The 72,089-nt window shown below is 41.7% G+C and overlaps 2 protein-coding genes across 2 annotated transcripts; one reads left to right on the top strand and one right to left on the bottom strand.

The window, feature by feature from the left end:
• Positions 1-696: 696 nt before the first annotated feature.
• ATF4 (activating transcription factor 4) lies at positions 697-4,099 on the top strand. Its single transcript, XM_089528232.1, has 3 exons — positions 697-874; positions 2,592-2,906; positions 3,164-4,099. The coding sequence occupies exons 2-3, from the start codon at positions 2,690-2,692 to the stop codon at positions 4,009-4,011; spliced, it is 1,065 nt and encodes a 354-aa protein (XP_089384358.1). The 5' UTR covers positions 697-874; positions 2,592-2,689; the 3' UTR covers positions 4,012-4,099.
• Positions 4,100-6,868: 2,769 nt separating this feature from the next.
• On the bottom strand, positions 6,869-12,069 carry RPS19BP1 (ribosomal protein S19 binding protein 1). The gene is made up of 4 exons (XM_089526763.1): positions 11,968-12,069; positions 11,337-11,480; positions 9,087-9,184; positions 6,869-7,742 (listed from the first exon to the last, which is right to left on the bottom strand). Exons 1-4 carry the CDS (start codon positions 12,017-12,019, stop codon positions 7,602-7,604), a joined length of 435 nt encoding a protein of 144 aa, XP_089382889.1. The 5' UTR covers positions 12,020-12,069; the 3' UTR covers positions 6,869-7,601.
• Positions 12,070-72,089: the final 60,020 nt, after the last annotated feature.

The following is a 72,089-nucleotide window of genomic DNA, read 5'->3' on the forward strand; positions in this document are numbered from 1 at the left end:
AGCCTTGAGTTAAAGCGCTGCCAAACTGGGTTATTTCTTCAGTGTGGATGTAGGCAGCCCTCGCAAACTGGCGCCACTCCCTTCCCTCCCTCTCCACTAGCTAGGAAAAAAAAGAGAAAAGATCAGGAGACACTGAAGCCACGCCCTCTCGCTGAATTATTAATGAGCATGGGCGACTCGTAAGAAAGAACAGCCCCTCCTTCTTCAACTGCTTACGCAGATATTGACGCGTTGCCCCTTCTAAGCCAATGGCTGCTTACTGTCCACGTGGACGCGGCGCTGCCAGCCAATCCGATTCCGCCGGCCGCGTGCTACCCTCGCGTGCCTCCCCAATCGTCCGCTTCCCGACTGAACCCGCGTTAGCCAATAGGAAGCCACCCTCTCCGTTTAAAAGTCACGTGGTCTTGCTCTAATTGAGCGGCCAGAGACTGGTATTAAAAGTCAATGTGCTCAGTATAATCCCCGCGATCCTTCCGCGGACTTTTTAACCAGGAAAGCAGCCTCACCCCGGATGGCAAAGTCCAGAGAGCGATTCCTTGGCTCTTGAAAGAGCTGTCTCAGGAGAGGAAAGAAATGAGGCTCCTCGAATGCGGCTGTTTTAAACCACCGGGAGACCTTCGGCGGAAGGATTCTATGAGGTTGAAGAAGACTGCCCTGCCGGATCTCGTTGTGGTATATAAGGAGGCAGCGCGGGCGCCATCGCTCTCATTGTCTGGCCGCAAAAAGAGAGAGGGGTGCTTGCGTTGCGTTGCAACATCAGCAGCCGCCGCCATGGCATGGTAGGGGCGGCAGTGCGAGCGGCAGCAACGGCCATTGCAGAGGCGCAGCAACAGCGGCCGCGGCCTCGGCACCTCCAGGCGTCTGCAACCATGGCGTGAGTATGGGAAAGAGCCAAAGGGAGTCCCTGGTTCCTCTTTGGGGAGTATATATGTGGATAAGGGGGGGTCAAAAAGGGTAATAGGGGTCATCTTCTGGGAAAGATAGTTCGCCTTCCCACTGGAGGGGGCTTTTGGGGAGAGGGAGTGGCGCAGTCAATAGGGATTTCCCAAAGGAAGAAAGGGGGCGATCGCTTAAGGAGACTGGAATTAGAGGGAGGATTATCTCCCTTGACACCTAAAATAACTCCTTCAGAACTAAGATATTGATCGATATGCATTGGTCAACACAAGTAAGCCTAAGATGTCGGGTTAAAAATAGTAATAATGATAATAATAAGCCATTAATTAGATTGGAGGGCAGATTTATCTCCCTTGACACCTAAAATAATCCCCCGAGAGCTAAAGCATTTGATAGATCTACGTTTGTGAACACAAATAAAGCTAGGATGTCAGGGACTAGGAAGAATGATGATAGGCCATTAATGACACTAATTAGAAGGCAAATTTATTTCCCATGACACCTAAAATAATCCCTGGAGAACTAAAGCATTGATCTATGCTTGTGAACCTCAGTAAGGCTAGGATGTCATAACAGGAGACCAGGTTTTCCCCAGTAAAAATGAAGGGCCATTTTGGGTGGTATTCATAAGTGTATTAATTTTAGGTGATATTCATGGTCTCCATAAATAGGCACAAAGCACACATACATTCAGCTCCTCGACACAAGAAATCTCTTGGGGAAGAAACCCAGTTAGATCTGTTTTATTTTTAGTACGTTTTGGCTCAGAAGCCTTTTTTGAGCTGTTTAGGGAAGAGCTGAGTTTAAGCTCCCTGTCACCTTGAAGCAGACATATTTGTGTATAGCCATATTTCCCTCCCAATTCCTGAATTGTCCATGCAAACCATTTAGAATCTCTTTATGATGGGTCTTTTGCTCATCCTGGGGGTGGTTTTAAGATTCTGGAATCCGACAATCTACTTAAAATGCCTGAAATAGGCAGTATAATACCAAAGGCTAATGCGACTGGCCTAAGTAAAAACGTGGCAGGAGACAAAATGGCGGCCTGCTTGAAGGGTGGGGACGCGTTCAGCAGCCAGATCATGAAATGGCTGCAGCTGTTGGGAGGGAGCGACTGCCTGAGCCAGAGAAAGGGAGTGCTGCTGGGTGGAGCAGGAGCCCAGCCGGGTCTGACCATGTATGGCTATGCAAGGAAACCAAGACTGAAGGAAGGCTGGCGGAAGCGAGAATATTTGACAAACCCTAGTTGGCGCTGTTGTATAGGAGAGCTTGCTGGCATCCATAAGAATGAGCCACTGAAGCACGTTCCAGATGGTAGCTCAAAAAAGTAAAAGCTGCAATAGCACCATGTATAGTACAGTCACCCCTCCATATCCACGGATTTTTTTATTCACAGATTCACGCACCCACGGCTTGAAATACTTTAAATATATATAAATTTATAAACTACATAAATTCCAAAAAGCAAACCTTGACTTTTGCCATGATACATATCGGACACAATTTTATTATGTCATTGTATTTAATGGGACTTGAGCACCCACAGATTCTGGGATCCACAGAGGGTACTGGAACCAAACCCCAGCAGATACCAAAGGCCCACTCAGTGCTTTATCCTATAGTAGGAGTTGCCTAAATTCAAATTCTGGTGAATTATTATCTTAGTACTAAAAGCCATTTTCTGTGTTTTCCAGGTTTTTCAAGGCATTGCACAGCAGCTTTGCTGTTTTTGACAAAAACACCACCTATTTGTCTACACTCTTCGACGACAAAGTACTAAAACTTGGCCAGAATGAGCTTCTCAAACACAGAGATGTTGTTGGGGGATTTTCTCTCCCCCTTCAACCAGCCGTGTTTGGTGGCTGAAGAAAGTCTGGGACTCTTAGATGACTACCTGGAGGTGGCCAAGAACCTCAGTTCGCATGGGTTCTCCAGCGACAAGGCTAAAGTGGGCTCCTCCAATTGGCTGGCTGTGGATAGTTTGAATAATGGTGCAGATAACAGCCAGGGTAAGACCAGGGACACAAAAAAAGTATTCTGGAAATGTTGAGGGTGGCTTTGGTTTCTAGTTAGTTGAATATAAACAAGTAGCATCCTTAGTCATGAGAATATTTTGTAAAATGTGCTAGAATAATTGCTGGAAACAGGCTGTGTATTTCTTTGTTGAGTATATAGAACGGGAGGGAGTAAAGGCACAAGAATAACTTTACTTGCTTTTTTGGATAACAGTTAGTTTTCTGAATAAATTTTTTCTTTCGTTTGACAGAGGATGCCTTCTCTGGCATGGATTGGATGGTGGAAAAGATGGATCTGAAGGAGTTCGACTTTGATGCGCTGTTAGGTATTGATGATCTGGAATCCACCATCTCACCAGATGAGCTCACGGCCACGTTGGAAGACACGTGTGATCTACTTGACCCTCCCATTCAAGAAATTCCCATTGAAGAAACTATACTGATACCAGAGCAAATTATCCATTCTCCCATATCTCCCACTGGGGCAGATGAAATGGCCCCATTGACCTCCTTGTTTGCATTTCCCCTCTCCCCAGAGTCACTTATCACAACAGCAGACCATTCTTTCAGCTTAGAACTAGGTGATGAAGTAGATGTTCTTGAAGGAGAAAGGAAAGCTGAAGCCCATATCCTAGTGGTAGTGATTCCCAAGTGTGAGGGGGAGGATGAAGTACATTCTGATAATGATAGTGGAATATGCATGAGCCCGGAGTCTTACTTGGGGTCACCCCAACAGAGTCCTACCACTTCTGTTAGTTCTGTGAGTGATGTCCAGTCTGTTAAGCCTCTGCTTGTTTCTGTGCATCCCAAGCCGTATGATTCCCCTGCAGAAAAGGTAGCATCATTTAAAATAAAGTCTGAAAAGAGAATAGACAAGAAACTGAAGAAGATGGAGCAAAATAAGACGGCAGCTACCCGGTATCGGCAGAAGAAAAGGGCAGAGCAAGAGGCCTTATCAGGAGAGTGTAGAGAACTAGAGCAGAAAAATGAGGCCCTGAGAGAGAAAGCAGATTCATTGAGCAAAGAAATCCAGTATTTAAAAGATCTAATTGAAGAGGTCCGTAAAGCCAAGAGTAAAAAAGTTAAAGTTCCAGAATAGGGTAGTCAAGAGTAGATGTTACATGCATGTATATAAAAGCTTAGTGCAAACTGCTGTGTATTGTTGCTAAATAAATTATTTTCTAGTACTGTATATAATTCTGTATGTACAGTGGAGTCTTTGAACTGTTCTGTGTGATTTCTTGAATTTAATGAAATGGTAAAAAAAATTAAAGTGAAAAGGACAGCTGCTCTGAGAAGTTACAACCAGGCAGTTTCCTTGTACAGGAGCTAGGTTGGAACAACATAAAGTGAGGAGGACGTATGCTTTCCTCGGTGGTGGGACCTTGTTGTTAGTAAAAGGGCTATTTTTTAAGAAAGCGGGAAGACATCTTCAGGATGCATTCACTTCATGTTACAGGAGCAGCTGGGTTGGTGCCTATTGGGATGTGTAAAATAGTTGCAAGAAGTTGTCTTTCAAAGTATGCTGCCTTATTCTATGCACCATTTGAGTGTATAGGGGAAATGAGCATTGGGTTGTATATGACGACGTGCTGCAGGGTGCAGCTGCTAGTTAAAACGATTTTGATTTCTACTTAATTCTGATTTCTTCACTTTGCCTCTTTTAGGCTACATATTTACTGTATTTATACCCTGCTCTTCAGCCAGAAAGGCTCTTGAGTGGCTTACTAATAGTTAAGACATTTCCCTCCCCTCAGGCTTACAATCTAAAAAAGACATGACAAAAGGAGAAAGGAATGGCAGCAGCTTCCTTAGAGGCTTGCATCATGGCAGATGGACTGGAGGGGTGGGTGGTTCTCCTTATTTTAGGCCAGGCCTGATTAAACTGGCTGGCCTTTGTCCTTCCAGGCCAGATGCATATTGAATGGTCAATTCAAAGACACTGCCATATTAATCTAGATCAGTACAATTTAGCACCTTGGTAGCATAAACTTTCAGGCTTATAAAGCTATTTCCTCAGATGCAACTACCATTTCCTCTTATGTATTAACTGCTGCCATTTACAGCTTATGCAGCTGTTGAGAATTTGAGTAGTGATTGACAGTTCTGAAAAATATAGGGCAGGTGGGAAAGATGCAGCCAGCTGCTTTAACCAGCATAGCCTAAAATGCAGGGGTACTTTTCACCCCTGCTCCAGGATAAATGTCCCAGTTTTTAATGTGCCTATTCCATGGATTCATTTCTAAAAGCAGTGGCAGCAAGTTGTCAAATGTAGACAGACAAATCTTATCTCCACACTGCCCCTTTGGTTGTGCAGTGTGTTAGTACTGCGAGATTATGTTGAATCAAGCTCATGGAGCAGTTTGACAGGATTCTAGGGGGAGAAAGATCGTCAATGGGGTATCTTCTCTCACCCCACTAATTGCAACTTCATTGGCTGGTTGAGGTTAGTTTAAGTAAAATAGTTTTTACACCAGAAGTGTTTGTCATGCCAGAATGAGGAGCTTTCATTTCACTGGCAGATGTGAATGATTATTTCACTGCTCTAATTTCAAGGTGACCAGTTGACTAGCATGGTGATTAGTACATGCTAACTACTCCAAAGCCTCTGTAAAAAGACAAGACCCTGCAAGAGAGCCAGTTTTGTATGAGTGATGTGCTAGCACTTGGAGATGAGGGTTCAAATTCCCTCTCAGCCAAGGAAACCCAGTGTGTGATCATGAAGAAGTAAACCACTTGTGGTCAATAGTAATGCTATCGCTGATTGGACTGCAATGGGTCACCATAAATCGGAATAACTTGAAGGCACACATGAGACCGCCAAATTAGGATTATCAGTCACTTACAAGTGCAGGTTAATAAGATACAGGCTTGAAGGGTTTCATTATGCATACTTACACCTATATGGGCTTTTTACATTCAGTCTTAAAAACTACCAAGGAAGATTGAATCTGATATGCATGTCAACATAGTTGAGGTAGATTAGCCTTTGTTCTGCATTTTCCCAGCTGCTGATTGAGTTCCTATGGTTGATCCCCTTTTAAAAGTTAGGGACAAGAATATGGATCCTACAAGGGTGTGACAACAGTTGGGACAAACCAATCTCTTATTTTCCTGAAGAGCAGCTTTAAGAACACTGCTCATTTAACTTCCATTTCTTCTACAGTTCAGGATGTTAAAACAGTATAGAAATAAATCACTAAATGCAGGTTTACAGAACCAAAAGGATTAATACACAAAGGATAAATTTCTGTTTCTGCCACCTTTTGGCCAAATTATTTATTGCAATATTCAGTGGGTTTAGCTTTGCAGCACCTAAGGGAAATATGCATTCAGAGAGATGAGACAGAATGTTTTTGGCTACGGTGTTCATTACAAGGACTATTTTCCATAATTATATAAATGTACTGTCTAGACTTGTGTCCTGAGAAGTATCTTGGCTCTTTTTATAAGACATGCTACCGTTCACACGACCACTTTACTGCTTACAAAAGAGCCAAAAGATAAAAACATTCATATTCTAATAAATTTCACTAGGGGAAGGGGAGTAACTGAGCAGTGATAGGGAGACCCCAGTACAAAATGCCACTGCTCAGTGGAGCAAGTCTACAAAGGTATTAATACTCTGTTCAATTAAATAGGTTTAAAGACCTACAAAGAATGAGTGTCCCTACTATACCGAGTTATGATATCAGAGCAGTCCCTTGAGTCCTACTGTGGGAGAAAGGCAGGATATAAATCTTGGAAAATAAATAAAATAGTGTATGTGGGGCTCCCCTCCCCTTTTTTTGGAAACGCGGTCCTTGTCTCCTTCCCACGACTATGCTCTCCAACACTGTGATGCCTGCACCTGCTTACCTTGTTGCAGCGTCAGGTACACCTGAATGGTAAATTATTTCCCAGTACTTTTAAAATGGACATTTTTTAAAAAAAGACCAACCTTTCTTTAATCTCAAGTGATTGCAGAATTAGTTCGCGAGAACCTTCTCATTTATTAATACAGGTATTAATTGAGCCTGATTTACAACATATGACAGAATTCAAGGTACATGACTGTATGACAGTCTATAGGAACTATAAATACATCAGCCTCTTTGGAGAGGGTAGAAGTATAACAAAAAACAGATTATGGAGTTATGCCAGTGGTACTCTTATGAAATAACAATTAAAATTCCCACATTTTTTTTGTTTTTGGCTAGTGGCATAATACTTATTACATATAAAAGATGGCTGAGGCAGATACTTGGTTACAAATTAAACCTAGATGTCCATATTCTTTTTCAGTGATGTGTTTGTCTACTGGAGCAAATCGGACTGCTGTGTTTATGCCTTAGAAGACTATCATCCTCTCCCAAATTGTGCAATTAGTTTCTCTCTCTGGTGTGTACAGAAGGCTGTAGTCAAAGTCACTGTAGAAGATGGTGGAAGGGATGATTCAATCTAGTTGTTCTCACACACACCAGCAGAAATATATGTGGCAAGGCCAAATGCCTGTAGGGAATAGTCAGCATCCTGGTGATAGAGATCTGGATTCTTTGCCTTACAGATCAGACTGTGACATCCCATATCAGATGAGTGAACTTATTAGATGTAAGGGCTCTGCACCCTCCCAGAGTAAACGCGACTCCTAAAGAAAGGATGCATTCTCATTTACATTTACTCATAAATAATGAGAAACAGTCTCTTTAGTCAGACTGCTCCAGCTCCCCCAAAATATTCCTGCTCAAATTGTTGGAAGTCTTCCTCAGTGAACACGGTGCCTTCAGGCTTTTTCTTTGCTTCTTCCTGGGGGCGGTCTCTAGCTTTCCTCCCTCTGTTTTGGGCTAAAACCTTCAAATCCAATTGCAAAGAAATTAATAAACACACACACACATTTAACATTTATTAATAGCACAACCAGTTATGGTCTTTAAGCCTAATCTAGCCCAAAGATTTGAAGACAGTTTGCAGACAGAAACAGTGAAAAACAAAAGCCCACAGAGGAGGTTTTGCATACCATATATACTCGTCTATAAGTCAAAAAATTTATGCCAAAAACCTGACCCCAGAATCCTGGGTCAGCTTATATAAGGGTCAATACGGTAATAGTGCTGAGAACAAAGTTTTGCCAAACACACCTTTCCGCAGCTGCTGCTCAGCCAAGAAGAGTTTGTGAGTGTTAACTTCCTCCTCTCCCAGGGAAGAGGGAAAGAGCCCTGATTGCTTTTTGCAAGGAGAGAGTGCATCTGTATATCTTCCTCTTTAACTCCTTTCCCAGGGAGCAGGGAAAGAGCCCCACTGCTTTTTGCAAGGAGTGTGTGCGCGCATGTCACCCTATTTCCCATGGAGCAGGGAAAGAGTCCCGATTGCTTTTTTCCCCTCCTCCCTGGAAAATGAAAGAAAGAGGGAGACACATCCACCTTGCAAAAAGAAAAGAGGGTTCTTTCCCTGTTCCCTGGTAAAGAGGAAGGCATATCTCTCTCTCCTTGCAAAAAGCATTCAGAGTTCTTTCCCTGCTCCCTGGGAAAAAGGAAGACATACACACATGCACATGCCTCACAAAAAGCAATTGGGGCTATTTCCCTGCTCCCTAGGAAAGGAGGGAAAGAGCCCTGATTGCTTTTTTCCCCCCAAGGAGAGAGTGTGTATGTTTCCCAGGGAGAAGAGAAACTGCCCTGATAGCATTTTGCAAGGACAGCATGCATGCATGTGGGGGCCTTTATCATTTACATCCTTTGTTACGTGTCCCAAAGTTGTACCCTCGACTTATCCACGGGTCATATCAAAATCCAAAATTCTGTACTCAAAACCTGCCCTCGACCTATACATGGGGGCGACTTGTACATGAGTATATACGGTAGTCATCTGAATTCAGCCCAGGAAGGCAAAACTTTTTGCATAGTTTTAAATACTTTGATATGAAAATTGATTGTTAGAGATCTGAAACATTTTGGCTAAAATGCCAGATGAAAGGTAGCAGGAACTCAGTCATGTGGAAATGTAATGAGCTATACTGTTAAGTCCCCTCTCAACATTGGGATGCGTGCCCTAACCTGTCAATTGAGGCTTTTAATTCAACTGATATCTTGCGAATAAAGACGCACAACATTGCTTGTTTTTCTATCATATCAACAGTGCTCTTATAAAGCTACATTTTTCTCCACTGGTTATGAATGAAAAAAGTAGGCAACTTACCTTTTGAGTAACAGTGTTGTCTGTAATGAACTGACTGCTCATCATGTACTGCAAATTTTCCTGAAAATGGTCAACAGCTTGACATTTCCTGTATTCCTCTGGAAAAGATGAGAAACAATTGTACATTTGTTCAATGTTATAAGCATAGGACATAGGCTATTAGCAAGGTGACCTTACTAGTTGTTGGAGTAAGGATAAGTGTTTATGGAGGCAGAACACAAAACTCTTTTCAGCAAAATACCATTTCTTATGTCTGAAATACAATTGTCACCGGATTTTCTGCATTTAATCCCTCTTGACCTCATGGCCTTCAATACACTGGCCCATATATACCTGTAAATCTGAGTAACATTCCATGCAAAAGAGCAGATAGGCTTGTGCTGCAAGATATTATGCTGTAATATATCAATTAGTCTTTAAGGTGTGAAAGGACACTGTTGTTTACTTTAACAGACAAAAACAAGTACCCATTTGGAATCTGGAAAAAGTCACAAAGATTAACAACATAGCAAGATACTTCAAAGTGATTCAGTTGCTGGTTCTCTCACTTAGTAATTTTAAATGCTTAGGTCCAAAACACACTGCAGAAATTATCCAGTTTGAGACCACTTTAACTGCCCTTGCTCAATGCTAGGGAATTCTGGGAACTGTAGTTTTGTGAGACATTTAGCCTTCTCTGCCAGAAAGAGCTCTGGTGACACAATAAACTACAATTCCCAGGATTCCCTAACACTGAGCCAGGGCAATTAAAGCGGTCTCAAACTGGAATATTTCTGCAGTGTGTTTTGGACCACTGCCTTAAATGCTGAATTTCTTTGCTATTTGGATACCACCTATTTTAAATTCACAAACAGAAAACCAGAACATCACTGTTTCATAGAAAGCTAGTTACATCATGTTGTAACTATCATAATTTTAAAGCCAAAATTCATTACATCAGATCAAAGTTAGAAATAATATTGCAATATCTTAGACATAATCAGCTCTTTATTCTCAAGGAAGTGTGCACAGGATTGCAGTCCAAATGTGGCTTGAGTTTTCTTAGTCAACAACCTATTTGTTCAGGCCCTCTATATATTAATCACATCAGGTCCTCTGCATATTAAGTAATTACACCAGAGCAAAGAAAACGGTTCTTTTGCTTATTAGAAACAGTGAAGGAAAACATTTTGCCTGCTTTGCTATGAATTAAGTACATACCAGGGATGAATACAGGAAAAAGATGCAATTTAAAACAAGACCAAACAACAAAAGAGGCTTGTAATATCTTAAAGGACCACCAGATTTTATTTGGCATAAGCTTCATGGACTGCAAGCTGTTTTGTCAGATACAGTCCACAAAATCTTATGCCAAAGTCTTTAAAATGACAAAACCTCTTTGCTGTTTTTCCTGCATCAGATGAGTAGAGCTCCTCCTCTGAAATTTACCAAGCAAATAGCCTTGGGTTCAGTGAAAAAAAGGAAGCCCAGAACACCTTTGAGATTAATACATTTATTTTAATTTAAGCTTTTGCACCTAACCACCTACACTATTTTTACCCAATTCATGCATAAAATCTGAGCCCCAGATATATGTGCTCAGTTACATGATTGTGGGGGTAGGATCAGAGTGAAAGGGGATACAGAAAGATCCCAGAAGATAACATCTGTATCTGCACTACAGAAATAATCTGGTAAGAGCTGTCTGACAGTGGAAGACACTGCCTTGGAGAAAGGTGGAATTTCCTTCTTTGGACGTCTTTAAACAGAGGCTGGTTGGCCATGTGTCGGGGGTGCTTTGATTGTGTATTCCTGCATGGCAGAATGGGGTTGGACTGGATGGCCCTTGGGGTCTCTTCCAATTCTATGATTCTATGAATCCAGTTTGACACCACTTTAACTGCCATGGCTCAATGCTATGGAATTCTAGAATTCTCTGTCAGAGAGCTCTAGTGCCACAACCAACTTGGTTGTTCTTGTTGTGCTTTCAAGCCGACTTATGGCAACCCTATCATGAGTTTTCTTGGCAAGATTTGTTCAGAGGAGGTTTGCCATTGCCTTCCCCTGAGAGTAAGAGAGTATGATTTGCCCAAAGTCACCCAATGGGTTTCATGGCAGAGCTGGGAACTGAACCCTCTCTCCAGAGTTGTAGTCCAACCCTGAAGCCACTATGCTACAATACCCAGGATTCCAAAGCAGTTAAAGTGGGGTCAAACTGGGTTATTTCTGCAGAGCGGATGCAGCCATCCTTTCCCTTGTTTTTCCTCTCACCTACTGCAGATTTGATCACTTTGCCTTTGACGGTGGCCTGGTTTCTTCCAGACCCCAACCACTTCTTCCTCCTCATTGACTTCTTCAATGACTGTTTGTTGGGTTGGGAGGCTGATGCCGCCTTCTTGGCCCTGGGAGTGGACTCTATTCAATGCAGACACAGAAAGACAGAAGAGAGGCATTAAACCAGAGAAGGAGCAGCTCCAGTCCAAGGGTGACCAGATGTCCTCACCTCAAAATGTAGGACATTCCAGAAAGAATTAGGGTGTTATCAACCAAAAAGCTAAAAACACTAATATGAATATAAATTCATGCTTCTTAGTCCTGCTCAAAATGGAGGGCATTTTGGAAAAGTTGGAATGTAGCACACGTCCTGGAAAATGAGGATGTGTCTCGTCATCTTGGCTCAAAATGGAGGACATTTTGGAACTCCTCCTGGACAGAAGGTGAAATGGAGGACATGTCCTGGAAAAGGAGGACGTGCTTGGTCACCCTGGCTCAAAATGGAGGACATTTGGAACTCCTCCTGGACAGAAGGTGAAATGGAGGACATGTCCTGGAAAAGGAGGACGCGTCTGGTCGCCCTGTCCAGTCCCTACTTCCTAACCGCCTCCTCACTGCTCCTCGTTACCTCCTGCCGTCTCTAGTAGCTCCAGACCCTTCCTCAGCAACGAAACCGACATTTTGCCTCTTGAGCTGTGCTTCTCCCGCCGCTCTTTCAGCTCTATGGTGTTCTTAGGCTCACTTCCGGTGTCCCGTCCCGCCACACTTCCGGTTGTGCTTTGCGACTCTGACTTCCGCCACACTTCCGGCAGCTGGGTTAGGCCTTGCTGCGCATGCGCAGAAAGGGGAGGGAGGGTGTTCGTGGGGTGAAATTGGCAGGTTGCTTTTCATTATTCAGTCTGTCTAATGTGAGAGGGCTTTTGGTGGTAGGAGGCAGCGTGGTGTAGTGGTCTGAGTGCTGGACGGTGGCTCTGGGAGACCAGGGTTCGAATCCAGGCTCAGCCATGGAAACAGGGTGACTAGATGTCAACCTTTCCCAGGACATGTCCTCCATTTCAACTTTATGTCCAAGAGGGATTCCAAAATGCCCTCCATTTTGAGCCAGGGTGACAAAAGGCCCTCCTTTTCCAGGACATGACCTCCATTTCAGCCTTTCTGTCTGGGAGGAATTCTCAAATGTCCTTCATTTTAAGGCAGGCTGACCAGACATCCTCCTTTTCCAGGACATGTCCTCCATTTCAGTCTTTCTGTCTGGAAGGAATTCCCAAATGTCTTCCATTTTGAGCCGGGGTGACCAAAGGTCTTCCTTTTCCAGAACATGTCCTCCATTTCAACCTTTCTGTCTAGGAGGAGTTCCCAAATGTCATCCATTTCAAGCCAGGATAACTAGACATCCTCCTTTTCCAGGCCATGCCCTCCATTTCAACCTTAACATTCCAAAATGGCCTCCATTTTGGGCAGAAGCATGAGTTTATATTTGTGCAAGTTTTTTATTTGGTCATGCCCTACATTTTTCATTGCCTGTCCTACATTTCACAGCGCCTTGTCTTCCTTTGTGGTTATGATATCTGGTCACTGAAACCCACTAAGGTGACCTTAGGCAAGTCACACACTCTCAGCCTCAGGGGAAGGCAATAGTAAACCTTTGAAGAAACTTGCCAATAAAACCTCACAGTATCTTACCAGGATGGCCCCTTCCCAGAATTCCATAGCCTGGAGCTATGGCAGTTAAAGCAGCATCAACCTGGATTATTTCTCCAGTGTGGATGCAGTCTTAGTCTCAAAAGTGCTCCAGGATCCCTTTACATATTGTAAACGGAAACACTGTGCAAAACCTAACATCACCATTAAATATTAATGTAGAAGTCACGGTTTTACAACAAAAAAATGTCAGGTAGGCTACATCAGCATTGCAGAAATAATGCTGTTTTGATGCTGCTTTAACTGCCATGCTGTTGTGGAATTCTGGGATTGGTAGCTATGTATGATATTGAGCCTTCTCTTGCCAGAGGCTGAGAAGGCCCATGTGGGCCCACAACAAACTCCATCTCCCAGAATTCCATGGCCTTAAGCCACGGCAGTTAAAAGCAGTGTTAAACTGGGTTATTTCTCTAGTGTGGATGCAACCTACAAATCCCAGAATGGAGGCATGGTAATTAAAGTGTAAAACTGCATTATTTCTGCAGTGTGGCAGCAGCCATAGCCTACTTAATACAGTTGGACCTCTGTATTGGCAGGGATTTGGTTCAAGATCCCCCTCCAATGGAGACTAAAAACTGTGGGACCTCAAGTCTCATTACCATCAATGGATGCCAATTTGTGTGGCTGTGTGCACATGCCTCCATTGACAATAATGGGACATGGCCATCTGCAGATAGCTAGCCCACTGATATGAGGGCTCAACTGTACTTAAGTGTCCTCCTAAAATAAAAGTATTCTGTTTTCAGCGCATTCCTCTGTATATCTATTCAAAATAAACTGCACTGAGTTTGATGGGTTGTAATCTCCTGGGTCAATTAAATGAAGCAGGCAGATTGTAAACTACTTCACCATTTGAGGCAAAGCCACATCCCTTAAAATAGAAGACAAGAATATCGCTATCAGTAGTTAACCACTAATAAATCTCTATTTTTTAATTTGCAATGAAAAACATAATCCAGTAACACAAACCATATAATGACTTCCTCTCCTCTAATTCAGTAATATCTTAAAGAAAATTCATCTTTCTCTCTGTCACTTTTATTTTTTACTTTATATATAGCAAAATAAAAAAATAAAAGTCTCTCTCTCTCTCACACACACACATCTTATTACAAATTATATATACATACATATACATATATTTTATCTCATTATGGGAAAATTATATACAGTGGGCCCTTGTAATCCGCTGGGGTTTGGTTCCAGGATCCCCGGTGGATAACAAAATCTGTGCATAGAATCATAGGGCCCATTCACATTACCTTTTAACCCGGTTTTGAAATCGATTCTTCCTTGTGAAGTTCATATTGGGCCCGATTCTGTCACAATCCATGTCAAGGCTTGCACAAGGAAATTTGGGCTAAAATCCATCTTTTCTGAAAAGACCCGGGTTCCGTGAAATATGAACTTGCCCCTGATCATGATTGGGGCAAATTCAGGGAGGGATTAAGGTCAGAGGGCGGGAAGAGGTCAGAGCATTCCCTCCCCTCATCGGAGGGGAGGAGGAGGAGGAGGAGGAGGAGGAGGAGGAAAGAGCTGGAAAAAGGGGAATCTGGAGGCAAAGGGTGACAGGAGGCTAAAAGGGGAAATCAGGGTGACTGACGGGGGCTGCAAAGGGCTGTCAGAGGGAGGGTGGCGGGAGTGGAGGAGGAGGAGGAGGAAGGAGCCGTGGGAAGAAGGGAGCCATGGAGGGCATTCTATAACAGAGCAGGAGGTGGATGATGAAGGAGCCTGGGCAGCTCAGAGAGAGGGGAAGGTCGGAAGGAAGGAGGAGGTGGAGGATTGCCAAGGGAAATTGGGCTGCGGGGCCAAGCCAGGGATGTAGGGAAATTTTGACAATTTATGCGCATGATTTTTTGGGTGACATGTCTCTGTGTTTGCTTGTGCTACTTTCATTTCCTCTTGCTCCTGGATTATTATTATTATTATTATTATTATTATTATTATTAGTGTTATATGTGGATGCTACAGTCAGAATGCCTGCGCTGCATTTCCCTTTTATTCCCAATTGATTCCATGGGTCTACTTTAGTTGGAACTGACAGGTCACTCTCTCTCAACCTCAGTGGAAGGCAATGACAAACCTCCTCTGAAGAGAATGTCAGCAGGAGGAAAAGGGTCAGGTCAGGTCAGGTCAAAGGCAGGGCACAAACGGAGCTCCCATCAGGCACCTTCCCTCCCCCCTTTTTTATTTTTTAAAATTATTTTTGACAAAATATGCGCATGTTTTTTTTCTTGAGGCAGATATATAGATGGATAGAACATGGCTAGCTGCTTATTCACTTTCCCTTTCATTTGCTGGCTTCCAGCAAAGGGGAAATGTTGCAAAGGGCAAGACTTTTTTCCTTTGCGAATGAATGCTACAATCCCAAATGTTACAAAAGTTGCTCTTGTCAATTAGGCAAATTGGCAAAATGATACATGCTTTTGTTACTGCCTCTAAGGAATTCAGGGGTAGCCCTGAATTGCTTTTAAAAGCAAAAAAGAATGCATGGCAATCACATCCTTTTCTGGCATTTCCGAGGTGAGGAATTTATTATTATTATTATTATTATTATTATTATTATTATTATTATTACATGTGTAAGAGGCATTCTGGTGTGGCAAGGAGTGGGGGATACAGGATGCATTAGCTTGCATTTTGGGGTTGAAAATGGGGCCAAGGGCAGATCATAACCTGCACGGACCCAAATGCCCACAACACAAACACATACACACAAAAGAGGCTTTTAAATTTGACAAAATGTGCGCATTTTGGTGCATTTTGTGCCTGGCTCTTTAAAAAAAAAGGAGGGGGAGAAGCACACTTCCGATGCCCCAATGAGTGCTGCAAATGTCACCTATGATGATCGCTTGATTGACAACAGGCGCCTTCATGTTAAAACCCGATTTCTGAAGAAGGCATTCGGGTTAAAATGCCCCTCATTTTGTAGAGGGCACTTGCTTACGGAGAGATTCGGGAGGCCCCCCCCCCCGAATCTGCCCAGTTCCTTCAGGAGCAAAACCGCCAGTGGGAATGGGGCCATAGAATAGAATCATAGAATAATAGAGTTGGAAGAGACCGCAAGAGCCATTCCAGTCCAACCCCCTGCCATGCTCAAGTCCACTAAATGCAGTGAGATTTGGTTCTATTAAACATGCATATGACTGTACTGTTTAAAATATGAATGTGTCCTAAGAGGTCAGAAGCTGTGCCAAAGCCACACTCCAGTCCTAAGGACTGGAGTGCGGCTTTGGCACAGCTTCTGGCCTCTTAAGACACATGCATCATTTAAACAGCATACCTCCAACGTGACCCGAAGCAGCTTTATTTTGGCCTGTCTGTTCAGGCCATAGGTCCTTAACAGTACAAGCGTATGCCTGCTCAATAGAACCAAGTCCTACTGTATTTAGTGGACTTTATTCCTTAGTAAAATAGTCACAGTGGTTTGAGTGCTGGATTAGGAATCTGGAGATCAGGCCTGAAATCCCTTCCTGGCCATGGAAACCAACTGGGTGACCTCGGGCAAATTGCATTTTCTCAGCCTCAGGGGAAGGAAAAGGCACAACCATTTCTGAACAAATCTTGCTAAGAAAACCCATAAACTGGGTTTTCCAGAAAATGAAAAAAACAAACATGATGGCAGCTAACAACACAAACTCCTCAGTAGTGTATTTCAGATTACTGTTTTAAGACTATATATTGTGCCTATCACCTGTATTAAAGTATATGCTTGTAGTAAACACTTTCAGGATGCAATTCCTTAATTGACTGGGACCAAGGTAGATCACATCTCCTTCACTTCACAATTATAAATCAGATTAGGCTTTTAGACTCAAGCAGGAAAATGTGCCTCAGTTATGTACATCCTAATGTTTACTTGGAAATATGTGCCATTGAATGGGTATTATTTTAAATAAGTAATCTTAGGTTTGCAGCCTGAATGAAGTGAGCTAGCCTAGAAGAGGTCTAATTCAGCTGGCAGAAGCATTTTAATTCTTTTCCCTTGCTCCTCAGTAGGAGCTGAGCGCAGAACAGGAAGATAAAAGGCTGTACGGCTGCCTACCCCTGTGCTTTGAGATTTAAAATATTGCATTCTGGTTTCTTTTTTGTCACTATTATGATTTCATTATTGATTGCATCACTATTATGATTTCACAAATGTGGTTCTTCAGTGCCTGGAAAACTTGTTGTTGTTGTTATTTTACTATAACTCTAAGGATCGCTCAGCTCTGGGCATGTTGCTTGCAGGATTCTGGGAGCTTCTTTTTTTTAAAAGTAAAATTTCCAATATAGCGATTAGTTTCATTTTGCCAAAGTGGACCAAAATCTTTCCAGATTTATAATTTCACTGTGAGTATGGGCATATGGGCACACATGTACACCACACATTACACAGAAGCAAAGTCACCCCTGGGTTATATATAGTAAATAAATATTCAGTATTTCTGTGGCATGTATAGCCCCAGGAGTGGTACTTTTAAATCTCTAAGTGAGAAACGAGTTTGTCTACCAGCTTCACCACAGACAAGGTTTTAAACCAATTTCAGTCCCTGCTCTTCATTTTTACAGGAGCTGCAAAAAAGTTCATCCTGTCCTACAAAAGTATCTTAAAATTTTAGTAGAAATAACTTGGCAGAGAAGGCAGTTAACAGATCTTGCAAATATTTTTCCCAGTGCAAATTAGACTGATTCATGATAGTTTATTTCACTCAAGTTATAATCAGGCAGATTTTTGAGAGCCAAGAACACCCCCTCATTTTAGCTTGTTATATTCCTCCTTCTATTCTGATTTCAGCCTACTTGGCGCACATGTGAAACGTACCATTTGCAATAAATTGGTGACTTTGGTAGCCCTTGTCCTTGGCATGCTAATGCTGGCACTAATAGGAGCTTTTCTCATTACATTTTCTGTTCCTCAAGGAATCGAATTTATCTCAGCCTTTCGCATGCCAGACAGAAACTTTCTGTGCCAATTCTGTTAAGAGTTTATTGACCAAAAGCTTTGAATTAATTTTGTTAGATAGTTTATTATTCTCTTAAGTGCAAGCAAGCTGGTATTTTTAAAAAATAACAGGCAGGGTCCTTTTTGGCTGTCATGTTGTTTTATCTGACTCAGCATTTAAAAAAAATACCATTAGTCAAATTATGTTCAATACTTGGAGCTCTATTTTTATCTCGCATCAGTTTTCCTAGTAATTTTCTGCAAAATTTACTTGAAGATTCATGATAACCTTTTGCAGCACAATTCTATACATGCTTATGAAGAAGTGAAGCTTGATCCCACATAAGTGGGTATGGGGACGCAGCCTTATTTTTATTCCGATTCAGACCATAGCAGATAGATTTGTCTTTCCCTTCTCTAATAGGGTGATGACAACAAAGGCAAATCCCCTCTGAACAAATCTGGTGTAGAAACCCCTTAATGTTGACATAGGTAAGAAATGACTTGAAGGCACACAGAAAAAGAAACATCGGTGGGTTCCACACCATCAAAAAGTACGTGCTCAGCACATACTAGGGTTAGGAAGGGGTGTCCTTTCCTGACGCCTCTAACCCTAGTACAGTACGTGCCGAGCACGTACAAAATGGCAGCGCCCATTCTACATAATGGTGCCGCAAAAAGAAGGTTTGTCTGCTGCGGCTCCTTCATGCAGCAAACACCGGCGCTGGCAGACCGCCCTTTTGGGCAGTCTGTAAAGCGCCATCATCATACTATTTTGGTCTGCCTGGGTGCACACTGAGACAGCGAGGCTTGTCCCATCTAGACATTGTTGTAGTTGGCTTTATACCTGGGAAAATGTGGCTCAGATTCCACATAATTAAGATGAATTGACTGGATTTCTTCATTGTACCTTATTGATATGGATTGTAAAGAATCATACATAGAAAATGTAATAGCAATCATGAAAGTGAGATCCGAGTGAAGGGTATAAAAGCCAGAGAAAACTCAATAGCACAAGTGAGCTGAAATTACAGTCTTGTGGGTGGGACGTAAGTGGACCCTTTTATATACTGGGGTTTGGTTCCAAGATCCCCCATGGATAACAAAATCCAGGGATGATACCCAAATATATTTCTCCATGTCCCGGTCATCAGCGACAACAACAGACGGCATCTCTCCCCTCAACCAGTGTCTTCAGGCAGTAATGGATTGGATGAGGGAAAACAAGCTCAAGTTGAATCCAGACAAAACGGAGGTACTTACAGTAGGAGCCCCCAAACCAGGTATTGGGCTGCAACCTCCAGTCCTAGAGGGGCTCACACTCTCCTTGAAGGACTGTGTTTGCAGCCTGGGGGTGCTTCTTGACTCGTTGCTTCAGATGAGGAATCAGATGAATGCGACGGTCAAAAGAGCCTGTTATCAGCTTTGGCTGATAGGCCAGCTGCGCCTGTTCCTGGAACGGGGTGACCTCGAAACTGTAGTACATGCGCTGGTAACCTCAAGACTTGATTTTTGCAATGCGCTCTACATGGGGCTACCCTTGTGCCTAGTCTGGAAACTCTAATTGGTACAGAATATGGCAGCCAGGTTGGTCACAGGAACAACAAGGAGTGACCATATAACACCAATATTGAAGTCATTCCACTGGCTGCCTATTAGTTTCTGGGCACGGTACAAGGTGTTGTTTATCACCTTTAAAGCCCTACATGGCTTGGGCCCAACCTATCTAAGAGATAGAGAGAACCCAGATGGAGGCATTCATGAACAGTTTGCAGACCAAACTTCTGTAATGCTATGCCCTCCAGAAGTACTGGAATGCAACTTCCATATTCCTCAGCCAGCATACCCATGGGGCTGCCAAGAGGATCCCAATGCACCCAATAAAAGAACACAACCCCCTGACAGATATCTCTGAAATTACTGGAAACTGTGTAGGCTTTGTTTTGCTACAGTTCCCATCAGTCCTAGCCAGCATGGCCATTGGACTTATAAGAAGACCCCCATGATATCGCAAAAGAGCACAATTTTCTCAGAAGTGCCTCTGCTACAATCCCATTGAAATGAATGGGAGCTGTACTAAGCCCAGAGTTGATAACTTTTCTCTTAGGCCTAATATGTTTTCCTTTGATGCTGTAGACTGTTTTTGTTTTGTTTTAAAACTCCATCATATCAATCCTTTTTTCACAATATCTTTTTATCCCTTAAAAAGAAATGTTTATGATGAGACAGATTTTAAAATCAATTGGATTTATCTGCTTAAAATCAAATTAAACTACTGTAGTTGGTTCCTTTGTTCCTCTTGTGTGGTTGCTACGTTGTCTGAATGCAAAACATGATTTACTCTGGAACCTTTATGGTTCCATTAGTTACACTATTATACGTTTGTACTGGAATAACATTGCATTATGTGTCAACATCCAGCTCCGTCGTTATTCATATTTTTCTGTATTTGCCGACCTGAGGCAATTTGCTCTGCAGTCATTCTACCTACAAAGAGATATGGATCACTGCCTTGCTGTTCTGCAGGCATGTGGCGTAGACACTTTTGGCTTTTAACTGGTGACATCGCTTTGAAAAATGATGTTTTCCTCCCTTGTGTTTATGGCTGACTGCATGAAAGCAAATGGGAGGCAATTCCTTGGCTTTTGCTCTTGAACGTATCTAGCATGTAGTTATTTCTGGCTGTCACAGGGGAAAAACCCATCTCCCTTTTATTCCATCATCAGTTGTTTAGTCCCTATGTTGTTTTTAATTTTATTTCTTCTCCCTTCTTTAGAGAAGTTTATAAATAATGGAAAGCCCATCAAGATGTATGCCAAACATGCCATAAGTTCTTTAAAGTGTTTTAATATATTTTTCTGTATCCTTGGGAGGGACTAATGTATTTTGTAACTTTGTGTATCTTGAAGTTTTGTACCTGTTCTTTTTCATACTTTCCAGGATACACTCTACTGGGAAATGGTCCTCTACATGCCTCATGAAAATGAATGAGGTCATGAGTAGGAGAACTATTGTGCTGCATTTTCCCAGTCTTGCTTGTTCAAATCTTACCTTTTTGGCTCCTTCAAGGTGTAATCTTACAGCCCAGCTGTGACCACTGGGTGGCCTTAGGACATAGCAGAAGTACAAACACAAGTTAGAAGGCAGCAAGATGTCTGTGTAGAAGAACTACCTGGTTCTGCATTTGAAATTACTCCACTGTCCATAATGCAAAGGCTGTGGGGAAGAAATTGGGATAGGTTGAGGGTCAATCTCACACAAACACATACATTATATACATATTTGCTGCTGCTGTTGTTATGTGCCATCAAGTTGTTTTCAACTTATGAGATGATCCTAAGGCAAATCTATTAAAAGGTTTTCTTAGCAAGATTTGTTCAGTGGGGGTTTGCCTTTGCCTCCGTCTAAGGCTGAGAGAGTGTGTCACCCGGGTGTTTCCATGGCTGAGTGGGGATGCTTGCTCCATCATGGTGCCATGCAATTAGTATTTGGTTCTAGTGAATGAAAGAGGGCAGAAGGATTAAATGGGGTCAGCGTGGCATAGTAGTTGGACAATAATAATAATAATAATAATAATAATAATAATAATAATAATAATTTATATTCTGCTTTTTCCCGAAGGAATCAAAGTGGATTCCAACAGTATAAATAAAACATCAATTCCCTGCTTAGTCATGAAATCCACTTGGTGACTTTGGGCAAGTGACACTCTCTCAGTCTTAGGGGAGGGCAATGGCAAACCTCCTCTGAACAAATCTTGCCAAGAAAACCCCATGATAGGCTTGCCTTAGGGTCAACATAAGTTAGAAACGACTTGAAGGCACACAGCAACAACTACTCCATAGCCATAGTCCAACACTCAAACCATCACACCTCTGGCTCCAAATCTCCTTTAGCAGCATGGGACTTTTCAGCATAAATACATAAGAGATTGTTGTAAATCACAAGCTCACATTCACCTCCAGTTTAAAGACAGTGGAAATTAGGATGGCTAAATGGCAAAGAATGCAGGGCTCATGTATCTTTAATAGTTGCATTAAAGAAAGGTTTTCAGTAGGTGTAGCTTCCAAGACAAGACACACCTGCTGGCATTTTCTGTTCTATACAGCTGTCAGCAATATAAAACTCCTCTTTTCTTTTGTGTCAGGCTACCCCAAACAGAAAGGAAGCACTAGATTCAACGATCATCTGGCAGTTTGTCTTTGAAAAGTATCTGGTAGGCTGGGGCACTATAGCAGTTGCTAGAAAAACTGCTTAGTAAAATGAAAATTTTGGAAGCCTATTGAAGAATGCCAAAATCTTCCAATTGCTTAGTTATAATCTGTATGTTTTCTTCCTAACAGTACTCTCCTCCCTCATGCTGGGTTTTATTGTGAAAGTAATTATGTATAATTAATAACAGTGAAAGACCTTGCATTTAAGAAAGAAAACTGTAATTAAATCAATGTATATGTTTGGAGGCTGCTGAAGCAAGTCTTTAACAGTGCTGTTCATTTTCAAAAGCTGGAAGAAACTGGTTATCACTTCCAGGTTTTGCTATTTCTGCTGTCTCTTCTTTACTAAAATTCACATATGTGTTTCATTTAAAGATGAAATACAAATATTGGACTGTTTAAGTAGCAGGAGCTGTACCTCCAGTGAGTCGATTTTGCCATTGCTTTCTTTTATCACAAGATGTCACTATACCATGCCAGACCAAAATGTTTTGCGGCTAGTCTTTCGAAAGGCAATGGAAGAGAAGAAAACGGCACTTAACACTGATATAGGGTGAGTTTTGTGTATCATATGCATATCCTACACTGTGAGCTGATGGCATAACCTTCTCTTTGGATTATTGATGATGATGATGATGATAATTATTATTATCATGAATGCTATTCCATTATATAAAGTGCTTTATAGGAATTATCCCATTTGGCCTGCAACAACACTGTAAATTTGGTTTCTAATATTTCTAAAATATCAAGCAAGATCCTGTAGCTGAAAGAGTGCAGTTTGTCCATGGTGAAACAGAAAGTACTTGGAAGATAGATTTTAATCCAGATCTGGGTGATTCAAATTTAGTACTGTGTATTTTGCCTTGTGACAATACTTTAGGGGAATTGGATGATGTAAAGAGGGCTCCTTGTTCTTTAGGACTTCTGTGAGCGAGACTTTCACAGGCTTCATCTGCACTGCAGAAACAATGCAGTTTGACACCACTTTAACTGATTTGTAGTTTGTTGTAGCATCAGCACTCTCTAACATAGAAGGCTAAATATCTCTCAGAACTGCAAATCTCAGAATTCTATAATATTCACCCATGGCAGTTAAAGCAGTGTCAATCTGCATTATTTTTGCAGTACAGACTCAGCCACAATGTGCAGCTTTTCATGTGTGGGGGAGAAAAACTGCACCTGCTAAAGATCCCTTAAGTCTTTAAGGTACACAAGCGCTGTTCTTCTGCAAAGTTCTCAAACCTTACGATCCTTACAGTTCCCCTACTCTCGAAAACATTTTTTACAGATGTTGTTTCAGTTTGCAACCCTCCTGTGTTTTCCCATCACTTCTTTTTCCTTAACAGTAAGGAAAAAAAAATCTCTTTTGGAAAGGAAGGAAGGAAGGAAGGAAGGAAGGAAGGAAGGAAGGATAGGTGCATAATGCTTTTTGACAAGAAGCACTATAGAAGCCTTGTGTCTGGGAGCAACCCATACCAGCCTGTACGTTTTTGATCAATATCATCTTTGTAAGTGACAGACAATTACTGACTGTCAGTCCCCCTATATCTTTTGAAATTTTGCTCTGCCCAAGTTTGTAAGACACCCAAAGCAATATCTGCCTTGTACATATACCAACAATTCTTCAGCAATAACCTTTCTGTCAATTTTAGATGGTTATTTTTCTTAAGTGCCTTCAAATTGACTTTGACATATGGGGACCCCATCATGGTGTTATTTTGGCAGGATCTATTAAGAGGAGATTTGCAATTGTCTTCCTGTTAGGCTGAGAGAGTGTGGTTTACCCAAAGTAGCTAGTGAGTTTCCATGGTTGAGTGAGGATTTGATCAACCCACACACATCAGTACACCACACCGGCTGCTCCCTGGGGCTTTAGGTGACTCTTCCAGATTGTTCTCCTCTATTATCACTGATCTGGCTCAGCTTGACATAGGGTTGCATGCTTTTTGCAGTTTCTTTTGCACAATAAGGTTTTTCTCTCTCCATATGACCCCCCTGAATCAGATGTTATGGTGCCCTTTCCAACATGCCATTATAACAAGGATTGGCAAAGAGCACATCTGGGACAGTGTGTAGCCAGAAAAGCTAAGCATAGTCCCTAGATCACGCGTCTCTTTCAAAAAGCATGTGTATGTGAACAAAAAAGTACAATTCTCTTTTTAAATGGGACTCTTCATACTTTTTAAGATCAAATGTTGTTGTTTGCCTCTAAGTCATATCTGACTTATGCCAACCCTAAGGTGAACCTATCATAGGGTTTTCTTGGCAAGATGTATTCAGATGGAGATTGTCTTGGCTGAGAAAGTGTGATTTGACCAAGGTCAGCCAGTGGATTTCCATGGCTGAGTGGAGGTTCAAACCTTGGTATTCAGACTTGTAGTCCAATGCTCAAACCACAACACTATGCTCTCTCTGTCATTTCCCAACAATCCTGCTTCTTGATGGGCCAGGTATTATCAAATGGTCCTTATCTCAGATCCATCAACATCAAGATAAGAGCCAGGTATTATCAAAGGGTGAGCCCACATGGTGTAGTGATTTGAATGTTGTACTATGACTCTGGAGACCAGGGTCTGAATCCCCATTCAGCCTTGGAAACCCAGTGGATGAAGTTGGGCAAATCACACTCCTTCAGCCTCAGAGAAGGGTCTGAACTCTCCCTAGAAACCAAGGAGAAACCAAGATGACAAAATTGAGGCTATCATACTTCAGCCATATAATGAGAAGGCATGATTCACTGGGTAAGACAATAACGCTTTGTAAGGTAGAAGTTAGTAGGAAAACAAGAAGATGGCATTACAGGTGGATAGATTCAATCAAGAAGGCCATAGTCCTGGGTCTGCAGGCCATGAACATAGCTGCTGAGGATAGGGTGTCTTGGAGATGTCTCATTCAGAGGGTTGCCATGGGTCATGGTCAACTTAAAGACAGCTAACAGCAACAGCAACAGTCCAGAACAACAGAAATCTGAAGAAGCCATTGGTCTCCAAGTGCTGGTCTTCATGTGGCAAAATGGTAGCATTCATGTAAGAGAGGGACATATCAGGCTTGGATGCAGAGGATAGCTCAGACTTCAAAATTCGCAGGAGTACAAAAAAAGTTAAAAGTTAAAAATTATACTTGGAAGAGGAACCTGGCAACCCTCCATAGCATAAAGAACAGGTTTGCTGTTTGACTAGCTGTAGATATGACCTCTGCTTTTCCCGTGTGGTGTTTTCTTTTTCTATTTGCTAGAGTTTAAAATGGCATTCAGTGTTGATTTTATAACTATACTCTGAATGTGTGGTGCCAATAGCCCTGTCAGCATTTATCCAACAATGTAGAACACTGCGAAAGCTTTCTTTGGCAGGTGTACAAGTGGCACACCTTGTAACGCTATGATGCTCTGGAAAATTGGATATGTCTGATTTGATCAAATGTCTAGATAAATAAATAGCCCTGTACCAAAGAATGAAATTACATGTGGAGTGGTGTCAGCCAGTACAAGAGGAGCCCAGCAGTCTTGAAACTCATCCCTTCCCCCTAACATTTTTGGAAGAGCTGTGATGTAGCTGTCCTTTTTCTGTGTCCAAGCTTCTGGTCGAATTGACAAGGACTGGTAAAAGGGAGTGAAGTATCCACCAGGATAAGAAGTATTTGCTGGTGGAGTGCTCTGTGGCCATGATTGTCCTGCCTGCTGCATTGCTGTAATGAGATCCAGGCAGTGAGCATGACCTTCTGTCTCTATTAGTAAATATAAACCTTGTGCGATTAAAGGGATCAAACACAGAGACCCAAATACAGATTTGTATTCCATCTCGCACACAAGCGCAGAAAGGTGGCTGTCCAATTAGATGGACAAAAATGCCTGTTATGGGTCCAGCTGCTCAGGGGCAGTTGATATACACTTCCTTCGTCCATAACTGCTTTTTCCTAATGCAGCTGGCAGTTCAGCAGCATCTTTCCCTGCTAGTTTATTATTCTTTTTACTTCTCTCTGTCTGTGTTTCTTTCCATTCCCCCACATCATGTCAGTCTCCTGGTATTTTTTCTCTGCCCTTCTCTCTTCCTTCTACACTTTGTTTTTCCCTGAAGATTCAGCCATGAATCAAAACAGTGAATGGTCCTGAGGCTGAAGTTTTTGAAGATCTAGAAGGGGATGGTGAAAAGTTCTCCTCCTGACCAAGAAGAAAATGAGTTAGAGCCTTGAGACTTAAATTCTATTCCACATATTTACCATGATGTTTGATGGATTTAGCACGTTTCTCAAGTTTCTTTAACACTTCCCCCACAAAAATTCTGATATGTGGTCACTGAGATACTGCTCTGCTTCTGCTATCACCTCTGCAAATGTCCGTCTGTCCAAATTCTTTTGAAGGTCTGGATACAGGAAATAGTCAGATGGAGCAAGATTTGGGGAGTAGGGTAGCTAGTCTATGCACTCAAATGCCAGATTCTTCAAAACATCCATAGTCTTGCCAGCTCTGTGGGCAGGTGCATTGTCCTGCAAAAAGAGAACCACTGTTTACAGCCTCCTTCACCATTTTTCTTCAGTACTTCCTTTAATTGGTACAGAAAATTAGCATAGTATTCTGCATTAATTATCTGGCCATTCTGAAGATAGTCAGTAATCAAAATACCTTCCTTATCTCAAAAAACTGTAGCCATGACCTTTTCTGCTAACCTTTGATTTTTGAATTTATTCAGCCCTGGAGAACCTGAGTGTCACTACTGCAAGGACTGTTGTTTAGTCTCCATATCATAGTGATGTAACCATGTTTCATCGACATTGATGAGTTGTTTTTTAAAAAAAGTACCATTAGATCGCTCAAAATGCTTCAAAATCAACTTGGAGGTATCCATTTGATTTTGTTTCTGGTGAGCATTTGAACATTTCAGCACCCACTTGGCTGACAGGGTTTGTATAGCGAATTGCTGATGAATTATAACCCCAATGCATTCCCAAGATATCTCTAGTGTCTCAGCAATTGTTTTAGCTGAGAATCATTGATCTGCCAAAAGTCATGAACATACCCCAAAATTTCAGGAGCCGACACTGTTGAAGGCCTCTCAGACCTTGCATCATCTTTGGTATCAAAATCTCCCATTGAATAGAACATATTTGTATTGAAGAGAACACGTTTGCAATGTGTGCATAAAGCTACAATAAAAAAGATTTGGAAAAAAGGTCTCAACGCTGAAAGTTGTCTCACCACTTCCGCATGCTTGAGTATGATGGCCACTTGTCACTCAATGTTTGCATCATCCAATCATGGTTTTCCTTTGGAGTTTTCTTGTGCAGGAACAAGAACTTCATGATGGCCTAGAGTTCAGCACCTGAAAATTCCACATTTTTTTGTTAACATGGTTCTATCATTGGTCTGAAGAAAACAAATCAGAAATTACAGCTACGGCACTGCAGATTGGCAGTTTGCAGTATAGAAGAACACTCTTTCATGCTACAGTGAGAAAACTGCACCCAGATTTTGGGAAGTGGGCATGTTTATGGTTTCATTCACATTGCAAAAATAATCCAGTTTTACACCACTTTAATTGCCATGGCTCAGTGCTATGGAATTCTGGATTTGTACTGTTGTGAGATATTTAGATACAAATGACAGTTCCCAGAATTCCACAGCTTTGAGCTATGGATGTTAAAGCAGTGCAAACTACATTATTTCTGCAGTGCGGATACAGCCTATGGGTATGTGCCTTCAAATCAGCTGTGGATTTATGGTGATCCCATGAATTTCCTAGGGTTTTCTTAGTCAAGGAATACTCGGAGGTGGTTTTGCCCAATCCTTCCTCTGAAATATAGCCTCCTGCACCTGGTATTCATTGGTGTTCTTCCATCCAAGTGCTAACCAAGGCTGACTGCTTAACTTCCTAGATAGACATAATCAAGTGAATTTAGGATATTTAGCCCCATCACTAAGCCATAACTTCCAACATTACACAGATGAAAACTGGAACACATATGGCCAAGCCAGTGGAAGTTATTAAGGAGGGAAAATGCATAAGCTAGGATAAGCTGCTGCAGTTATTTGTACCTGAGCCTGCTGAGAAGGAAAGATTCACTCCCTTCCTCTCCTCTGCACTCTGGTCAAACTTTGCATGGTTTACAGAGATTTAGGGTTAGGAAAGTGCTAGTCACCATTTATGTTTTCCCCACACTTCTTTTGGAAGTATACAAAAGTCTCTAAAGTTTCAGCTTGCTTGTGTTTCAAATGGTCTGGCCACCTCCTTTAAATCTTGTATCAGGATTCCCATTTATTCAGCAAAAGAACACTTTGGGTTCTGTCTCTTTTTCTTCTGTTCAATTATCCTTCACTTTTGCCATTTCCTCAAGTCTCCATTAAGAGAGGCAGATTCTATTCTAAATTTGAAGTATTCTGTATGCAGTTTGGGAGATACTAACATGTTCTTTTAACCAGAATGGGGTAAGAGTTGCTTTTTGGGGGATTCCAGCTCCCAAGATCCCCAAGCCACCATGGCTAGTGATGCTGGTTGGGGGATTCTGGGACATTTACTCCAACCCACTTCAACAAGCTCTGCTTTTAACACAAACCTCCTGGTCAAAAAATACATTGTTAATTCAGTTCAGTATCTGATCCCTCTTTAGTTTTTTTTTTAAAAAACTATTTTTTAATTAATTTGAATACACATTACAAAATATACAACACACATTGCAAACATCAATACACACTATACATCCATACCTCCTAGACACATTACAAAAGTATAACCCCCAACATTCTTATAATTCTAAACACAAAAGACTTGTTTTCCCACCCTTCAAATTGTTAAATACAGTATATTAACAATTTCTTCCTATTTTTTACATTCTTTCAAATTATGCATGAAGAGCAAACAGGATAGCAGGACCTAGATCTGTGGAAGGGACAAGGAATGAAGCTTCTCTGGGGCCAGTCCCTTATGACTTTGCCGGTGTCCGCAACTGCCACCCATCACAAATGGAGAAGGCCTCCTTGAAGACATCTGCTCCCTCCAGATTCCAGGGCTGTGTGGCTGTCATTTTTGCTCAGCCTGGCAAGGGCCCTAAATACAACTCCACTTGACAAAATGCCAGGGTGCATTAATGCCTGCTCCATCATGGTGCCATGCAATTAGTATTTGATTCTAGTGAATGAAAGAGGGCAGAAGGGTTAAATGGGGTCAGCTGTGTGGAATGGAAGGCGGGGAAGCGCCTGTTCCTTAATTGGTAGCACAAGATCTTACCAAAGGAGAATGTCCCAGCTGCATGAGGCTCTTCTCCTCCCTCCTCCTTCCCTCCAAGTAATCAGTGCTGCTATGAAAAAGCCCCTAAATGGTTCCTGCAGCTCTTTTTCTGATGGAAGACCAGTGCAGACTGGACAGCTGTGGGATTAAGCCACAGCATGCCTTCTTGGGGCATCACCAGATGGTTTTCAGACTTCAACACTTTAAAAAACTGGTCACTTGGAAATTAGGAGCAATCCCAAACTATGGCCCTGTAGCAAACTTTGCTAATTTCAGGTGATTTATTTATATATGTTTTGGAAAAATCTTCCCCTTTATACCATTCAAATGTCGCTCCTCTTTCTACACTCTGGAATTATTTAACATATTCCTCAGCAGTGGGGGAATTAACAAAAGGGCAAGGTGCGGAGGATGGCAGTATAAGTGAGTGCCACTAGGGGAAGGAGGAGAGTATTCAGAGCTCATAGATCTTTGAGAGGTTACCTTTTGACTACTGCTCTCAAAATGTACTGATAGTTGAGAAGTTCTGAGAATATTCACTCCCCAAATTAATTTTCCTGAGCTCTGGTCATATACGGACCATACTCTGGCCATCCTGGCCATCTTCACATTACCATTTTAAATGCTGAGCTTTTAGCACTACTATCTGTTGTTAATGTTCTCTTCAAAATGTAAAGCTGTCAAAAGCCCCTGTGTGATGAGAGTACTGAAAAATGTGATTGTGAACTGGTGATGCTGTACAGGTTGTGGTGATCAGGGGTTTATAGAACTCAACCTTAGAATCGTTCACAGCAGGCATTGGCAGGCTGCCTGAGATAGAGCAGCATATGGTGTCCTTTTCTCCTCTAATGTGACAGGACCCTTTCACGTCACACAGTTACGTGCCCTCCAATGTTTCACAGATGAAATCCAGGAAACATGTGGCCAAGTGACAGCAGAGCGTGACCAAAATGGCAGAAGTTATTCATGGGGAAACACACACAAGCTAGGAGAGGCTGCAGCAGTTTGCTTTTGCCTGAATTTACAGGGAAGAGCAAGATTCCAGCATCTCCTTTTCTCCTTTAGAATAATCAATTAGAGATCTCTAGTTTCTCACCAAACTACAAGCCCCAGGATTCTGCAGGATGTAACCATAACATTTGCAGTAGAATTATAGTGTTATAAATGTTTAGCATAAAATGACCCCATGGTACATAGTATCGAAGGACACCAGCTGTTCGGGCACCTGAGCAAGAAATCCTCATGGGTACTTTTCCTTCCCTTCAAAGTCAAAGCAGGGTAACCGTTAATGACTAATGAAAAAGCACAGCTTTTTCATCAGATCAGAAATCTCAGGGCTAGCCCCAGCCTTGGGCACTGGATTCTGGTCTCAATGGGACTACAAAACAGAGCTTGGAAAAGTTACTTTTTGAACTACAGCTCACAAAATCTGCTAGGTAGGATGATCAAAAGGCTCACAGGTTCTGCAGGTGATGCTAAAGAGTCCATTACATGTCCTTGTGTGTTTTCCTGTTGCCAGCTTTGCTATACTCCCTCATCTGTACGATAAATTGCTGAGGGAATAGTTCTGGCATTATGCGTTAATATGAGTGGACTTGCATTGGAGCCTACTCATGAAATAGCTGAAATAATTGCATTTATATTTTTAATTGGGGTGGGGTATCATGTTGGGATTTTTTTAGGTCAACCCAACCCTTGGATGGTCTCTGATACATTTATTTGGGCTGTCTTGTCTTTTTTTAAGCCTGGCAAAGTTCCCCCCACCCTTCCTTTCCCCTTCCCTTCTCGCCCAGCTATCCTGCTTAGGCATCATGCCGCTTTCAGATTGAAAAGCCAAATGACATTTCCAAGCAGTTTGTAGCTGTTATGATTCACTTGTTTGCTTTTCTCCATCACATTCACAACCCCCTTCTCAGATTTATTTATTTATTTCGGTCCCTCTTTCTTTCTCTTTGCTCACTCTCTATTCATTCCTGCCAGCTGCTTGCTTTGAATTTAGTTAGTACTGAAAGCGTCAGAGGGATCATTTCCCCCTTTTTAATATTTCATACAGAATGGGGTGGGGTGGGGTGGGTGGATAAGAGAAATAGATGATGTAGAAAACAGATGTTTTAGAAGTGTGTGTGTACATGTGTGTGTACGTGTGTGCACATGTATGAGAAAGAGAGAGAGAGAGAGAGAGAGAGAGACTTGTTTTGCCCTTTTTAAATATTTCTCTGCTTAATGTACAAGATGGTTATTCCAGAATATTTTTTTCCCATGTAAGGAATGGAAGGAGATAGAAAGGTTAGCCTGTTGCTGTCGGTTAGACATTATGCCTAGGAAACAGACACTGTCTCCACTCACTGCCAGCATGTGGCCTCTGACAGATTATTCATGGAGGAACATGATGCTCAGCGAAAAAAAAGAAGCATGACATAGCACACCTTAAGAGAACATTGGCTATTGGTGGGAAACCTGTCTTTTAGGGATCATTGTCTGCTGTTACTAATCTTGGCACTGAAAGAGCAACCTACCAGCAGGAGTGAAACGAGAAGAAGGCTTTTAAAAAAGCTGGCCTCTACTGGTCCTTCAGACAGAGGGGCTGATTCCTTTAGAGGTCCTGCTTCCCCACAGTTCTGGGGCGTGTGTTGGCTGCTGGAAGTCTATAACTGCATCTACACTGCAGAATTAATACAGTTTGACATTACTTTAACTGCCATGCTATGGAACTTTGGGATTTGTAATTTTGTGAGATATTTAGCCTTCTCTTGCAAGAGGCTGCACCTGCACTGTGGAAATAATGCAGTTTGACACCACTTTAACTGTCATGACTGCATCCTATGAAATTCTGGCATTTGTAGCTTTGTGAAATATCAGAGTTTTGGTGCCACAACAAACTACAAATCCCAGGATTTCATAGGATGGGGCCATGACAGTTAAAGCAGTATCAAATGGCATTAATTATGCAGTGTGGCAGCAGCCTAACACTGACAGCTAATCACAGCCAGCAATTTCCTTCCATCCTGTGACTATCACCTTTGTGGTTGGTAAGAGACAGTGCCTGGTACTAGCAGTGGATTTGTTGGTTTGATTCTGAATGAGTGACAACAAAGGGGGTCACTCCATTGGGTCAGCCCTTTGGTGATATGTAGGGGAAGGGGCACTTCTCCTTTGGTTGGAGAGTAGACACAGACCTTGAATGACAGCCAAGGCTTAGTGAGACAGTGGAGTTTATCAAACGGGAGGAATTTCTCTTAAATTCGAATGAAAAGAAAGTGGAGCCAGAACGCATTCACTTAAAATCGCTAGTTTAGCGAAATTACATGAATGCGCATTGCGTTTGAACTGGCTTCCTATTGCCCAAAATAGCATGCCATTGCCCGAATTTGCATGTCGCAGTCTATCACGCAATAACGTGAAACCACATGATTGCATTCGGACTGACTTCCATTGCCCGAATTTGTGTGTACTGGGTTATCATGCAATGACATTAAACGCCATGATTGCGTTCAGATTGCCATTGGATTATACTTCCAATTTCCCTTGTCTGATAAACTTGAGTGTCACTCTCACAGAGAGTGTGGCTGATTCTGTGGCAGCCATCTCTAAAGTCGCTGGGTGAAAGGTAGGCACTGAAAAGAAGATCTAGGGTTACACAGATGAGAGCTGAGTGCTGTAATGGATATGCTTGACTTGCTGCCGTGCCACTTGGCTGCTTGTTGTTTTTATGGTTATATGTCTGTCTAGTTTGTACATATGCTCAGATGACTCTCAAGGGAAGGGGTTGGGTGGGTAGAAGGAGTTATGGTACTGGGTGTTGGGTAAGAAGGCTGTAGAAGAAAAGCAAGGGGTATATATCTATTCATGTTTCAGTACTTTCCATGATCCTCAAGATCCAGATTGCCCTGTCAGCTCAATCTGCTGCTGAATGCCAGGTCATTCCACAATGAAAAAATATCTATGACCTTTATGCAAAGGGATCTTGCTTCACCTTTGGACTAATTGGGTCCAATACATGCTGCAGAAATAATCTAGAATGTTTTAACTACCCTGGCTCAGTACTAGGGAATCCTGAGAACTGTAGTTTCTTGTTGGCCCCAGAGCTCTCTAACAGAGAAAGCTAAATGTCTCACAAAACTACAGTTCCCAGAATTCTCTAGAACTGAGCCATGGCAGTTAAAGCAGTCTCAAACTGGATTATTTCTGCAGTGTGTTTTGGACCTTGGTCTAGTTCTTCGGATGCGTGGAGTGAACTGATGCCCAGGAAGGCAGAAGTAAAGATGTTGCCTTTGTCCTTCAATGACCAATGTTAAAACTGTACTTGTCACCTCATCACCATTTTGTTGTTGTTAATTGCCTTCAAGTTGAGCTTGACTCATGGCAATTTATGTATGAGACATCCCCAAGACCCCCTGTCCTCCACTTAATTCCTGTAACCCCATACCCATGACTTCCTTAACAGAGTCCATCCATCTGGCATGTGGCCTTCCTCTCTTCCTACTTCCCTCCAGCTTTTCCAGCATTATTGTCTTTTCCAATGAGTCCTTGCTTCTCATGATGTGTCCAAAGTACAACAGCTCCTGTTTGGTCATCTTGGCTTCCAGGGAGGGTTCCAGCTTGATCTGCTCTAGGACCTATTTGTTTGTCCCTTAGGCTGTCCATGGGATCCACAGCACTTCTCCAGCACCACATCTGAAATGAACTGATTTTCTTCCTATCATCTTTCTGTCCAGCTCTCACACCCATACCCACAACTTTTGCATTTCTGTGGGTATTTTGCATTTCCATGGGTATACAGTCTATAAAGGTCTTCCTGGGCATCAAGTTCACTCCATGCATCTAATGAAGGAGATCAAGTTTATGAAAACTCATGCTATAACTTTTTTTGCACAGTCTCACAGGTGCTGCAAGATTTTTTTTGCATACTGATATTCCAGACTAACATGGCTATATCTCTAAATTCTCTATATATGACCTTGTTGTAGATGAAGGGCTTGACTTAGGTTTGCCAGGTTCCTTTACTATAAGTGATGTCCCGAATTTGAAGATCAGAAAGCTTGTCCTTAATAGGACTTGCAGTGTCCTTTATTATAAAGGATATTCCCTGTTTGGGATTGGAAAGCTTTTCCTCTTATGTAGACTGAACAAGATGCCAACCAATCCTCTATTTTTGGGCCTTCATATGGACAGAAATCTGTACATCATAAAATTTATGAATGTGGACAATATGTTAATTTTACAAAGAAACACATGGCTAATTTAACTGAAATCAAAACTGTAATTTGATAGAAAACGAACTTGTTAATAGTTACTGCTTGATTGTCAATCTTGCATGTCATGAATTTCTGTTGTCCCTTATTGCTATTTTGGGAAACACTAGGCTGATCTGGTATGCAAAGACTTGAATGGATGAGCTCTGCAGAGTGGATCTGCCCTAGCTTTGTCCACTTGGGAACTTTAGTTCAGCACCAACTGAGACTGAAGGGCCAGGAAGAATGGATGAGCTACCTGATAGGGCAGGTTTGGGAATTTATGGCTACTGTAATAACTAGAACTATCTCAGTACATCACCGGCCCAATACACATGGCAGAACATACCTTGGATCTGTTTTTTGCTTGATGGAAAATGATGGGCTTTACTGGGATTTCAAAAATCCTTGTAAAGTTTGGTGATAGAAGACATTACTTGCAAGGATGGGAGACTGATTAAGATAGTCCATCCATAGAGACTTATGAAATCCTCAGTGTTCTGGAGGATGTTCTGGCTGATTGGGGTAGTGAGTCAGTTGAGGCCTTCGTTATGCTATGGAATGGAAAGGCCCATTGATACAGTCACTCCTAAGTGCCCAATCCTGTAACTGATCTTGGTCTGCAGATGTTCTGTGGATAATGAAGCAGGGCAGCTGCTTAGAGGAGAGGTGGCATAAGTCAAAAAGCAAAAATGACTGAAAAAAATAGTGAGGATTCTTTGTTTCTAATATGCAGAAATGAGGTTGGCAAAAAAACTAATAAAAATCTTACTATGCTGTCATTATTTTATCTTTAACATTTAGGCCAGCAGAGCTATTTTAAGTAGCGAGGAGATGATTAGGATCAGGATCAGAGGGGCCAGGAGTGGAGGCCTTTGTGGTCTAATGTAATAAATTTGCTAGACACCTTGAGAAGACAGTTGCTTGCAATCACTCGGAACTTGATGGCACAATTATTGCAGAATCTGGAGAAGTGTGCTGTATCGTTCTGGTCAACTTTCCTGGGATCAGTTTTGGCTGTGTGAAGTTGAAGGCTTTCATGGCCAGCATCCATAGTTTTTTGTGGGTTTTTAGGGCTATGTGGCCATGTTCTAGAAGAGTTTCTTCCTGACATTTCACCAGCATCTGACCCTCTCACAGCTGCAGGAGTTCATTGCATACCATGTAGCTGCAGACAAGTCTACATAGGGACCACCAAATGCAGTGTGCAAACAAGAATCAAGGAACACGAGAGACACTGCAGACTGGGCCAGCCAGAAAAATCAGCAGTAGCAGAACACGTTACAAACCATCCTGGACATAAAATACTGTTTGAAAACACAGAAATCTGGACCATACCAACCACTACTATGCCAGATGCACAGGGAATCCATTGAAATCCACAAACATCTGGATAATTTCAACCGGAAAGAAGAAACCCTTAAAGTGAACAAAATTTGGCTACCAGTCCTGGGGAATAGCAAAATGAGGACTCTGCAAATGCAAATGGGAAACCACTCAGAGTCAGGGGCTTTCCCAGCAGATAATGATCACCAATTGGCAGACATTAATCCTCTTTTGCATTAGCCTCCCAGCCTGAGGCCTGCCATCAGCACAGAACAATACACATGCAAATCACTCCTGCATTCCCAGGCTCACACAGTATATATACCCAACTTTTTCCAGGCAAGCATTCTCTGAAGATGCCAGCCACAGATGCTGGCGAAACGTCAGGAATAAACTTTTCTAGAACATGGCCACATAGCCCGAAAAACCCACAAAAAACCCCCAGTTCTAGCCTCATTACATGGACAAAACACTTGAATCAGTTTGTCTCACCACATGTAAGCTTGACCCTTGCTGATCTAATTTTAGAGGTGGTTTGATTGGATGGGTCCAGGAAATGGTAAATGTCTCACTCTGATAGAAAGAGGTATTTGCGGACTTGAAGGAAGATCTAGTTTATCCTCACCTGAAGAGGAACTCTTTGGACCCAGAAGCAAATGCAAATGTTAATATTTTCTTTTGGGGCACAATATTTGAGTGTGTGGTGGCTGTGCAACCTCAAGTATTCTTGGAGGAAGTGGATTATCTGGACCCATCCCAGTCTGATTTCAGGTCAGGGTACGATACCAAAAAAGACCTGGTTGCCCTGTTCAATGACTAACTTTTCATGAATTATGAGAAGTGCTGCTCTGTTGATTTTCTTGAACCTTTTTTGATACCATTGAATGTTTTTAATGTTTTTAATGCTTTTAATGCTATATAATCATTGTTTAATTCTGTTTTAATGTTGGGTATGGAGGAGGGTAAGTTTAGGGTTTGATTTTTCCCCCTAGTCTTATTGTAACTTGATGTGTTTTATTGTTGTAACCCGCCCGGATTCTCCATGATTGGGCAGGCTAGCAATACATTTATAATAATAATAATAATAATAATAATAATAATAATAATAATGCTTTCCTATTGGACCAGCCATCAAACGGAAAAGTGAGGCACTGTCACTGTGTTACAGTAGTTCCACTCCTATCTGTGGGGCTGGTTGAAGAAAGGGGAGACTTCTACTAAGCTCCATGGCCATTAGCCTATTGGGTGCCACCGAAATCATAGAAAAACTCTTGAAAAACTTCTGAAGAGTAAATGGAACAAGTGGATGCTGTGGTTACTTTGTTGGGCTACAAGTACCAGCATCCCTGTGTCAGAAAGGCCACTGGAGATTCTGGGAGCTACAGTTGTCCCTACATATTCGCTAGGGCTAGGGGAACAAGACCTCCGTGAATGTGGAAAAACCACAAATAACAAAAACACTGTTTTTACCTGAAGGACACCTCTCTAGGAATCTCTAGGTCTTCCAGTGCAACTCTGTGGTCAATGTCCAACATACACTGACCATAGAATGGCACTGGAGTAGCTACAAATGGTCTTTCAGTGCAACTTTTAGTTCAAGTTGACCACAGAGTTGCACTGGAGGACCTAGACAGTCCTAGAGAGAACATATTAATGAAATCTGTGAATAATCAAGTCCACAAATATCAAAGCCGCAAATATGGAGGGATGGCTGTATAGTCAAAAGCTAAGTGGAAGAATCTTGAAAATTGTGGGAGTTGTAGTTTAAAGAGTAACTTTTCCAATTTCTTTCTGGAACACCTTTTGGAACAAAAGCTTGAAAAGTTGGTTTGGGACTACAGTTTCTAGAATCTTCTACCAGCATGGCAACACAACCTGCTTGCTTGGGTATTGTGAGAGGTATAATCCAAAAAGTCTTTTGTCTCCATTTGGGGATGACTGATTTCTGGCATCCAGTGACTACAGGTCACAGCTTATCTGCTGGAGCTTATCAGATCCTGTTCATGAGTGAAGAAATGATACACAGAGACTAAACTGCAACTGACAGCAATGATCTGAGGCCTTCCCTTTTGTTATGTGTGCTACTGTAAACCTATATCCCTTTTCAATTCTTTGCCAGAGTACAATTTTTCCCCCAAATGTATATTGTATTTTTATTGGTGTGTGTGTGTGTGTGTGTGTGTGTGTGATTGTGCATGCACATGCATGCACACAAACACATTTGGCATAGCTTGTTTGTAGTGCATGATATGGGGCATGCATTCGTGTTTATTACTTTTTGGAAAGGCGGAACCATTTGTCTCATCCTTCTAATTGTGTCCCATTAAAATGCAAATTTAGGTTTATGGCTTGAAATCATCAGCAACAGTGCCATGGCAACGTGAGTCTGAGGATGGGGAATTGAAGAGGTGGGCTTGTTGGATCTTCTCGTAGAGTCCCTGCTGAATAACTCTAGGTAATTGAAATCCCCATATCCTTTGGGTTGTGTTTTTTTTTTTAAAAAAAGAACCCACAATCAAATCAATACTTCCTAGGAAACAAAGGGCTATATGTAAAAGTCTTCTGCCACTCTTGGTGCTTTAGTGGGGCAGGACACTGACTGATGTTGCTTGGTTTTGTGAATCCATCAGGAGCCAGTGAAAATTCCCCCATGGGCCAGCCATCATGTCTGATAACAGCGTTATGAAATTAAACATTGGTATAAGACTTTTATAGGTGATCTTTAAATATGCCTGCCAGATGCAAAGGCAATATAACACTTCTGTTGATAGCTGAGTGACTTGTTCCCTTTGTATGCTTGCCATCAGATTCTTTGATCAATGACCTCCTGCTGCAAAGAGTTCCATAGATCAGCAGCTTTTTACAAACAGTAACCCCTGTATTTATCTTGATGGTTAGAAATGTGTCACATTTTATTATCACAAGTCAGGATGCTGCTGAGTTCATGATGAGTCCAATAGGCTCTGATGCTGAGAGCAATGGGTAAATTTCTTCTGTTGACTCTTCCCTTTATCTGTCTGTTCTTTTGCTTTAGAACTTTAGAAAATGCTTTAGAACATTTCCTGGTTACAGTTTTTGTTTGTTGGGAGATCTGACTGAGTAGCAGGGAAAGGATTGTGGTCAGAAATGAGCGAGGAGTAAATGATTTCACTTCCACAGAGAAATTCTGCATCTCAAGTTTGATTGTTGACTGAAAATCTAATAACTGTGCTGGGCAATAAAGCATGAAGATTTTTTACATCATCTGTGCTACCCTAGCAGCTGATGCTGCATCTCTCTCATCCAGTTCCCTCCCTCCCTATCCTCAGAAAGACTTAGAGGTCTCTCTTGCTATGATTTTTAATATCAGAATGAAGTCATTATTTCTGCTCTGCATCTAAAAATTAGCTTTGCTTGTGTATATGCATGAAAGCATGAATCATCTCTAAGTTTGTTGGTAATAAGCTTTTCGTTTTAAGACCATATGGTGTGGGGGCAAAAATCCCCCAGGATTTGTGGCTTAGCATAGGAAAACCCTTGATTTTAAGACCAGGGTGGGCAATTAAGATTCCCTCATACATTGTTGGATTGCAGGCCCCATCACCCTAGCCAGCATAGTCAATGGTGAGAGGTGATGGGAGTGGCAATACAGCAACATTTAGAGGGCTACAGTTATTCACCATAGATTTGGGAGGAGGATGAGAGTGCAATTTCCTGGAGCAGAAACCTTTGTGTTCTTGTTCTTGTTTTCCTCCAAATATATCTAAAAAATAAAAAAGGTGGAATAAGGTCCTGAATCCTGGAACCTTTCATATTTCTAGGATTTCTTGCTTGTTCCTAGTACTGTAGCAGCATTATCCCCCATCTATAACTAGTGGCACATTACACTTTCCATAGTACAAGAGATGCTGCCACCATGATGTTGCTGGAGCAGGAGAAATTTCTATGAGCAGGAGAAATTTTGCTCTCTGATGGTTGTCATGTTGATTTTTTTTAAAAGGGGGGGGGGGTGTATGAGTGTTTCCCAAAAGGTACCAATCACTTCTGATCTTGGAAGCTAAGCATGGTCAGTTCTGGGTAGTACTTGAATGGGAGACTATCCACAAATTCCAGGTGTTATCAGCTGTATTTCAGAGGAAAGAATTGGCAAAACCATCTCCAAGTATTCTTTGCCTAAAAAAGCCTTATGAAATTCATGGGCTTGCTGTAAGTCACCAGGTGACTTGAAGGCACATACACACATACATATGTTTCCAAGCTTTCTTATGACTGCAAAAGAGCTTTAGCTTCTCTAGATTTATTTGAACAAAAGCCATTAAATAAAGCATCACAAAATGTTGTGTGGCATGTGTGATGAGGAGTTGAGTTGGTTGTTAACACTTGATATTACCGACATTAGTTGATCAACACCTGTGATACAAATCACAGATCTAGCACCATATACTTTTGCAATAGGCACATTCACTGGGAGCAGTAATTTCATTTTCTCGACAACAAAACATTGCAGTCTGAAGTGATATCCTTTCTTCAAGAAAAACGTTAAGGGAAAGAAACAGGACTCCTGGCAATACATTAACAATAATGACATATTCTTTAATGACATATTCTTCAATTTTAAAACAAAATTATGATCAAAAAGGTTTTTTCAAAAGGCAGTGTAGCAGGTTTATTACATTGTTTCCTGTTGCAATTGCTTTAGAACAAGATTGAATTATATACCCTTTCTGAATGGAAGCAGGTGGCTTCAGTATCAGTGGAGCGGTGAATCTGGACTGAGTTTTAGTATGAATTTGAGAGGTGCTGTCTAAGGCACAAAATGGAGAAGAGTGCAAAGGATTCTATGGACAGTGAAAAAGACAGCAAATGGGTCCTCGAACAGATCAAGCCAGAAATCTCTCTAGAAGCCAAGATGTTCAAATGGAAGTTGTCATACTTTTGACAAGGCATGACTCGGTGAAAAATACAATAATGCTAGGAAAAGTAGAGGATAGTAGAAAAAGAGAAGACCACATGCCAGATGGATAGACTCAATCAGGGAGGTCATGGGCCTGAATTTGCAAGAGCTGAGCAGAGCAGTAAACTCTTGGGGATTTCGCATCCATAGGGTCACCATGAGTCAGTGTCGACTTGGAGGTAGTTAACAACAATGTCTACTATTTGGATGTGAAGGTGACCAAAGGCAAATTTTTCCATGTTGTTTTTGTTGTGCTCTTCCAAATCATTTCCAACTTATGGCAGCCCTAAGGTGAACCTGTCACAGGGTTTTTTGGCAAGATTTTCAGCGAGGGTTTGTCTTTGCCTTCCTCTGGGGCTGAGAGAGTATGACTTGACCATGGCTGAATGAGGATTCGAACCTTAATCTCCATCACTTGAACTTACACCACACTGGCTCTCTTCCATGTGACCACCATCTTAATTTTGCTTACCATGTATGGTATCTTAAGCATGTCTGTGTTACATCTCACACAGACTGGAATAGGCAATAAATGTATTTAAATGAGAGAGTAGCTATGTGTAGTTTATGTATGGATAAGATTTCTGCTTGCTGCCAGCATTACTTATAGCTGAGGCCTCAGTTTAGTTAGCAAAATCATTCTATTCAAATTGACAACACTGTTCTCCATGGCATTGATTTAGCCTCAGTACAATGGCAAGGGTTCATCAATACATTAGAAAGCAATACTAAGACATTTAGTAGAGCATACAGTGAGTGTAACAGCGATAAAAGGTTTAGAAAGTGGGCCATCTTCTGCAATGGAGAAAATGTGTTAGCAAATGTTTTGGTTGGTGTAAGAGGAAGAGATGTATAATCCTTTTTTGAATTGCTAATATAAGAAAAATACTGGACACTGTAGAATGCAATATTTCACAAATATTATATGGCTGTGAAATGAAGATTATGTACCACAGGAACTATGGGGATGTGATAGCCGAGCATTAGTTATTAGAAGACATTTTTAAATAGAAATACATTCTTAGCAATGTAAGAAAAGCCCAGCTGGATCAGACCAAAGTCATATCTACTGCAAAATGCTACTCTTTGCATTGGCAAACCGGAAGTCCACAAGTAGGATGTATATGAATAGCACCCTCTTGCTTATGTTGTTCAGCAAGTGAGGAGTCTTCTGTATGAACCCCATTCTTGCAGCAGTTGCACTAGCAAAAATAAAATGGGAACATACTGTTTTCAAGGCATGCATCACTGCATCTCCTCTCCATCATGCACTCTTCCTGACTCTCCCTTAACCCCACTTCCCTACCTTATGCCCTACCCAACTTTTCTTTAGGTTTTTTTTTACATTTTATTTTCCCCACTTTTTAATGCAGTTTCTAATCTCTGCTACCACAATTAAAAAGAAAGGGAAAAAAACAAAACAAAAAATAAAGTAAGGTATTAAAGATAATTGGGAATAGCAAGGGTGAGTGAGGATAGAGGGTAGGAGGGGATACTGACACTTGTGACTCCCAATCACACAACTTCCCCAGAAGCAACATTTCACACCTGGGGACTTTGTGCTTGCCAAGTCATTGATGGATTATCCCCATCAGTGAAAACGGACAGGTTGGGCACAACATAGCTATGGGTTAGAGGTGTCATCATGCAATGCGTATAGCCAATCCTACTTCTTTCCTGGTGTGATCATAGTTTACAAGCCACATGACATACTGCCACTGATACCGGAGGGAGTATATCTATTCCATCTAGCCAATGCCAGTGGCCATATCCTTCACATTCTAAATTGATGACAATCACCATATCTGTCAGGATTTAGTTCTGCCCAAACCTGGAATGTCCTGTGAAGCAACATATAATAATAATAATAATAATAATAATAATAATAATAATAATAGCATTTATTTCTAGGCCGCCCAATCATGAAGAATCCGGGCAGGTTAAAACAGTAAAATACATAAAATTACAATAGGATTTAAATAATAATAATAATAATAATAATAATAATAATAAAAACAAAAACAAACAAAAATAGCTTCCTTACAGATCCAATCTCCAATGCAAAGCCTTCTTGAACCAGGCAAATAGCAAACATCTTGTGGTAGCAATAGCTTGTTTGCATAAAGGCATTACAAGATTGGCAATTTCCAGTCGCTTTCCTAATTATCATTATTTTCATAATAGCTGCACACTGGTTGCCATTTCCATTGATCTATCTGTCACAGCCACAAGATCTTTTTCTGGTAGAACATTACTATCACATAATACTCACACCCAAACTTGGATTGAGGTCATCCTCCCATGGCACCCTCATTCTCCATAACAGAAGAAGAATTATCTGAGAAGACCTTGATCATAAACTCCCTTGCTTCTTTCTCAGCTTTTTCAGGCCAGCTATCTTGTTCTTGGTAGAGTTAATGTGTTGCTAGGCTGCTTGGAACATTAAGCACACTTCCATGACTTTTCTCCAGCAATTTGAATAGTTCTCACAGACATGCTGGTTTTCTGTCTTCATAACTCTTTTTTGTTTATTCTGCATCTTTTTTTGGGAAGGTTGGAATTTCATATTGTCTTAAAGAAAATGGAATTAAACAGGAATAACCATTACTGAATATATAAAAAAGCAGCTGCATGAGTTTACCGGGAATGTGGATTAAACATTAGCTTTAAAAGATCTTGGGGGGAGTAATAGAAGAATGTCCCATCATACTACCCTACCACACATAGATTTCATCTGATTTTAGAAGCTAAATGGAGCCGAGCCTATTTAATATTTAGATGGGAGAACTCTGGGTAATACCAGGGATTTCCAGATAGAACTAGGAAAGAATCTTGCTTAAAACTCTGAGCAGCCACTCTCAGTCAGAATTGAGAATATCGGACTAGAAGGATGAATGGTCTGGCTCAGCGTAAGGCAGATTTGTTTCTATATGTTTCTGATGTGTTCTATCAGAAATTTATTTTAGTCTAAAACTCTAGACCTGGAATGTAGGTCAGGTGGGAAGAAGGGCAGAGCTTTGGTGACATGAGTTTTCAACATCGCTCTGGCACCTGAGCAGTGCTGCCATATATCCATCCTAAGAGAGGACAGCCCTCTATTTGGAAGGCTGTCCTGACAGCCCAGCAGCAATGGCGGAGGAGATGGTGGCGGCGGCAGCAAGAGAATCCTTGATCCTGCTACTACACCCATCTTTTCCAGTTCTGCCCCTACCACCAACACAGCAGTGGTGAGCATTGGAAAGTGCATGACCCTGTGCAGCCCAAAGGTGATTCTGGGGCAGCCCTGGAGCAATTGGGCAGATGCTACTTCATGAAAATGACAGAACTGCCTTGGAAGAAAATTTCAAGGAATACAGAAAAACTTGAAAACAATGCAACTCTGCAGAGAAGGGAGCAAGGGGAGAGAAATACTGTAACTGCAGAGATGGAGGCAGAAGGATACACAGTTGTCTTCTCCATTGTATGTGCAATGTTTGTCTTCTTGCCAGAGAACACCACTAGCTACACCTATAGCAAGTGCAAATTGTTACCTCTCTTAGAAGAAAAGGTTAGTGCACTACACCTACATGTTGTGTCCCTTCAATGCATGAGAGAACAGGAGGACTTCCTGGACAGAACACAGGGAGAACTGATCATACAGAACCAACAGGGAGAAACTGCCAAGGAAAATGAAGAGGTCTGTAACAGTGGGGAAACACCCTGGAGGAACGTCACTGTCAAGAGCAGACTATACAGAAGGGATTCAGAACCTCTCCAAATAAGCAGGATAGCAGCAGTGAAGATGCTCAAACAGGAAAACAGCAACAAGGGATACCTTACACCAAGGAAGGAATTAAAGTAACTGCCAACCACAGGAAAAAGACAAGAAAGGTGCTGGTGGTTGGATAGTCGTTGCTCAGAGATATAGCTTCTATATCTCCTTATCTTGACATTACAAAAAGACCTGCTGGAAATGTTTTTTTTAAAATTAAATTTTATTAGTTTAAAAGAAAAATACAGTGTATTAATTGGCATATATACATCTTTCTATATTACAATTATATGTTCATTTTGTATAAACTGACTATTCCAAATAAATATATTTAGCATTTATGGTTTTTTAATTAAAGTTTTATTATATTACAAATCACAATAATCTCATACTTCCAACATATAAAAACATACAACATAAACATCAAACATCACAAATAATACAAACTATTGTCCACCTAACAACATTCGTTACTTTCTTATACTTTTCTTCATCTGATACTTCATTGAACTTTGTTTAACTTGTATACCTTGTTCATGTACTGTATTACTCTTTTTTCCCATACCTTCCTTCTCTGAACAAAAAATTAATCAGATTATTAGATTGTATGTAATCATCTCCTGATCTTATAAATGTATACTTTTGAGAGAGATCTATATCTGTCCCAGCACTTTATGGATGTTAATTTACAATCTTTTTTCACATGTCTAGCATTTCTATGTTTCCATTAAGCTCGATGTAATTGAGTTTTCTCATTTTTTGTTTACATATTCATATACTTTTTCCAGTTATCTATCATTGTATTTGTTTTTGTTCATTAATAAAACATCCATCTCCATCATGTCTAGAAGCTTAATTTCCCATTTTTCAATTTGTATCTCTTTGTCTGATTTCCAGTATCATGCATAAATTAATCTAGCCGCAACCATCATATAATAGATAACTCTTCCATATTTTTTCTTATTTTCATCATCTAACATACAGAGCAATAATATTTCTGCATCACATTGTAACTTAATTCCCAAAATATTATTGATACTCGTACATATCTCCTAGCAAACATGTCCACCATAGGTGGAAGAAAGAGCTTTTTCTTGCTTACATTTCCAACAGAGATCTTTCCCTGTTTTGTATATTTTGCTTATTTTGTCTGGGGATAGATGCCATCTGTAAAGGATCTTGTAGTAATCTTCCCTTACATCCTGACTAGCAGAATATTTTATTCTGGTTTTCCAACATTTCTCCCATTGTGTCAATTCTAAAGATTTACCACAATTCTGAGCCCATTTTATCATCTTATCCTTGATTAAATCCTCTTCCATGTATATTTCCATTAATTTTTATAGAAATAAATATATTTAGCATTTATCTTGACAATATTGACCTTCCAATAGGAAGAAAAACCTATGAAGGGTGATCAACATTTTCTTTCCTCTCTTTCTGTATTATTCTACAAAACTTCTTTTTAACTTAGTCATATTAATTATTTTGATTGCCTCAAAAAATACAATGCTTGAACTCAATACAAACACGCATGCAAATAAAACTCTGTGAGTACAAATGTCTCCTAGCCAGTCATTTTGGAGTAATTATTCTAATTCATGTAGTTCCACTTTTTATCACAGTAAGAGAGGAGGCTTATCCACCATTCTTCAGATTTTGCATCTGGTTCTCCTGCCAAGGATTCTGAGATTTTATCTATTTCAGCAATCTCTAATATTCTCAGTAGCCAATTATCTATTGAGGGTACCTCAGGAGATTTCCAGCTCTGTGCCAGCATCACTCTCGCTACTGAAATCATAGAAAGAATCTGTCTCCAGTATTTAGTTCGATCTTTATGTTGGATGATGTTAGTCATATTTAATAGATACAGTTCTGGCATAAATTGATAAGAAATGTCTAGAATAGAATTAATTGATTTATGTATTTGTCTCCAAAATTTTTCTATCACAGGACATGACCACCACATATGTAGCCAATTGCCAGAATTATTTTTACATCTCCAACAGACCATATTTGGATTTTTATAAATTTTGGCCATTCTGGATGGGATTGGATGCCACCTCGTCTCCATTTTATAATAATTCTCCTTAAGGTTTTGGTTTATTGTAAATTTTCTAGTTTGTCACCTGGCTTGAGTCCAACTATCTAAAGGAATCACTTTACCGAAGTCTCTTGCCCATCTTTGCATATGATCTTTAATTATGTCTTCTTCTAACTTCCTAGTTAAAATTGCTTTATAGAATGTAGAAATTAATTAAAATGTCAGTGCTACCTAAATTTATCTATCTATTCTCTAACCTATCCATCATACATAATTCAAAACCATTCACAGTGTGGAATAAAGAATTAAAAAGATTCATTTGGAAGGGAAAGAAACCGAGGGTTAAACTGAAGACATTATTGGACTCAGAAGATAATGGAGGCTGTGTTCTACCAGACTTTACCATGCTTGTGCTCTAATTTGGATTGAAGACTGGATTAAATTTAAAAATAAGAGATTGTTGAATCTGGAAGGTTTCAATTTAAGATTCGGATGGAATGCCTACTTATGGTATGACAAAGTAAAAGTTAACCAGGAATTTAAACACCATATTGTAAGAAAAGCCTTATTTAAAGTTTGGGAAAAAATAAAATCAGTATTCTATCAAGGCATCCCAGGTTGGATGTCACCACAAGAAGCTTTATTAAATGAGTGAATTATGTTTAAAATATGAAGATATCTTAAAGAAAGGCAAGGGTTCAGAAGATCTAGAGCTGAAGGATATAAAAGACATTAAATCTATCGACAGGAGGACACATTGGCTGTTATACCATCAATTGATGGAAAGATTTAAGATAGACAAAAAGGAGATAGGATTTTACCTTAAAAAAATGAAATTGATGAAATAATGTTTGAAGAAAAACCTAAACACATTTCTAAATTCAAAAAGACCTGCTGGGAATGTTTTAAGTGAAGATCTTCAATTGAGGTGGGGGTGGACTTTGATGACCCATGAGGCCCCTCCCAACTTTATGTTTCTGTGTCCCTAAGTAAAGCAGTGTGGCATAATGGTTTGAGTGTTGGACTACAACGCTGGAAACCAGGGTTCAATTTCCAGCCTGACCATGAAACTCACTGGGTGGCCTTGGGCAAGTCACACTCTCTCAGCCTCAGGGGAAGGCCATGGCAAGCCTTTTCTGAACAAAATCTTGCCTAGAAAACCCCATAATAAGTTCATCTTAGAGTCACCATAAAGTCAGAAATGACTTGAAGGCACACAGCAACAACAAAAGCACAATGAGAAGGGAGAACAAAGGCCTAGAAATCGTCCATCAACAGTGAATACCTGGACTGCAGGTTGAGCAGGCACATATAGGTGATGCATCTTCCCCACGGTGGTGAAGAAACTACACTTTCATTTAAATTATACAGTAGTGTGTAGTTATTTCTAAACTTCCATCTACCCATATGAATTAGCATGTTTGGGCCTTTTGTGAAATAATCTTGATGTTTTTTTCTTCTTTTTTATTTCTCCATGATGCATTTACATTGCCCAACTAGCCTCAGTGTTGCACTTTAACTTTGCTGCCCTACTCTCAGAGTATGATGCTTGCAAAAAGCATCAATAGGTCGCAGGGTTTTGTTTGAAAGCAAACTGCATGTTCTGGCATGAAACAGCAAGGATGACACACAACAAAGGAAGAAAGGAAAGGAAAGAAAGGTTATGTAACCATCTGATCACACAGAGGAACCTGGCTATATTATTTCCAACTCTTCCCATATTATCTTTGTGACGTTCTGTTTTCTTAGTGATGAGCCAAAAGGTATCCTTTCTAATGCAGAATTTATACCTGGCATTATTGTTCCTGGTTCCTAGTGTGCATCCTCTCTCCATCCCAGTCTTTAAATGATATCACTTTTGACATATTATTTTCTCTGTATTGCACTGGGGAGTTGCAGGAATTCTATTTCACAGCTGCCTTAGAGTTTAAGGAAAAAAATATTTTTAAAGTCCTTCTGTTTGTTGACTAAGTCATTGCAGTCTAATCTGCTAGCTGTCTATGCATTGTCCTCTGCACTGGTTAGAGGCACCACAGACTTGATGTGCTTTAGTCAGCCTTCACCAACATGGAGCCTGTCCACAGATGAAGAGCTTCACAACAACATTGCTATATAAATAAAGTATAATAATAATAATAATAATAATAATAATAATAATCAGCTGTATTGTATATAGACACCTACTTTGTATGGATACTTATCTGGATATTTGATCAGCTTTTATTGAAGTCTATGCACAGATCCTTTGTCCTCCTCCTCCTCCTCCTCCTCCCTCTTTCTCTCTCTCTCTCAAAACAAATTTATCGCCTTCCCATTTTTCCTTTATATGTTTCTTTTTGCAAAATTAAAACAAAATCTCGCGTTATAGGGGGTGGGATGCAGTGTTCTCCAGAGACTGAGTGGCACTGCGCAACTGATAACAGCTTATACCCCACTTGCCAATGTCCATGCTCGATATTATAAGAGTTGTACTCCAGCCCATTTGGGGTGCACCAAGTTGTGTAAAACTTTGTCATCCCAGAGCAGAGAATAGTATGGATTTTTAAAATAAAATGTTGTGTTTGTTTCCAGGCTACTTGCTGGGTATGCTGTGAGTCAAAAGCACAATGTGGCTTTTGCCACCAAACTCCCATTGTCATTAAAATAATGAAGTTATCTCTTTTGACCTCACATCACAGATTTGCCAGATTCAGCAAAAGTCCTCAGTTCTGCCTTGTTATACTAACACTGAGTGGTGGTGCATTGCCTTGAATAATGCATTGTTAGTTTGCTAAAAGGCAGTGTGTCCTAGTAGGTTGTGTTTGTCTTGGATATGGAAGTCCTATGTTTGAGTCTACTGTTGTATGGCGTTGACCTCTATTACCACCACATTTCATTTCTCCTTTGCAGTCATGAAACTAGTGACCCACCTTGCAAAGCTGTTGTGGGTGTAAATGTAATAAAAATGCTTAAGCATTATGCGGACTAAAAGAGTAGAATAAACTATGCAAGTCGGAACAAGATTGTTATATGACTTATTGAAAGCTCAGAGAAGGTAGGCTAACTGGCAATCTGGATTGCCATCCTCTACCAGTTCCTTCTGGCTTGGAGCAGGAGCAGTTGATGGTTACCAAAATAGTGAGGTGATGAATCTACTCTGAGGTTTTTACTCAACAAAAAGGAGCTATCTAATTTTATTGCCTAAAATAGATTTTGTTGTCATCATTGTGTGCATTCCAGTACTAAGGTCACCCTAAGGTAAAGCTATCATGGGGGTTTATCGGCAGAATTTGTTCAGAGGAGGTCTGCCATTGCCTTCCTCTGAGGATGAGAGAGTATGGCTTGCCCAAGGTCACACAGTGATTTTTGAGCATGGCTGAGCAGAGGTTCAAACCCTGGTGTCCCAGAGTTACACTTGATCAGGGAGGGCCTGGGCCTGCAGGACCTGAATGTAGAGGTAGAGAACAGGGGGTCTTGGAGATGTCTCATCCACAGGGTCACCATTAGTCAAAGTTGATCCTGATGTTCCTTCTGCCACCCCTTGTTATAAGTTGTGTGGGAGCTACTAGGACATTGTGGCTATATAAGCGGTCCCTTTTGACAGTGGCTGAGTGGGGAGAAGTCTGTCTTTCCCGACTGTAGTTTGTTTGGTTCTTAGATTTACATCCTGAGTTTTTTCTTTTTGTGATCACAGCTCTTGAAAGAAAACATACTGCATTTATATGTTCTTTGCAGGTTGGATTAATTGGTATATTTTATGTGGAATATAATATCTAGGTTTCCTTGGCAAGAAATTCACATTTTCTGCCCCCACTTCACTACAGCATGATGTTCCATTTACCCTTTACCTTGAAGTTAGGGATGACATTGTCTGCTCTTATTATCTTTTGTCAGACATAGAAAGGCAAATGATTCTCCCCAGTTAAATCTTGCTCAGTGTAGGTTAGGAAGGCCTTTCTCCTTGGTGTCATGATTCAACTGCACACTGCCTGCTTCACCCACGCTTTGACACCCCTTGGGCAATTCTTACATGTCTTTGGCTCTGCTTGTGTGAGTCTAGTTCAGAGGCTGGGCTTTCCCAGTGGTAGCTCTGCTGTATCCCTGGCAGGAAATGTAGAGTTTTTGGGTTTTTTAACCAGTGTTGTGACAGTCTGTGGGGGTGTGAGGCTAGAGAGGCAGGTGGGCATTCCATTATGCACGCAGGTGGAGGAGGGATGATTCATATGTTCATCAGATCCCTCTACATCTTATCTAACAATCTAATTTAAAATCCTTGCATTGGTCGAGGCTGTATCTAAAAATCATTCACATTGGATGCATGGGCTTTGGCACAAAAGAAATGAGAGTGCAACAGGAATATCCCTTCCCTAGACTCAGGGGTATGCTCCCGAGGCCTTATTTCCTATATATCTTGACCCTGTATACTGCTAGATTAACTCTCACCTGAATTCTTCCTAATTTCATACAGGTCACTGGAAGAAGGATCGGAGAAAAGGTCCCCTTAATAGAGAGCAAGTGTGTGTGTGCATGCGCACATGCCCCCTATATATGTACAGTTTGTTGGAGCACAGCAATTCTGTGAAATCAAGCTGCAGAAATGTGTGTGTGCATGTATGCACTTATGAACCTGACCCAGGACCACAAGTAGTACTCGGAGCTGAAATTCCCATGCCTGAACTGGGATATGTGGTACAGGAGCTGGCTGTATCAGTAGCCTGTGAGCTTGAACATTTGGCAGTTCGGCAGGTGGGAAGGAAAATGGCTGCATTGTCTTGAATGCTGTCCAGGAAGCAAGGAGAAATGGCTTGTAGGATCCATGTTGAGAAGGGTATGATGACTGTTGTGCCTCCTTTTTGTATGGGAACCAAGCTACTACAGCTTCGTATGTGCATTGTTTGGAGAGTTTTAAGATCTGACATTTGATTGATGTCAGCTTGTTGTCACACAGAGCCTTCTGTGTAACTCAATAATTAGTGTAAATTAAATTTCAATTATTATTTTTCCCTAACCAGTGCTGTTTAATTGGCAGCAATTATTCAAATGTTACAGCCACACACACGTTCATAGGAAGTATTTCTGTAAGCTAGTTCAGTGTTAGCTGATCCAGGTTTTCTAGAAGCAGACTGGGGATGGTTCAGACAGGCAGGTTCTAAGATGGAAAGGCCTATGAGCTTGGATAGGGTGGGATTGGCCCCTGAACCACCTCAGAAAGTGTAAAAAAAAAAGAAGAGAGGATCTGGTAAGAACACCATTGCCATGGATGTTCTAGGGACCACATGGTGCTGTGATTGTGCAACCTGTTCCCATGATCAAATTGGGAAACTAAGCTTGTGGGTTCTGTGGATCTGTGCACAGATGTGCTGCATGCTGAAATAGCTCTGTGATTGACTTCAACATCCACTCAGGCCTCATTCCCACTACGAAAAGCTCCAAATCCTGACGTGAGTTATATGGCCCTAGTTCCCACTGGAACTCAAATCTGATCCTCATTTGATCGATTCCAGTGGGAAAAACCCACAGCAAAGGCCAAAAGCCCAGGGTAAAGCCATTTTCAGAGTTTCTTTTGCTAGGAATCCGTTCTCCTCAGTGGTGCATCAGGTGGGAAAGGGATGGAGGGAGAGACCAAGAGAGTCAGTGACCAGCACTTGCTCTGCCCTCCGGGCGCCCCCTGCCATGCTTGCATTGGGTGATCCAAGCATGGCAAGGGTCTGGAGAGGACACCTGGGCGTCCCCCTCATCCCCTGCCATGCTTGGATCCAGGCATCCAAGCATGCCAAGAGTCTGGAGGCGGCGCTCCATGTCTGGGGAGGGAGGGAGGAGAGCAGCCAGGGAGAGACTGGGGGCCTGGAGGGGCTGGGGGCCTGGCGCGAGGGGGAGGAAGAGGAGGTGGAAGGAGGCAAAAGGAGGGGGATGGCAATGGAGCAAGGCGGGGGACACATTTTTTAAAAAATGTATAAAATGATTGGCAAAATCACTGGATCAGTAAAGCAACTACTTGCAAGTGGTTGCTTTGCAAATCTAAAGATTTTGCGATTAATTTTATATTAAAACAAAACAAAAAGGCAGCACTGGGGGGTAGTGACATCTCTGTGACATCTTATGATTGACACATGAGCAGTGCAATTGAGAATGACAATTGTGTCAAAAACCCCGCTTGCACTGGAGTAAGGAAAAGATCCCCTTTATAGTGGGAACGAGGGACTAAAGTAGAGCAATGGACCTTTTAGAACCTTTTAGAACCAATTTAAACTGCAAGTGGGAATGACCCCTCAGAGTATATAGCTTACTCCACATTTACTGCATCATGACAGAACATGTTGACTGGCAGCATGGACACTGTTCACTGAGTTATGAGCTTTAGCAATGGCAGAGCTTTGAAAAGTTAACTTTTTTTGGATTACCATTCCCAAAATCTGGCAGTGGTAGAAAGAAAAAAAGTTCACATTTCCAAGCTTTCAACAACAGCCACTTAAGTGACGTGCCAAACTGTGCATAGATCTGCTCAGCCTGCATCCTCAGCATGTCTGTTTGGAACACAGAATGGTCCCTGTGCTATTGTTTAGTAAGGCCGGAAGCCATTTGCCCAGACTGCAGCTTACTGTTCACACTGTGTGCATATTGTCATGGAAGAATAGAAACTGCAAGGAAACTATCCAAACAGGTGACAGAGCTACAGCTATTTTGTTGATGCTTTAATGGGGAATGCATCTGGGCCTGCATGAAAGCATAAAGCATCTAGCTACATGTCCCTCCCTTTCCCTTCCAACTAGCCAGCCTAGGCCACCCAGGCATCTTTGTGTTCCATTACAACAATTGGAAGGAACCCTGGCAACACAGCTACTTGGCTTTTATAACAGTGCTTTAGTGCCCATCTCTGGGAAATGCTACCCTTGACCTCATCCATCATACCTGCATCAGCTGCATGGGCTGAAACACCTGGGGTTCCACTCTTTGCCAGTGACAGATCTTGGGGACATTCTGACAGGCAGTTAGGACTCATCATCTGTATAAGAAACTAGGGGAAATAAGCTTCTCTCTAAATTGTCATAGGCAATTCAGATACTTGTTCTGCCTGGGCAATTTTACATTTCTTTCATATTTTTATACTCTCCCCACCATTCCTTCCTTCCTTCCACCCTTCAGCTTCTTCTCAGACTGCTGTGTGCTGAAGCTTAAAGGACATAAATAAACAATAACAGCTCATTTATGGAGGCTATTACGTACTTTGTTGTTTATTTTAAGTTATATTTTGCCTTTTGCAGAAAATTAGTACTAGTGGGGAAACGTTTTCTCATTCCAGTTTGCCCCTGTTTTGTGTGTCATGAAAGAGAGGGAATGCTAAGCCACAGGAAAATGGCTGTAGTTAGGGAAGTGGATGTGTTTGTCCTAATTTTGACTTCTCAGTTTGGATGCAGAATTTTCTATAGCCAGCACTGTATGATCACCAGCTGTTGGTGAGATGTCAAGCATACATGGTTGACAAGTGAAGTGGGGGAAAGACATTATGTTAAGCTCTGGGATGCCCAGTATTATGATCCATGTGTTTTCAGCACCAAGGAGATGGACAGCTCCACATTATTGTGTGCTGCCTTGGAATTTCACGCAGTATATTCACACTGGCCTAGATGCTGTCCTTCCAAATTTGGCCAGTGTATTTTTCTCTTGTATCTTCTAGTTGTGGAGGCTAGCAGGCATATAACCAAATAGGCTGATAGTGGAGGAGAAGAAAAAGGGAAGTTTGCATAGTGAGAACCACTGTGGTGGCCAGAATCTGAGAAAGGATGGCTTGATGTAAGGCTTTGAGCATCTAAATACAGGTGGACTGAGCAACATCTGTAATTGGATCAGATGGGGGACATTGGCTTGAGACAGGGAGATTGTCTAAAATAAACCTTCAAAACATTGGATCTGTTAAGCTTGTTTTTATTTTAGTTTTTTTGCTTTATGCTGTTCCTAGATAAGGATTAACTAATCAGTCTGTTTTTATTTCATGTTAGTATTACATGTACTTTTTTCTATCCACTTTCTACATCCTTGTAGATGAAAATGTTTAACATTTTTAAAACATCTGCCCCAAAACATTTATTTTCATATCTTTTGCTATCATGTTTAACTTTGTATGCAGTCCTTGATTCAAAAACTGCTTTGCAAAATGTAGGAATGTGCACAGTCAAAAGGATAAATGTACTCTGACCTGCACATTCATCCAGTAAATGCAAATTAATTAGGTTGGTTCATTTGAAAGGGCAGGCCAAGCTATCTATAGCCCCAAAATATGATATGGTGAAAAGTAGTGAAACATGTGTGAAATAAATGGATCAAAAGAAACAAACCACAAAGCTCTGATCAACCGAAGTGTCTGCAGGATGCTCAGCTTAACCCATCAGAAGTCCTGAGCCTTGTATAAAACTTCCATGTCAGGGATATTGTTTTGGCTTAAGTAAAAAATCATAGAATCATAGAATCATAGAATCGTAGAGTTGGAAGAGACCACTAGGGCCATCCAGTCCAACCCCCTGCCATGCAGGAAATCCAAATCAAAGCATCCCTGACAGATGGCCATCCAGCCTCTGTTTAAAGACCTCCAAGGAAGGAGACTCTATCACCTTCCGAGGAAGTGCATTCCACTGTCGAACAGCCCTTACTGTCAGGAAGTTCCTCCTAATGTTCAGGTGGAATCTCTTTTCCTGTAGCTTGCATCCATTGTTCCGGGTCCTGTTCTCTGGAGCAGCAGAAAACAAGCTTGCTCCCTCCTCAATATGACATCCTTTCAAATATTTAAACAGGGCTATCATATCACCTCTTAACCTTCTTTTCTCCAGGCTAAACATCCCCAGCTCCCTAAGTCGTTCCTCATAGGGCATGGTTTCCAGACCCTTCACCATTTTTGTCGCCCTCCTTTGGACACGCTCCAGTTTCTCAATGTCCTTTCTGAATTGTGGCGCCCAGAACTGGACACAATATTCTAGGTGGGGCCTGACCAAAGCAGAATACAGTGGCACTATTACTTCCCTTGATCTAGACACTATACTTCTATTGATGCAGCCTAAAATAGCATTGGCCTTTTTAGCTGCCGCATCACACTGTTGACTCATGTTCAACTTGTGGTCTACTTGGACTCCTAGATCCCTTTCACACGTAGTTTCATTCAGCCAGGTGTCACCCATCCTATATCTGTGCATTTTATTTTTCCGCCCTAAGTGCAATACCTTACATTTCTCTGTGTTGAATTTCATTTTGTTAGCTTTGGCCCAGCTTTCTAGTCTATTCAGGTCATTTTGAATCTTGATCCTGTCCTCTGGGGTATTAGCTATTCCCCCTAATTTGGTGTCATCTGCAAATTTGATAAGTATGCTCCCAATTCTGTCATCCAGGTCATTGATAAAGATGTTGAATAGCACTGGGCCCAGGACAGAGCCCTGTGGGACCCCACTGGTCACTTCTCTCCAGGATGAAAAGGAGCCATTGTTGAGCACCCTTTGGGTTCGGCCGGTCAACCAATTACAGATCCATTTAACAGTTCCTTTGTCTAGCCCACATTTTACAAGCTTGTTTGCAAGAATGTCATGGGAAACCTTGTCAAAGGCCTTACTGAAATCCAGATATACTATATCCACAGCATTCCCTTCATCTACCAAGCTGGTAATTTTGTCAAAGAAAGAGATTAGATTTGTCTGGCATGACTTGTTTCTCTGAAACCCATGTTGACTTTTTGTGATTATGGCATTGCCTTCTAGATGTTCACAGACTCTCTGTTTAATGATCTGCTCCAGAATCTTTCCTAGAACTGATGTCAGACTAACTGAACGATAATTGTTGGGATCCTCTTTTTTCCCCTTTTTGAAGATGGGGACAACGTTTGCCCTTCTCCAGTCTGCTGGGATCTCTCCTGTTCTCCAGGAGTTTTCAAATATGATTGCCAATGGCTCCGATATTACTTTTGCCAGTTCTTTTAATACCCTTGGATGGAGTTCATCTGGTCCCGGAGACTTAAATTCATTTAGATTAACAAGGTGTTCCTCTACTATCTCTTTACTTATTCTGTGCTGAAATTCCCCTATTCTGTCCTCTGCTCCATTATCCTCAGGTTGAGCACCCTTTGCCTTTTCTGAGAAGACTGAGGCAAAGAAGGTGTTGAGTAATTCTGCCTTTTCTCTATCTCCTGTTAGCATTTTGCCATCTTCTCCACGCAGTGGCCCTACCGTTTCCTTCTTCTTCCTCTTGCTGCGGACATATCCAAAAAAGCCCTTTTTATTGTTCTTAACCTCTCTAGCAAGCCTGAGTTCATTCTGCGCTTTAGCTTTTCTGACTTTACCCCTACACATGCCTGCTATTTCTTTGAATTCCTTTTTCGTGATTTCCCCCTTTTTCCATTTCTTATACATGTTCCGTTTCAAACTTAGCTCGGTTGAAAGTTCCTTAGTCATCCATCCTGGTTTCTTGAGACACCTCCCGTTTTTCTTTCTCACTGGAACTGTTTGAAATTGTGCCTTCAGTATCTCCCTTTTGAGAAAGTCCCATCCGTCCTGAACTCCTTTATCTTTTAGTACCTCTGACCATGGGATCACCCTCAATACTTCTCTAAGTTTACTGAAATCCGCTCTCCTAAAGTCTAGGATGCGTGTCTGACTCTGCCTGGCTTCTCCTCTCCATTGTATAACAAACTCCAGGAGAACATGATCGCTTCCACCTAAGGATCCCACCACTTGCACCCCATTAACCAAGTCATCCTTGTTGGTTAGGATCAGATCTAAAATAGCTGACCCCCTTGTTGCCTCTTCCACCTTTTGGACCATGAAATTGTCTTCCAGGCAAGTGAGGAATTTGCTAGACCTTGAGGATTTTGCTGAGTTTGACTTCCAGCAAATATCAGGATAGTTGAAGTCGCCCATCACTACTACATCTCTCTTATCTGACTGTGTGGTCATCTGTTCTAGAAAGGCATCATCCAATTCCTCAGTCTGACTTGGGGGTCTGTAGTAGACTCCCACCGTAACATCCTTGTTGTTTCCCTCCCCTTTGATTCTTATCCAGATGCTCTCCACCTGGCTTCCATGATTGATGTCCAGGATCTCTTCACTGGTGTAAATATCTCTGACATATAGTGCTATTCCTCCTCCTTTCCTGTTTGGCCTATTTCTCTTAATAAGGTTATACCCCTCTATTTCCACATTCCAATCATGAGACTCATCCCACCAGGTTTCAGTGATGCCTATTATATCATATTTGCTTTGTTGTACTAGGAGTTCGAGTTCATCTTGCTTATTTCCCATGCTCTGTGCATTAGTGTAGAGACATCGCAGACCATGGTTCCCTTTTACTTGCTGCCTGTGCAAGTTTTTTTGCCTCCCACTACTGGGTCCTTGCACTGTTTGCCTTGTTTCCTCTATGTCAGTTTGACTATTTTCGCCATCCCTTTCGCCTTCCTTAATACTGTCTCCCTTCCCCTCGGAACTCAGTTTAAAGCTCTCCTGATCAAGTTCTTGAGACTGTTTGCAAAAACATTTCTTCCAACTGGCGTGAGATGCAACCCGTCTGTTGCAAGAAGTCCCTCCTCATGGAACCGCAGCCCATGATCGAAGAATCCAAATCCTTCTCGGCGGCACCATCTGCGAAGCCAGTTGTTCACATCTGCTATTTTCCTCTCCCTTCCTGGACCATGCCCTTCAACTGGCAGAAGAGACGAGATGACAACCTGTACATCCATTCCTTTCAGCTTCCTACCAAGCGCCTCGTAATCCCTTTTGATGTTCTGAATGCTGTGTCTTGCAGTATCATTAGTTCCCACGTGGACCAAAAGGAAGGGGTATTGGTCAGTAGGCTTGACCAGTCTTGTCAGCCTCTCTGTCACATCACGGATCTTTGCACCTGGAAGACAACACACCTCTCGAGACATCTTGTCAGGCCTACAAATCACTGCTTCTGTACCTTTCAGCAAGGAGTCCCCCACTACGACCACACGCCTCCTCCGAGGCTTAGCAGTGACTGTTCCCTTGGGTGGGACTCTCAGGCTCCCTTGCTCTGTCCCTGAAGTCTGTCCATGCTGCTCTTCTTCATCCTCCTTGATAAGGGAAAGAGCTTCGAATCGATTCTCTAGCTGCAAGCTCCCCGAACAATTCCTTCTTGGCTTACTTCTCTTTGTGACATTCCTCCAGCTGTCTGCCTCCTCTGTTTGGCAAGTGACCTCTTCCACCCTAGCATCTTCCTCTGCGTGGTACTCATCCAAGATGGTTAGTTCTATTGTGTCCAGGAAATCCTCTTGTTCCCTAATATGCTGAAGTGTAGCTACTCTGGACTCCAGCTGCTGCACTTTCTCCTCCAAGAGTGCTACCAACTTGCACTTGGTGCATGTGAAGTTCTCCACTTCTGTAGGCAAGAAGAGAAACATCCCACAAGAGTTGCAGGTGACTGCGGCAGATCCCTCGTTGTCCATACTGCAAACTCTTAGTAATAAATATAACAGTCAATCTACTGGGAATACTTCTTTAAAAGTAAGTACTGGCTGCTATCTTAAACTTAAAGGGAAGGTTCTGTTTCAATATCTGATTCTACCCTGATGCCACTTGAGCAGAGTTGTTGAGTTAAAGAAAACGAAAATTCGCGCGCCGTTAGGCGCGTGGCTCTGGAAGTTGGTATATAAAGCTAGTCTGCTAGCTCCGCCCCCTTGTGACTCACAGATGTGACTCACAGAAGCTCCTCCCCTTCAGCAACGAGCACACGGTCTCAAGCACACGGTCTCAAAATGGCTGCCAATCAGCTCCTCTCCTTCTCCTCTCTCTGGCCGGACTGTTCTGGAAGGCTCTGGAAGTTGGTATATAAAGCTAGTCTGCTAGCTCCGCCCCCTTGTGACTCACAGATGTGACTCACAGAAGCTCCTCCCCTTCAGCAACGAGCACACGGTCTCAAGCACACGGTCTCAAAATGGCTGCCAAGCAGCTCCTCTCCTTCTCCTCTCTCTGGCCGGACTGTTCTGGAAGGCTCTGGAAGTTGGTATATAAAGCTAGTCTGCTAGCTCCGCCCCCTTGTGACTCACAGATGTGACTCACAGAAGCTCCGCCCCTTCAGCAACGAGCACACGGTCTCGAGCACACGGTCTCAAAATGGCTGCCAAGCAGCTCCTCTCCTTCTCCTCTCTCTGGCCGGACTGTTCTGGAAGGCTCTGGAAGTTGGTATATAAAGCTAGTCTGCTAGCTCCGCCCCCTTGTGACTCACAGATGTGACTCACAGAAGCTCCGCCCCTTCAGCAACGAGCACACGGTCTCGAGCACACGGTCTCAAAATGGCTGCCAAGCAGCTCCTCTCCTTCTCCTCTCTCTGGCCGGACTCAGTTTGCTTCAGTTTCCTTCCCCATCTCAGTCTTCAAATCTTGGTCCTACTTGGTTGAGTATAGCCAGAGCTTGAAAAAGTTAAGGACTGATCCCATGAAGGCTGGGGGATTCTGGGAGTTGTAGTCCCCAGAAGCAACTTTTCTTAGCTTTGGGTTTCACAACGCTCACTATGAGCAGAGCCTTTCCCCCCACATCTTATCTCTTAGCCCTTTTAAAGAAGATGTGGCATTTGACAAAGTGACTCCTCTGTTCCAATGATGAAAGTGTTGTAGAGGTATTGATTGTGCAGAATGAGAGAAATAAGATCTGATTGCAAAACAGCTTGCTTTGCCTCAACCTGGTGGAATGCTGATTTGCATTTTTTATATTGCAGTTGTGTATGTTACCTGCTCTGCCTTTGCCTCCATTTGTCATTCTTTCCCTTGTGTCCATCTGAGCTGATGATACATGCTGGATGCATCTGGATAAGTGGGTGTAGTCTGACTGTCTGTCACTCTTCTAGATTGAGTGTTAATGTTTGTTATTCAAAATCTGTCACAATAGCATAGCAAAGCATCAGCACCAAGAGGAATGTATATTTAGGTATATGTATATGATTTTCCAGGAGAAAAAAAAAGAAAAGCTTGTGCTTTATAGATTATAGCAAAGCCTTTGACTGCATAGTGTCACTATATTTATAGCCTAAAAGAGAAATCTGTACTTAGGACAAGAGGCTGCTATTAGAACAGAATATGGAGAAAACAGAATGCTTCCCAACTGGCAAAAGATAAGACTACATTCTATCACCCTATTTGTTCCACATGTATGCAGAAAATATCGTACAAAGAGCTGATTTAGACTCAGAAGAAGGAGAAGTGAAGATAGCAGGAAGGAACACCAACAATCTAAGATATGCAGACAACACCATACTAATAGCAGAAAACATTGTAGACTTGAAACAATTATTAAGAAAGGTGAAAGAAGAAAGTACGAAGGCAGGCTTAAAGTTGAACATAAAGAAAACAAAAATAATGACCATGGATGATCTACATAAATTCAACCTAGATAATGAGCAAATTAAATAGTAAAATATTTCCCGTACCTTGGCTCAAACATTGATCAGAATGGAGACTGCAGTCAAGAAATCAGAAGAAGACTAGGAAAAGGAAAGATAGCTATAAAAGAACTAGACCAGACCCTAAAACAAGATACACAATTGAGTACTGTTGAGTACTGTCCGAGCAGCTTAAGACCACTAAGACAATCAGACAGGGACATCCAGGTGAAAAGCAAGTAATTAAACACCTTTGTTCTCACCATCAAGCACCTTTGCCAGAAGCAAGATTTTGCCTATAAATACTCCCAGATTTGCTTGTTCACTGGGCCAGTCTGGACTTCAGGGGGAAGCTCTGTCCCCTTGAACCCTGACCTGGCTCCTGGCTCCTGGCTCCTGGCTCCTGGCTCCTGGCCAGTCATTCCATGGCTGAGCCTCATGCCATCCTCATCATATTCCATTTGGATTCCTGGAGGGAGTCTACATTCTGGTACGTATCACCCCAGTGATGCCTAAAATCCTATTCCATGCTAACCTATGCTTTTCCTGAGCCTTGTATGTGTGTGTGTATGCTAGTGAATCGTATGTGTTTTTCCCCTTATAAATAAATTGGTTATTAATTCTAGAAGTCTGTCTCAGCTCCATTTAGTGGGATCCCCTGGTCTACTCCGTATACATATCAGGAGACGATTCTGCAAGGGCCGTCGTAGCAGGCCCCCTCTTGCAATATTTGAGCTAATAACAATAATAATAAAATTCCCCTAAACGGACCCTTGGCTACAGTACTAAAATTAGAATTGTATAAGCCATTGTATTCCCCATCACCATGTGTGGATGTGAGAGCTGGACAGTGAAGAAAGTGAATAGAAATAAAATCAATTCATTTGAAATAAGGTGCTTGAGAAGAGTGTTGAGGATCCCATGGGCAAACAAAGGGGTCCTTGAGCAGATTAAGCGTGATGAAGCCTCTCCTGCATGTCCACCCTGAACGCTCCCTGGAAGCCAAGATGATCAGATTGACGTTGTCATACTTTGGCCATATCATGAGAAGACATGACTCATTAGAAAATATAATAATGATAGGAAAGGTAGAAGGTAGTAGAAAGAGAGGAAAACCACACATCAGATGGATGGACTCAGGTAGATCATGGGCTGGAATCTGCAGGATCTAAGCAGAGCAGTGGAGGATAGGGGGTCTTGGAGATGTCTTATTCATAGGGTTGTCATAGTTGAGGTCAACCTGAAGGCGGTTAACCACAGCAAAACATATGTACAGGTATACACACACACACCTCTGCCACTCTGGCGGTCTGGCTGGTTCTTCCTAGAGATTAAAGAGTTTGGCTCTCCATCTGCAAGTTACTCATTTGACCTTGGGAGTCACTCTCTTTATCTCTTGGCGAAAGCTAATCCTTCTCATTAATAACTGGGAAGATTAAAAGGAAGAAAATGACAACTGAAATCATTCTCTGACAGCTGTGATGGAGTGACTGAGCTGGATTTCATGCTCTAGCCCTGTAGAGTAAAGAGCCTCCAACATCCCTTGGGGCTTCATAAATATACTAAATCCTTGGTGGGAGTGGAGAGCTCATGCCTATTACAGTGACAGCATGTATCTATTCAGGGGCAAAGTTTCTTGTATCATAAATAGGAAGAGTTCCTTTTTTTGGATTACAGACCCCAAACTCTCATAGCCAGCATGGCCTGGGGCTGAGGGATTATGAGATCTGTGGCCCCAAAAAAGAAACGCTGACATCCCTATCTTGGATAGATGTGGAAGATACTGAATAGTGGGTTTTTAGGGACAATCCTGCTTTTATCAAAGGTTGCCCTGTTTCCCTGAATCTGAGTTCAGTCCCTATACTGCCCATCAGATACAGCAAGCTGAACAAAGCGTAGCTCTAGACTAGAGCTACCTGCAACCTGAAGCTCTTTCAACTTCGTGGAATGCTCTTTATCTGACCGTATAAAGGACTGGCAATTCACCTTTTAAATGAGTGGCAAGGTCTACAATCAGTCACATCACTTTATTTATATCCCATCTTTTCCCCAAAGGTGGGACTCAAGGTGGCTAAATCCCCCACCACGACACTGTTTATTGCCCCCACCCATTTTTCAGAACCAGAAGTGGATTTCTGATTCTGATGGCCAGAATATTGCCGGATCCTGCTTTGGAATAGCTATATATTTAGTGAGGAGCCAGAATGGTTAGGGATGGGGAAGGAAAGAAACCTCCTCCTACTCTGTTCTGCTCTCCTTTTCCCCATACATATCAAGGCATGTAGCACAGGGAGGGAAAGAGAGTTATTTCTTTCTCTGCCTGCAGCTAAGTAAAGGAATACAAGGGAGGAAAGAGTCTTCATTTGTCCTCCTCTGCTTGACCATGCATGGTCAAAGATGTTTGGAAGGAGAAAATGCTGTTGGCAAGCAGTGGTACCACTAGGGTTGGCATCATCCAGTGTGGTAACTCATGGTGTCCACCCCGCATCAACCTCCTCCCATATCACACCATACAGAATCCTCCGTAATGTTTTTTGTACAAATTTTACTCATAAATTGCAATGCTCATGTATCACTGAATGTAATGGCAAGAGTTGTGACATAGCAAACTAGCAAAATTGAAATTGTACCTTTAAATTACAATATCACATGCACACCCTAAATGTATTTATGTGCACATAGTTTCATGTGGTTCAAGTAAAACTTTAAGATGTGATGTTTTAAAGAACATTTTAAAAGAATATAAGCAATTGAAAAATCTTAAAATAAAAATTTTAAATTATTTTTTTTAAACTTGGGGCCTCTCATTTCTTCTCTCACTGAACCTTGCCCCATTCAGACCATCTCTTCAGTGTTTTAATGGGTTTCAGATGAATGGCACATGCTGTTTTAGGCAATAGGCAGATGTTTGGGAACAGTGGTGTTACACCCCCCCCCCTTTTAAGGTGTCACCTGGTGCGGCCTACAGCTCCCACACCATACAAATGATGCCCCTGTTGGCAAAGCAAAAGGGAAATTAATAGGACAAACATGGGATTCTGTGAAACCTGTGACTATTTATTTGGGGGAGTGTAGAGCCTGCAGGAAGTTAATAGTTAATAGATTATAACTCTCAGACTTCCCTGGCCACCATAGCCACTGGCCTTGCTGGATGGGGGAATCTGGGAGTTATGTGTCCAAAACACACTGCAGAAATAATAAACTTTGACACCACTTTAACTGCCTTGGCTCAATGCTAGGTAGTTCTGGGAACTGTAGATTTGTGAGCCATTTAGCCTTCTCTGTAAGAGAGCTCTGGGGCCACAACAAACTGATAGCCAAAATACAGAAAGTAGGCCTGAAAGCTGACAGTATGACTTAGAGAAGCAAGCAAGCCTTGGGGCATAGTTCTTTGAGGTAGCAACTGACATTCCTTTCCCTGGGAGCATAGAGAGTGCAGTTACAACAGATAACATGTTTCTGAGGGGTGAATAAAGAATAGAGGAATTCAGTTTTGCCATGCATAAGCAAAAAACAACAACAGATGTATGACGTAGTAAGTGAAACCTGAGAAGCCAACCATGAGTTAGTGTCCATGCAGTGTTCCTGAGCTTAGACTATGTATGTAAAATGCTGTCTTCCAATAACAGTTTGCTCTATGTCATGTAACATTTCCACACCAGCATTTACCATGGGGTAAGCACTGGTAAAACACCAGGGAAGTGTGTGTGTGTGTTTGTATGTGTGTGTGTGTGAAAGCCTGATGCACTTCCTAAACGTCAGGTATTCATCCCCTCACCTCCAGCATCCCTGAATCGTTTGCAGAGCAGCAATTTCCTATGAACAGAAACTTTGCGTCAATGGGAAATGGCTGCTCCCTGAACAATTCAGGGATGCTGGAGGCAAGGGGATCATTCCCTGACATTTAGGAAGCACATCAGGCTTTCACACACACACACACACACACACCTCTGACGTTTTTGTGGTATTTTACCAGTGCTTACCCCACAGTAAGCGCTGGTATAGAAATCTTTATAGATATAATGGTAAACTGTATTAGAATGCTGTTCTCACCAATAATGGGGCGGGGGGGGGGGGGAACACTTGATTTGTTACTAAGTCGCATATACTCAGTCTTGCAAGATTTAATAAAGTGCCATAAAGAATCTCTCTCTTTCAGCATGTGAATTGGGACCCATGCACACTGGGCACAAATCCTCACCCTGAAGGGCCTGTCTGAGGTTTAAGGTGACAAAACTACAATTGCCAGGATTTCCTAGCACTGAGCCAGGGCAGTTAAAGCAGTCTCAAACTGGATTATTTCTGCAGTGTGTTTTGGACCTCAGTCCCAAAAGCAACTTCTCCAAACTCTGGGAGGAGTCCATCCAATGTCCCCTTTCCCCCTGGATCTTCACTATGGAAAAAACAAAAACAAAAAAACAATAGGGCTTTCTGAGTACTGGATGCTTTCCGACACAAGTGAGGAGTAGAACAACCGACCCTTATCTATTTGTATGGTTACAAGGCCCCAACTCAAAGTGGTAATCTGATGCAGTGCAGGGCATGCTGCTAATTCTAAACGTTGCTTAGCAACCAGAGGGCCCATGCTTCAGCTTTTTGTCTCTTCAGCATTAAGGCCAGTTCTGTAATAGTCAGGAAACCACAGCAATACTAATATTTGGAGAGGAAACTATTCCCGATAGTCTATTGGAAAATTATTTTTTAAAAATTGCATCTTAGCCTAGAAGCCTAACATCCATGAAGATGAGGATAATCAACAGGAAAATGGTGAGAAACTGGTGAGGAAAGCTGTGAAGCGGTGATGGATGATCAACTAAAGTTGTTCTGGGAGTTAGAAGTAGGCAGTGGAGATTATTTCCATGCATAAAAGCAATAACAATCTCACTAGTTATAGAAAGATGTGGGTAGATACAAAACATGGGTATATATCCAGAAAGTATTTTACAGCATGAGGAAGATCTCTTAAGGATGGATCTGACCTTGGAACTTACTCTTCTAGAATACTAAGGACTTTATCACATGAGGGAAATAGGGTTTAAAAGGGAATGCTCCTACGATAATCTCGTGATAATCGCGCCATTGTGGTAAATGATGTCACACGATAACGCGCAAAATCAGTTATTAAATTGTCAAGGAAGAGGAATGATCCAGAAACATTTCATTCATGGGAAATTATCAATTCTTTCACAATGCCATTTTATTCGTGCAATTGTAAAAGTATAAAAGCTCATTTTGATCTATTTGATGTCTGGATTAAGTTTCAGTTTGTTTGCCCTCATCCAGTCCATTACTGACAGCAGACATTGGTTCAGTACAGAGACAGCTTCCTTGGAGTCAGATGGAAAGAAGAGATAGAGCTAGGTGTCAATAGCAATACAACTTCATTTATATACCGCTTTATACCACACTAAGCAGTCTCTAAGTGGTTTACAACTACACGTTAATTGCCCCCAAAAGCTGGTTACTCATTTTAGCAACTTTGGAAGGATCCAAGGCTGAGTCAACCCTGAGCCCCTGGCTAGGACTGAACTCACAACTTTGTGGTTTGTGAGTGAGTGGCTGCAATACTGGCATTTAACTACTACACCACCAGGGCTCAAAATACTGGGGACACCACACCGCAAAACTCTGGCTGACCTCTCCCAGCCAGTTTATGTAAATGTTCAATAACATAGGGGACAGAATAGGACCCTGAGGGACCCCACAGGCCAATGGCCAAAGGGTCAACCAGGAATCCCCTAACACCATCTTCTGGGACCACCTCTCCAGTAAAAACTGGAACTACTGCATAACAGTGTCCCCAAGTCCCATCCCAGAGAGGTGGCTCAGAAGGCTACCATGGTCGATGGTACTGAAAGCCACTGAGAGATCCAGTAGGACCAACAGGGACACACTCCACCTGTCCAGTTCCCTGTGTAGGTTATCCACTTTGCAGTCACCATATATCATCCAATAGTTAAATGGTTACAGTGATCATATGTGTTTCCCCCGTCCCTGAAACAACTTCAATGGCTGCTGATCTAGGCACAGTTTAAAGTCCCAGTTTTGACCTTTCAAGTCCTATATAGCTTCAGTCCAGATTATCTGAAAGACTGTATCTCCCTATACAAGACACCCCAAGCTTTAATATCTGCAAGGAAGGGCTTTATCGCAGGCCCACCACCTTCGCAGGCATGTTTTGGGAGGACACAGGAGAGACGTTTCTCTGTGGTTGTTCCCAGGCCATAAAACTCCCTTCCCCAGGAAATCTAGTTGCCCCGTTCTCTGCTTTCTTTCTCCTGGAAGGTGGAGACATTTTTATTCAGGCAGGCCCTTTGAGATTTAAATTATGTAACCATAATATGTGTGAAGTGGTGTGCTGTATATATTTATACAGTCAGCTCTTGATATCTGCTGGGGTTTGGTTCTAGAACCCCTATGGATACCAAAATCCATGGATGCTCAAGTCCTACCAATGGCTTAGTAAAACAGTGTCCCTTATTATTGCTGTTTAATTCCTTTTTAACTTTGTAAAATAAGGTTTTAAATTTAATCTTATTTTAAATTACAGTAAGCCATGATGGTTTGGCAGTATGAACATTGGATTACATCTCTAGAGAACAGGATTCAAATGCCCATTCAGCCATGGAAACCCACTTGGTGACCTTGGGCAAGTCACACTCTCTCAGCCTCAGGGGAAGGCAATGGCAGGCCTCCTATGAACAAATCTTGCCAAGAAACCCCTGTGATAGGTTTGCTTTAGGGTCACCATAAGTCAGAAATGATGTGAAGGCACACAACAACAACAACAACAACAAAGCCACCATGGATCCCATTCTGAGAGAAAGGCGGGGTGTAAATTCAATACATACATACATACATACTGATAGGGTAGTGGTGAACCACATTCTTGCATACCATTTTGATAATAACTGGAATATCTGGATTTTTCCCCTAAGGAATTTTAAACACATTTGTGCCTCTATGGCTTGATTCATTATGTATTCCCAATCAATACTGTTGACAAACGCTTTGAGATAACATAATAAGACTATCTTGGGATCATATACACTTGTCCCTCCACATTTGCTGGGATTAGGGGCACAGGACCCCCATGAATGTGGAAAAACAGCAAATAACAAAAACACTATGTTTTTACCTGAGAGAACACTTCTCTAGGAAGATCTTCCAGTGCAACTCTGTGGTCAACATCTGCCAGACCTTGACCATAGAATTGTGCTGGAGGAGCTACAAATGCTTAGTGGAGTATTCTCTCTAGGAATCTCTAGGTTCTTCAGTGAGACGTTTGGTTAAAGTTAACCATAGAGTTGCGCTGGAGGACCTAGATATTCCTAGAAAGAACATATTAATAAAATCCATGAATAATCAAAGCTGCAAAAGTCAAAACTGCAAATGTGGATGGATGAGAGTACTGTCAAATATTCTAGTCTCTCATTTATCAGTTACCCTCCAGAAAGGTTGCAAGTGGTAATATCTCTCAAATATATGAAGATGAACCTCACATCTCTACCTTACAGTACTAACATATAAACAGCAGCAAATTATAAATACATCTTGATTATGGCGGGTCAGTTTCCACTGGAACCATTAAAATGTAACCAGATATTAATCTTTTATTGATACCTCAACTCTTTTCAGTTTCTCCGAAGGAGCTATTCAGTAAATCATTCCATTTGAAATAGCAGTACATAAAATTTGTCATATTATTGATTAAATTCTGTTAATAATCCAGATGGATTAGTTTTGTGCAAATTGTACTGTTTGTACAGATGTATTCTGTTATGAATAAATAAAATGAAAAAAGTAAAAAGAAATCCCAGGTTATTTATTTATGATACTTGTATGCCACTTGATGTGTGATCTGCAAAAGGATTATCATTATCTCTATCTTGAATATATTTCTATTTTAAAGTGTATTTCCTTGTTTTAATCCAAATGTCTATACCTGGTATCTGGACACTTCATGGTGCTATTTGAAGGGTAGGAAAGTTGATTTGAATGGTTTCTGTTTAGCTTAGAAGCAAGTTGTAGCAGGCAAATAAAAAATTCTTCCAAACCAGATGGAAATGGAAAGGACAGATACGTGTGTACCTGTAGTGAACCACGATGATCAACAGTATTTTGAGAGGAGATGTAAAACAGTGAGTCAGCTCTGGGTCAGATACACAGTGATAACAGTAAAGCTCTACAGGCTCCTGTGGAGAAATATGTGAAGAGTATAGTGGTTCAGAGCGCTACATTTCTCTTTTGCTTCCTCTTTGAGAATTTTTTAGCCATGAGGTTTGTATTTTAATACTGTAGGGATTGCCAGATACCAGTTTCTCATCATATCTGTGGATTCCTAGATCTCCCTGCAGTTCAACAACTGAAGACAGGAGTTGCTTACATACATGCGGGGGGGAGGGGGGGGAGGTGATGGAATAATTTGTTGTTAACTGCCTTCACATCAGTCTTGACCCATGCCGACCCTGCTGATGAGACATCTCCAAGATCCCGTGTCCTCCACTGATCTGCCCAGCTCCTGCAAACTCATACTCCTGATCTCTTTAATAGAGTCCATCCATTAGCATGCAACCATCCTCTCTTTCTACTTCCTTCCACCTTTCCCAGCATTATTGTTTTTTCCCAATGATTTATGTCTTCTCATGATCTGTCCAAAGTATGCTAGCCTCAGTTTTGTCATCTTGGTTTCCAGGGAGATCTTGATTTGCTCTAGGACCCATTAGTTTGTCTTTTTGGCTGTCCGTGGAATCCTCAGCAGTCTATGGAATCATACCTAGGAAAATATTGCCTTGATACAGTTTAGTAACAAGAGATAGGAAAGCTTGATGTCATGTGATTTGCCACCTCATTGAGCACTGAAAACCATGCTCTTTGTTCATTTAGAGCGGTGGTCCCCAAATGTTTTTGGGCTACCGCCCCTTTTACTTTTGGGCAGTAACCCTAGCGCCTCCCCCCCACATATTTTTTGATATTGGGTCTACTGTTCTTCAGGTAGTCATGCAGTCACATGACCACATAATCATCTCTGAATGCTGGCTCCCTCGGCTTAGTAATGGAGATGAGCACCGCTCCTTACATTCGAACATGACTAGACAATCTTGTCAAGGGAAAACCTTTACCTTTATCTTTTCTACTACAAATTCAAAACAACCAATCTTGGTTGTTGCTCCCTTGCACCTAGTCACCTTGGGAACAGCAACCAAGCAGCTCATTGAACAGCAACCAAGAAGCTTCTTGCTTGTGCCAGCATTGCTGCTAAGGCTGGTGCAGGTGAGAGGCTTCTTGGTTGCTGTTTGACTGGCTGCTCCCTTTGCACCCTGTCATTCTGGGAGTTGCCATCTGGAGCCAGAGGCCTTTTCACCTTTGACTCTTCTGCTGTATATCCCTCAGGCTCTATGGGTGAGTTGTGATGGAGAAGAACTTTCTCTGGGACTAGAGGAGCTGGTGAAAGTGGAAGATCTGAGGAAGTGACCTCAGCATACTAACCATAATATGTTACTCTTGTCATATGTCTACAAATTTGTGGGAGGCTACAACCTATCATCACCCTGTTTTTTCACTCTGTTGTAATGTAGGTAATGGTCTCAGCTCTAGCCTTGCTTTTTAATGACTTGAGAATGATCAGCTTCACCAATCTGTGCTCATTTCCTCCATTATAAAATGGGTCACTGTTTTTTTATTTCCAGATAAACTCTGTATTAATATTTGCAAATGGCTTTGAAAAGTATAAACTGCTTAATGAAAAGCTGTTAACTCTTATCTGCTTAAGAGAAAATCCATGGGATTTGTGTAGAAATTTTACTCCACCATATCTAAACTGTAAGCTAATGGGCATCCATTTAAAAAATCAATACATCAAAAAATCAATACATAAATCTAGCAAAATAATTCATAATCATATATATCCTAACAAAAACCACACTGAAGTACTTACACTGCATTTCTAAGCATGTTTACTCAGAAGTAAGCTTATGGTTATCAATGGGAGTTGTTATTGGGTGACAGAGTAAATTCACAAGGTAATTCAGATCACTTAAGGCCAGTGATGTAGACCTGAGTCAATTGACTTGAACTCAGTTTGCTTCAGTTACTCCACTTGGACTTGATTAAGCAATAAGTGGCACATTGACTTGACTCAGTTCGAGATGTGTATATTGTTAGTGACTGACTTATTGATCCAACCAGAAACAGCAAACAAGTTAGGCAATGGGCTTAAAGCAGGGGTTCACATCTACTCAGCAGCCTGTTCCAACTATTAGGAAGGATTGAATTAGGGGAATTTAATTAGCTCAAATATTACGAGAGGCGTGTCCTAACAACGCATGGAGCAGAGTCGTGTCCCTATGTGTATACCAGAGGTCATCTAGTCCACCCCCAGACAGAAAAAGACTCAAAATGCCAATGAGTTGCAATAAAAATATAAAACATTTATTAAAGCCACACAACAAAGGGGATCACACATGAGCATACATATTCAATGCTAAAGTAAGGGAGGGGTGAGTTTGGGAGTAAAGGAGAAAGGATAGAGGCACCGTTGGGATATTTACCTTAGGAGTCTTCTCCAAAGCAACGGATGTGAGGGATGGTGAATGGTGAGACACGGCCACAGGAACAGGGAAAGCAAGCGGCGACTGCGGTGGCTAGGAGCTGAATTCCAGTGGGCAAAGCTGACAAGAGGCCCGAGAGACAGTGAGTTTTGGCTTAGCTTGAGTGATTTCAGCGGAGCCCAAGGCTCAAGGATCACAAGCTTGGAGCAGGCTGCTCGACAAGCAAGGTATCAGGTTTGGAACTCAAAGCTCAACAAGCCCACTGAAGGGCGAAAAGTGGGGTCCTTTTATACCACTGAACATAACCTCAGGCTATGGTAGCCTGGCGAACAAAGGCTTGATGACTTTATCTTTGTCTAAGCTGAAACTTACATAGTGGATACACAAAGAAGAGGTCTGGCACTTTTCAGGAGGGGACAAATATCTTGATGGCTAAGCCGTTAAGTTGATCACTGCCTCTCAAAAGGAGGAAGCTCTGCTATTGTCTTCCTGCTTTGGGCAGCCTGTGAAACTAGT

The sequence above is a fragment of the Sceloporus occidentalis genome, unplaced genomic scaffold, assembly GCF_023333645.1.
Source record: "Sceloporus occidentalis isolate IW3139 unplaced genomic scaffold, rSceOcc1.0.p SCAF_5, whole genome shotgun sequence".
NCBI lineage: Eukaryota > Metazoa > Chordata > Lepidosauria > Squamata > Phrynosomatidae > Sceloporus > Sceloporus occidentalis.

Excerpts from the sequence above, each read along its gene's own strand:
- ATF4 (XM_089528232.1), top strand. The coding sequence starts at position 2,690 with ATGAGCTTCTCAAACACAGAGATGTTGTTGGGGGATTTTCTCTCCCCC. Across the intron at positions 2,907-3,163 it reads TGGTGCAGATAACAGCCAGG|AGGATGCCTTCTCTGGCATG; the intron begins GTAAGACCAGGG and ends TTCGTTTGACAG.
- RPS19BP1 (XM_089526763.1), bottom strand. The coding sequence starts at position 12,019 with ATGTCGGTTTCGTTGCTGAGGAAGGGTCTGGAGCTACTAGAGACGGCA. Across the intron at positions 9,185-11,336 it reads AGTGATCAAATCTGCAGTAG|AGGAATACAGGAAATGTCAA; the intron begins GTGAGAGGAAAA and ends CATCTTTTCCAG. Across the intron at positions 7,743-9,086 it reads ACAACACTGTTACTCAAAAG|GTTTTAGCCCAAAACAGAGG; the intron begins GTAAGTTGCCTA and ends TTGGATTTGAAG.